Source organism: Phaseolus vulgaris, chromosome 10 (genome assembly GCF_000499845.2).
Source record: "Phaseolus vulgaris cultivar G19833 chromosome 10, P. vulgaris v2.0, whole genome shotgun sequence".
In the NCBI taxonomy this organism is placed as follows: domain Eukaryota; kingdom Viridiplantae; phylum Streptophyta; class Magnoliopsida; order Fabales; family Fabaceae; genus Phaseolus; species Phaseolus vulgaris.
In genome coordinates this window covers 29,189,294-29,261,382 of record NC_023750.2, presented here as the reverse complement: position 1 = coordinate 29,261,382, position 72,089 = coordinate 29,189,294, and the positions used below count along the sequence as shown (strand labels likewise).

General features: G+C 41.4%; 5 protein-coding genes and 1 long non-coding RNA gene across 6 annotated transcripts; 4 read left to right on the top strand and 2 right to left on the bottom strand.

Annotated features, from left to right (window-relative positions):
- Positions 1-14,899: 14,899 nt before the first annotated feature.
- Positions 14,900-16,342, top strand: LOC137817861 (uncharacterized). The gene is made up of 3 exons (XM_068621086.1): positions 14,900-15,062; positions 15,144-16,090; positions 16,175-16,342. Exons 1-3 carry the CDS (start codon positions 14,900-14,902, stop codon positions 16,340-16,342), a joined length of 1,278 nt encoding a protein of 425 aa, XP_068477187.1.
- A 5,424-nt stretch (positions 16,343-21,766) lies between these two features.
- Positions 21,767-23,100, top strand: LOC137817859 (uncharacterized). The gene is made up of 2 exons (XM_068621085.1): positions 21,767-22,028; positions 22,122-23,100. Exons 1-2 carry the CDS (start codon positions 21,767-21,769, stop codon positions 22,478-22,480), a joined length of 621 nt encoding a protein of 206 aa, XP_068477186.1. The 3' UTR covers positions 22,481-23,100.
- Positions 23,101-24,690: 1,590 nt separating this feature from the next.
- Positions 24,691-25,248, bottom strand: LOC137817858 (uncharacterized). The gene has a single exon (XM_068621084.1). It carries the CDS (start codon positions 25,246-25,248, stop codon positions 24,691-24,693), a length of 558 nt encoding a protein of 185 aa, XP_068477185.1.
- An 8,939-nt stretch (positions 25,249-34,187) lies between these two features.
- LOC137817857 (uncharacterized) lies at positions 34,188-38,354 on the top strand. The gene has a single exon (XM_068621083.1). It carries the CDS (start codon positions 34,188-34,190, stop codon positions 38,352-38,354), a length of 4,167 nt encoding a protein of 1,388 aa, XP_068477184.1.
- An 8,454-nt stretch (positions 38,355-46,808) lies between these two features.
- Positions 46,809-47,267, top strand: LOC137817855 (uncharacterized mitochondrial protein AtMg00810-like). Its single transcript, XM_068621082.1, has one exon. The coding sequence runs from the start codon at positions 46,809-46,811 to the stop codon at positions 47,265-47,267; it is 459 nt and encodes a 152-aa protein (XP_068477183.1).
- Positions 47,268-63,820: 16,553 nt separating this feature from the next.
- Positions 63,821-66,506, bottom strand: LOC137818751 (uncharacterized). The gene is made up of 4 exons (XR_011082136.1): positions 65,828-66,506; positions 65,656-65,725; positions 65,170-65,408; positions 63,821-64,447 (listed from the first exon to the last, which is right to left on the bottom strand). It is a non-coding gene; the product is annotated as an uncharacterized lncRNA (long non-coding RNA).
- Positions 66,507-72,089: the final 5,583 nt, after the last annotated feature.

Here is a 72,089-nt window from a genome sequence, read left to right as displayed (position 1 = left end):
CTGTGCACGTAGACCAGAAAGTGGCACGAGAATGTTATGCAGAGAGCCTTAGGGTAGAGCCCACACGACAAGACGACTGTGTCAACCATTCCCCAGGCGTAAGTCCTGCCGAGGACGAAGGTCCCCCCAAAAAGAAGCCCAACTGACGCGTAGAGAGCACATGGTTGCCCTAGTCGATTTGGACCCCCAAACAATCTAGTAGAGGCTCGAGGCTAAGGAAGGATTTCGTTGAGATCCTTTAATTGACGAGGAGCAAAACACCTATGTAGGCATGACCATAGCAGTGGCTGAGGCCGAGCTGATACACCAAGCACTAAAGAGGAATGTCGACCTCTTCGTGTGGACAACGTCAAATATGCGGGGGGTAAGCCTGGATATCATCACTCATAAAATTTCGGTCTACAAGGAAGCAGGCTCGGTTGCGCAAAAGAAACGCAAGCTTGGCGAGGAGAAAAGGTTGGCAGCTAAGGAGAAGGCCGATAAGCTTCTGTCTATCGAATTGATACAAGAGGCCAAATACACCACTTGGTTGGGCAAAATAGTTATGGTGACCAAGGCTAAGGACAAGTGGAGGATGTTGTAGATTACATAAACCTCAACAAGGTGTGTCTAAAAGACTTGTACCCCTTCCCTAATATTGACCAGCTAGTAGATGGAGCAGTCGACCATAAAATCCTTAGTTTCCTTGACGCATACTCTGGCTAAAACAGATCAGCCTGCATCCGAGGGACAAGGAAAAAATTGCCTTCATGACGGACGAAGCGAACTACTACTACGAGGTAATGTCGTTCGGTTTAAAGAACGCTGGAGCTACCTACCAACGACTTATGCACAAAGTCTTTAAAGATTGATCGATCAAAATGTAAAGGTTTACGTGGACGACATAGTGGTGAAGTCGGATTCATGTAACCAACACATCAAGGACCTGGAGAAAGTCTTCGAGGCACTAAGGTGGACCAACTTGAGACTCAATATGGAGAAGTGCGGATTCAGCATGGAAGATGGTAAGTTTTTGGGTTTCATGCTAACCCATCGGGGCATTGAGTCCAACTCGGATAAATGTTGGGCGAGAACTGAGATTTGAATCCCTTATAATGTGAATGAGATGCAACAGCTCATAGGGCGTCTTACCGCCCTCTCCAGATTCGTCCCTCGATTGGACGATCAGATACGACCGATGGTACAATTGCTTCGTAAAACAGACAAGTTCAGTTGGGATGAAAAGTGTGAAGAAATCTTCCAACAGCTGAAAAAATTCTTATCCTCACGAAAGTTATTAAGAAGCCGAGACCCGACCTGATGGCATTTCATGAAGGTCTTCTTGAATCATGTAAGAAAAGTGGTGCGGAAGCTATGAAGGTGTGTGAGCAAGATCCTCCTAAGAGTGGTGTTGATCTTGAAGGTGCATGAAAGGTATGATTATAGGAAGGTTCGGCCAGCCCAAGGAATGGTGAAGGATGTGAAGTTTAGAGCCTAGAATTCTAGGAGAAGCAAAGCTTGGCACAAAATGACAGCATAACTTTAATCACAATAAACTTGCAAATACAAGGTGTAGGCCTTCCTATTTATAAGCTAAATGGCCGTAAGTCTTAAGCTAATGTCTAATGAAATGAAAGCCAAATTAAATGCAATTCACAAAGCACATGTGCCATGTGCTCATGACCGGCCAAACCTAGAGAGTTTCTAGAATGTTTCACTCAAATATGCTTTCTACACTACTCTAATTACTAAGCACCCCTAATGGGCCTTTATGCAACATGTACAAAGCTTTCTCTCTTCCATCCGTGGCCTCATTCAATTGGGCTTGAATATGCTTAGCCATTGACCTTGTGATAGGCCCTAGACGGTCTAGGTCTCCTCCTAGACGCTCCATGGGTAGCCTTTCCTCTTCACGTCCTAGACGCTCCTTCCTTCTAGCTAGACGCTCATCATGGTCTAGACGCTCTTCATGATCTAGTGTTGGGCTTTGGCTTTCATGGCTAGATGTGCTTGGCCCTCCTCCATCATCCCCTCCCCCTTGGAAAGGATTTGTCCTCAAATCCAGCTCGTCATCGTCATTGGTACCTACAAATGGAGAAAGGTCAATCACATTAAAAGTGTCATGTACTCCATATTCAAGAGGTAGGTCCAATTTATGTGCATTGTTATTGACTCGCTTGAGGACTTGAAAGGGTCCATCACCTCGGGGACTTAGTTTGGACTTCCTTTGAGTTGGAAATCTATCTTTGCGAAGGTGAAGCCAAACTAAGTCTCCTTCCTCAAAAATTATTCCTCTCTTCCCTTTATTGTTGTATTTTGTGTACTTCTCATTTTGTTGTTGTATTTGGAGTTTAATCTTCTCATGCATTTTCTTTACAAAGTCAGCTTTGATTACTCCTTCCTTATGCACAAAATCTTGTGGATTAGGAAGAGGTATCAAATCCATGGGTGTGAGAGGATTAAAACCATATACTACTTCAAAAGGAGAAGCATTAGTAGTCTTGTGAACTACTCGATTGTAAGCAAATTCAATGTGGGGAAGATACTCATCCCAAGATTTGTGGCTGCCCTTCATGATAGCCCTAAGCATAGTTCCAAGAGATCTATTGACTACTTCGGTTTGCCCATCCGTTTGAGGATGACAAGAAGTTGAAAATTGTAGTCTTGTTCCAAGTTTACCCCAAAGAGTTTTCCAAAAGTGGCTTATAAACTTGGGATCTCTATCGGACACTATACTTCTAGGGAGACCATGGAGTCTCACCACTTCTCTAAAGAAGAGTTTAGAAATATTTTGAGCATCATCTACCTTGTGGCATGGAATAAAATGGGACATTTTGCTAAAACGGTCCACTACCACAAAGATAGAGTCATGGCCTCTTGCAGTCCTAGGAAGTCCTAAAATGAAATCCATGCTAATGTCTTCCCAAGGAGCATTTGCAATCGGCAAAGGTGTGTAGAGTCCATGCGGCATTGTTCTAGACTTTGCTTTTAAACATGAGATGCATCTAGAACAATGTCGTTGGACATCTTTCCTCATGTGTGGCCAACAAAATTTTGCTTTTAAAAGATCTAGAGTCTTATCAACTCCAAAAAGGCCCATGAGTCCCCCCTCATGTGATTCTTTGACAAGGAGTTTCCTATGTGTTCCTTGGGGAATGCAAAGTTTTCCCTCTTAAAAAAGATATCCCTCGGACACATAGTAACCTCCTTGCGCTCTATGTAGACATTGGGCATAGATGGATGAGAGTTCTTGATCTTCTTGGTAAAGCTCTCTTATGTGGTCAAATCCAAGAATTTGGGCACCCAATTTTGAAAAGAGTGTATGCCGTCTTGAAAGAGCATCGACCACTATATTGGTGCTTCCTTTCTTGTATTTGATTACATAAGGAAATTGTTCAAGAAATTCCATCCATTTAGCATGTCTCTTGTTGAGCTTGTGTTGGCCCTTTAAATATTTTAAAGACTCGTGATCACTATGGATGACAAATTCTTTGGACACAAGGTAGTGTTCCCAAGTCTTTAGGGCTCGCACAAGAGCATAAAGCTCTTTGTCATAGGTGGGGTAGTTGAGGGTGGCACCATGGAGTTTTTCACTAAAATAAGCAATGGGGTGTCCACCTTGCAACAAAACCGCACCTATGCCTACCCCCGATGCATCACACTCTATCTCAAAAGTTTTGGAAAAATTTGGGAGAGATAGAATGGGTGCATTGGTGAGTTGAGCTTTTAGCCTTTGAAAGGCTTGCTCATGCTTTTCATTCCAACAAAATGCAACATCTTTTTTAACAAGTTCATTCAAAGGAGAAGCTAGACTAGAAAAATTAGGCACAAACCTTCTATAGAAGCTAGCTAACCCATGAAAACTTCGTACATCACTTACATTTTGTGGAGTTGGCCACTCGCGGATGGCTTTGATTTTCTCGGGATCTACATGCACCCCCTTTTTGTTTACTATGAAGCCTAAGAAAACTACACTATCTACACAAAAGGTACACTTATCCCTATTTGCAAAAGGACTATTTTTCCTAAGCACTAGAAGAACTTCCCTAAGGTGACTTAGATGGTCTTCTAGGGTTTTACTATAGACTAAGATATCATCAAAATAAACTACTACATATTTACCTATACAATCCCTCAAGGTGTGATTCATAAGCCTCATGAATGTACTTGGGGCATTAGTAAGCCCAAAGGGCATCACCAACCACTCATATAATCCAAATTTGGTCTTAAAAGCGGTTTTCCACTTATCACCCTCCTTGATTCGAATTTGGTGATATCCACTTTTAAGGTCAATTTTGGAGAATAGAGTTGACCCATGCAATTCATCAAGCATATCGTCAAGCCTTGGGATAGGATGCCTATACTTGATGGTGATGTTGTTGATTGCTCGACAATCACAACACATGCGCCATTTTCCATCCTTTTTGGGCACCAACAAGACAGGTACAGCACAAGGGCTTAGGCTCTTTTGAACCCAACCCTTCTCCAACAAGTCTTGAACTTGTGATTATATCTCCTTTGTTTCCTCGGGGTTGGTTCTATAAGCAGGCCTATTTGGTAGGCTTGCCCCCGGAATGAAGTCAATTTGATGTTCTATCCCCCTAAGGGGAGGAAGCCCAATGGGCTCCTCATGGGAGAATAGATCTTCAAATTCACTTAAAAGGTTTTCTATTTGAGGAGGTAAATTCATAAGTTCACTACTTGTGGTAGTGCATGTAAGTGCTCCTTTACAAAAGATAAGGCTTGGTTGTTCAACAAGAAGCAAATTTTCAAAAACGTTTTCAAGAGGCTTTTCTTGTTGACCAACCTTGTGGGAAGGAACACTCTTCTCCCACGCCTTCCTATCCCTAAGGATTTTCTCTTTTTCTAGCGCTCTTTTTTTTTTTTTTTTTTTTTTCCTCATCCCTCTTTTGCTTCATTTGTATTTGGTCTTTTACCACTTGAGAATGTGGTAAAGGACTAAGTACAAACTTTTTATACTTGTGGGTGATGGAAATTTCGTTAGTGAGACCATCATGCAAGGTTTTCTTATCAAATTGCCATGGTCTCCCTAATAAAATATGACAAGCTTCCATAGGTACTACATCACATAAAACCTTATCTTTGTAGTTTCCTATGGAAAACTTGATTTCCACTTGCTTGTCTACATGTAGTTCCCCATTTTCATTAAGCCATTGAAGTTTATAAGGTTTTGGGTGAGGAACTACTTGTAGCTTAAGCTTCTCCACCATCCTAGCACTACAACAATTGCAACTAGATCCACTATCCACAATGAGAGAGCATATGTTTTCTAAAACATTGCATCTTGTATGAAATATGTTCTCTCTTTGTGTTTCAATGGATGTGCTAGGGTGATTGTTGAGGGTTCTCCTAATCATAAGCAATTCTCCCTCTAGTGGAGCTACCCTCTCATCCTCTCCCCCCTCCTCTCTCTCACTAGGCTCATCCTCGCCACTAGTGTACTCGTCTACACCCTTAAGAAACAAAGTCCTTTGGTTTGGACATTGTGCTTGCACATGCCCTCTACCATAGCACTTGAAACACTTGACATCTCTAGCTCGGATGGGTGGGGTGGAGGTTTCTTTGGTAAAAGGTTTGGTAGGTTCTTTTGGTTTTTCTTTTGATGTACTACCCTCCCTTCTAAACTCTTTCTTGGGATAAAAGTTAGAGTAAGGGCTCACCTTTTGACTTGATGTTTTGCGTAAAATTTGTTGCTCAACTTTAATGCAAAGTTGAACCAAATCATTCAAGTCTTGGTAAGGTAAGAGCTCCACTCTATCTCTTATCTCAAGTGATAGGCCACTAAGGAACCTAGCTATTGTGGTATCCTCCTCTTCTCTAATGGAGGCTCTCATCATGTAGAGCTCCATTTTTTGTCTATACTCTTCCACACTCATGTTTTTTTGTTGGAGTCTTTGGAGCTTGTCCATCAACTCCCTATGGTAGTAGGAAGGTATGTGTCGGCGTCTTAGGGCTCCCCTAAGGTCATTCCAATATGTAATGGGAGGTTCCCTATGAAGACGCCTTTCTCTTTCGAGAGAGGTCCACCAATACATGGCGTTCCCTTGGAAGCTAAGGGCGGCTAAGGGTACTTTACGTTCCTCACTTACCCTATGGCAAGCAAAGAGTTGTTCTACCTTCATCTCCCAATCTAGATAGATTTCTACATTTTCCTTTCCATGAAAATGAGGTAGGTCTACTCTAGTTTCCCTTGGCACCTCTTGCTCCCTTTGCCTATTCCTTCTAGGGGGTGGTTGGTAGTAGTCATTAATTCTAAGGCTTCCCTCCCCTAGAGACTCATTACTCCTAGATGCATGAGTATGAGTTTTTTTTTTTTTTTTTGTGATTTTTGGGATTTCTCCTCTTGGGCTTTAGCCAATTCATTGATTTTATTCTCATTCTCCAATTGTCTAAAGGAAATCATTTGTACAGCTTGTGAAACTTCTTTTAAAAGAGATTTTATAGATTTGACTTCACTTTCAATAGACTTTGGAGAGTGAGGAGTAAAAGACATGGCTAAAGTTTTTGTGTATATAAGTGTTTTACCTTGAGGAAATTTAGGAAAGTCAAAGAAGGTAGTTTTCCAGGTAAGGGAGGTGAGTCACAAAGGACTACTTAAGTACCAAGCCTTTGCCTTAGCCAAAAACTATCCCTTAATGTCTCCACACAAAACTTCCTCTTAGTAAACTACTTAGAACACAATTAAGTTGAGAAATCAAAACTTTTTTTTTTCAATGCAAGAAAACAAAGTATGCTAACTAATTTAACAAAGCTAGTCGATTTAACACAAAATAAGCATGCAAAGCGTCACTACTAAGCAAAAGAAAAGGTAATTACAAACAATTAACAATTGCTAATTAAGAATTCTATACTAGTCGGCCCTAGGTGAGGCTTCTTGGACACTTTGAGCCCTTGAAGACACACTCACCGTCTAAAACGTAATTAAGAGGTAATTAACACAAATTAAGTTGTAAGGAAATTAAGAAAAACTCCCTTTGTTGATCCTCTTTTTGCTAAGTGCACTTCCTTGTTGTCTTTGCTTGTTGATCCTCCAAGTGTTTGTAGTGTTTTTCAAGAATGCTTGTTTCGGCCTTGGCTTTGTTTCCCCTTAGAATGAAGGTTTTAATTCTCCAACTCCAGCACCTATCAAAAGACTAGACCTTACCCAAGTCAAGTTTCCATTCAATTAAGCACCAAAGGAGAAATAAATTCCAGCACCAAATTAGAGGTCAAAGAACAAAAGCAAGAAACAATTTAATTGAATAAAACAGTACCACCAAAAGGAGTTAGATTATGACAACTAGAAAGAGGTCCAAGAAATATTAAGCAAGCAAATAAAAGGTACCAAAATAAAGGTAGGCACACAAAAGAATCCTAAGAATGGCACTAGAATTAGATGACCAAATAAAAAAAACAGCACCACTGGAAAATGTTGTGGGCCAGAAATGTGTTTTTCCCCAATTTATGCTGAGCTTTGTTTTTAAGATATGATTCTGAAATTTGATATGCAAGATATTCAAGATCTTAGATAAATTCTGGCTTTGGAATCACTCAAAACGCATGCACCAATTTTATTTAATAAATTTTGCAATTTTGGTGTTCAGTTACGCCAGCTGTAGCGCCTCAGATTTGCACACTGATTTTAAAAGATTTATCATTTTTTTTCTGTTGATTCTTTTGGACTAATTCTTTTTATTTTCCTTTATATAACACTTCAAACTTGCAAATTCCTGAGAATCAAAATTTTCCTATGAGTGAAAATATTTTTCTGGATCAAAACAGCCAGCACAGAAAATTTGAAACAGGGGATTCAGGAAACTGGAAACAAAAACAGCAAGATACCAAATTTTAAACACAATGGAAATTTGTGAAATAGAATTGCGTAGGATCTAAACACAATATGAACTCAAACTAAAATTAAAAAGGCACCAAAAGATCAAAGAACAGCAGATTCAAAGCATTTAAAGATACCCAAAATCAAGAAACAATCAAGCCAAATAAAGGACTACTAAGAATTGTTGACATTGTGGATGAACATGACTTGACAAAACATATAAGATTCAGAAATTAAATACTCAAAAGCATAATATGAACCAAATAAGAAAGCAATAAAGACTCAAAAGCCTAAAAGAAAATAGCAACTCAAAGGTGTATGAAATCCTATCACAATTTGCACAAGAACTTGTTCAAGATCAATTGAACAAAAGTGCTTCGGTTGGATCTTCCACAAAGCACACCAAAGCAAATTAAAATGCAAAAAACAGCAAGACAATTATGGAAAAGATAAACAACATGAAATAAAAGAAGAACTAGAAATGAAAAGACCAAAAGCAACTCATCTTGAAGAACCCAAGCTCATGATACCAAATGATGGCATTTCATGAAGGTCTTCTTGAATCATGTAAGAAAAGTGGTGCGAAAGCTATGAAGGTGTGTGAGCAAGATCCTCCTAAGAGTGGTGTTGATCTTGAAGGTGCATGAAAGGTATGATTATAGGGAGGTTCGGCCAGCCCAAGGAATGGTGAAGGATGTGAAGTTTAGAGCCTAGAATTCTAGGAGAAGCAAAGCTTGGCACAAAATGGCAGCATAACTTTACTCACAATAAACTTGCAAATACAAGGTGTAGGCCTTCCTATTTATAAGCTAAATGGCCATAAGTCTTAAGCTAATGTCTAATGAAATGAAAGCCAAATTAAATGCAATTCACAAAGCACATGTGCCATGTGCTCATGACCGGCCAAACCTAGAGAGTTTCTAGAATGTTTCACTCAAATATGCTTTCTACACTACTCTAATTACTAAGCACCCCTAATGGGCCTTTATGCAACATGTACAAAGCTTTCTCGCTTCCATCCGTGGCCTCATTCAATTGGGCTTGAATATGCTTAGCCATTGACCTTGTGATAGGCCCTAGACGGTCTAGGTCTCCTCCTAGACGCTCCATGGGTAGCCTTTCCTCTTCACGTCCTAGACGCTCCTTCCTTCTAGCTAGACGCTCATCATGGTCTAGACGCTCTTCATGATCTAGGGTTGGGCTTTGGCTTTCATGGCTAGATGTGCTTGGCCCTGTCTCGGAGGAGGTAGTCAGCGTAATGCTCGTACAAGAGTTGGGGAAGGAGGAACGCCTTCTATATTTTGTCATCTGGAAGCTCCATGCAACCGAGACCAGATAAAAGATGATAGAAAAGGTAGCACTCGCCCTAGTCTTGACGGCCAGGCGGATGCGACCGTACTTCTAGAACCACACCATAATGGTAAGGATCGACTATCCAACTTTTAAAATTGTATCTAAGCCAAATCTTGCACGACGCAAGATAGGATGGTCGGTGGAGCTCTCTGAGTTTGACATCTGTTATGAGTTAAGGGGTGTAATCAAGTTCCAGTGCTTAGCCGATTTCTCCGCCAAGCTAACTCCCCAACAAGATCTTTCAACCAGATGGACAATATATGTGGATGGTTCATCCAACAAACCCGCGTGTGGAGCAAGAGTCGTCCTCGAAGGCTCGGGCGACCTCCTCTTGTAGCAAGCTCTCTAATTTGGGAAGGCCACCAACAATCAAGCCGAGTACGAGACCTTCCTGGTAGGACTGAACTTGGCGTATGATACTGAAGCTCACGAGGTAACGTGCAAAAGCGACTCCCAGTACTTGGTCGATCAGATAAAGGGAGAGTTTAAAGTGAATGAACCCTTGTTGCAGATGTATTATCATACGGTCTCCAACCTCATGGCCCGATTCGAAAAGGTAACGGTGGAAAACATTCGTCGGGAGGACAACACGAGAGTGGATGCATTGTCTCGGCTTGCTACTACGAAGAAGAAAAGCCATCATAGATTTGTAGTACAGATCTTCCTAAAACAACCCAATGTGGGAGAGGCCTAGTTCCTGGCCATAATCGAGACCGAAACTTGGATGACTCCAATCATTTAGTGCCTAGAGCTCGGCACATTAAAACCAGAAAAAGAAAAGGCGATGAGACAGTAATGGCAAGGTAAACCATGATCGGCCAGGACCTCTATTGATGAGGGTACTCCAGACCGCTATTAAAATGCATCACCAAGGAACAGACAGAGTACGTCCTCCGAGAAATCTATGAAGGTGCATGCGGAAACCCCTTGGGCAGGAGGACGATGGTCGCGAAGGTACTTAAAGTCAAATACTACTGACCGACCATTCAAAGCGAGTATGCAAAATATGTGAAGAAATGAACCAAGTGTTAGGAGTTCTGTTCTTGTCGGTTGACTTAGTCGTCGTTGACTTCAAAGGCAGATGATGGCTCCTCCTATCTCCTGGTGGTTTATGCTCTCTCCTTGGGTAGCTGAGAGTGGCTCCATTAAAATAGAGGGCCCTACCTGTTGATTGCACTCCGACAATCAAGTTAGTACTGGGCTAAGAAATAGTAAAGTATGTAAAAGCAGTTTCAGTCTTAGAATCGGCGTACCTTTTCTAGGATTCTTACCACCCTTTATATAGGTTGTATCTAGGTCAACTCCCTGTCCCACAAGGATTTTTCCTTTAATGGAATTAGGGTTATTGGGGAGGCATCCTGTGACGCGTTGCACAAGCTTAGCAGCCACAACACAAGACTCGTCTCTTCTGGAGTGCAATATCTCTAACAGTATGGCCGCCAGGGTACCAACTCATGTATCAACACTGCGGGGCCATCTGTTCTATGGGTGCCCTAAGTATTCACGTACCATGCATGCAGTCTACCCTTGGAAACCCTAACCCTAACGGACCTTAGCACCTCCAAGGGTTATTTACTTGTGCTAGACCTGAATGTGCTATACACACCGCATGCATAAATCCTCTCGTGACTTGGGTCCCTTTCTCGTATGGATAATAACTCATTGTTATTTCTAGGGCCCACCTATGTGGCCTATTAACGTGACTGGACCGCCGAGGTCCGATGTCACGTCTGAGCTCCGATCTCTTAGCCGATGTCCGAGGTCTGGCCAGTACACAAGCCCCTCAGGCTCGAGCTGTAACTTGTTTCAGTGAAGAGGTTAAGTGATCGACCTCGGCGACCTACGTGGCGCTTAAAATGATGGGACGTGAACAGTGCACCGAGGTGACATTTCACCATACTTTTTTAATCAGCGTACACGTAGCAGGATCGACGACTTTACTATTTCGATGCTCATAATCTGTCTTAACTGTTCTAGGTATGTTTATGTTTTTTGCACTTTATAAATGTTCTTCATTTTGGCGTCTCTCTGTTTTTCTTTCTTTTGAATTTCTGAGTGCACCAACCCTTTGTCTAAACTCTTCCTTTTTCCATCTCTTTCTCTAGCTTTTCTTCTCGAGATGGCTCGAACAAAAACCACTGCAAACCCACCTCCTCCTATCAACTACAAATCTCTATACCGCTGGGCTCCTGACAGCCTCCTAGCCGAAACCTCCAAAATCACCTCCTTCAAGGATATAGAGACCTATAAGGAGGGCGAGTTCAGCGAGAAATTTTTCATTTTCGGGAAGGAGCACGATAGGTTCGTGAAGGTCCTGCCCTGCAAGGAGGGTGAACCAGTGTGCATCGACGAGTCCGCGAACCCAGAGGACCCCTTCTTCTTCATGTACTCAACGGTCTTCAAAAGGCTCAAGCTTCGCCTACCGCTCATTGGGTTCGAGCGTGCACTTCTCACCAAGGTCAACGTTGCCCCTTCCTAGTTGCATCCCAACAACTGGGCATTCTTCAGGGCCTTTGCTATTCTTTGCAGCCACTTTGGCCATATGCCATCGATGGACGTTTTTGTTGATCAAGAGTGATCAAGTGCTTTGAAGAATTCAATTGTGCTTTGAAGAATCCAAACCCTTTGTGCTTGATGCAAGGCTGTGTTGCTGCTGTGTTTTGGGAGGGATCTGGGTAGTTTTATATGTAATCCACTCCTTTTTTGAATCTAAAGTTGATGTGTTTTAAATCCTTTATAAATTAAAGTGTTTTTCAAACTAAGTGAAAAACAACTTGTTGTTTTTTCGAATCAACCTGTTTAAGTTTGGTTGACTTAACTACCAAACCAAACAATCGGTTGTTTCGTGGTTGTTTCAACCGATTGTTTCTTTGAAAATCCTAATAGAATTCTGTTTTGATGGTTGAATGAGCTTTAAATGATTTCCAACTGAATACGCTCTTTCATTAAATGCTTTGACCAATCTTTGGAAAATATAAATAGTTTGTTTATGTTTTCAATCAAGTAAGAAAACAAATTTGAGTTTTTCAGTTGTTAAAGAGTTGATTCAAGATTTGAACATTCACATCAAAGATTTGGGTTTTCTAAGAGAGTGAAATATGATTGCATTTGTATTGATTTTAGATTGTTCTGTAAACGAGTGTAATCTCTTCTCAACCTTCTATATTTCTAGTGTTGTGTTGCCAAGGAGTGTTGTGTGCTCTTGAAGTGGTCAAGATCAATACTCTTGGTGTGTGAATTACCAAAGTGAGTGTGTTTCTTGAAGGGTTCAAGGTCACTGCTTTGGTGGATTGTGTGTTGTAATCTGGTTTGATTACTTAGTGGATTACCCAGTGGTTTTCTGGGGACTGCATGTAGCTCTTGGTTAAAGAGTGAACCAATATAAACTGTTGGTGTATCTTTCTCTTACCCTTAAACTCATTTACATTCTGTTTTTAGTTTTTACTAGTGTTCCTGCCAGAAACTCGAGCACCGTGTGTCTCTTCGAACGGTGGAACGCGAACCTTCGAACTTGCTCCTCCTCCCGTGATGATTTCCTGCAACACAGAGACAAATGGCGCGCTCGCGGCAGTTTGCACTCCGACGCTTAAGTCAGTAAACGAGGCAGAAAACACCGTGCACCTCCGTATCAAAGCAAGGCAAACACCGTGCTCTTGGAAGTGCGTAACTGAATTCTCTCCTATTCTCTCTCAAGTTTACAAGTGCGTGCAGTTTGCCAAATGACAGAGTATCTGGAAAATGTACCTTATGTTGTTTCTCTTTGTGCCTTATATACCTTTGCTTGCGCTTCTGCCACGTGGCTTCTCTGACTTAAGCTCACTAGCGAGCGCACCTCACGATGCTGTATCCCAGACTTAGGAGTATCCCAACGCGTGTGGTGGCCCCGCTGGAGTGCTGACGCGCCCAGGGGTGACTGCGTGGGAGCCAACTGATGCACCCGTCTCTGAGTGACTTCCCCTGGGAGTCCCCTAAGTTGCTCACGTACCCTGCATGCAGACGCCCCTATGGGGCGTGATCTCTTACAGGTCGTATCTGCTCCGGAGGGCATCAGCAGTGGTGCGTTCTGCCGCATTCCTACACCTCATGCGCGGATAAGTCGTGGATTGGGGCTCTTCCTACTGGTACTGAAGGGGGGGCTTTAAATCCACCTTTCTCAGCTATGTTCATTTCCTGACATACCGAGGCCCGAGGCTTCCAGGCCCCTGTCGTGCCGCCTCCTCAATGGTCACTCCTACCTGTAGGTATCGGGGGGTGGCACCATTTAGACCAAAGCACGTTCTTAGGACAACTGGCTACGCCCTTGAGGTGGGCGACGCCTGTGACAGTCGAGGCCCAACAATGGTCGACGCCCAAGGACTGTAGACACCCGAAGCGGTCAACACCGTGACTCTCTACTTGGAGCCCCTGGTGGGTCCTACCACATGTTGACTTGGGTCAACGCCCGAGGACGGGTCGGTACATAAGCCCCCTAGTCTTGAGCTGATGACTCGTTCAGCAAAAAGACTAAGGCCTCGCCCTACCGCTCTACGTGGCATTCCGCTTGACTAGACATTTCTGCGCGGTGACGTGACAACTTAAGTGGCGCATTAATCTCTCGATACGTGGCCCAATCCTGCGGCTGAGGCTAAATGTCGCTAGCGCTTCTCAAGTTTATGTTATAGCTTTCAAAATCGCACGCTCTAAGCATTGTTCCATCACTTACACTCAATTCTTCACTGTTCATCTTCTTTCTGAAACTCTTGCGATTCCCTCCTCACAGAGCTCGCGCCTTTCAACAATCAACCATCAAAGGTATGATTTTTATCCATTGATTGCCCTTTAATCTTACTATTTTGTACTGATAAACTGCTTGGGACTGTTTAAATTCCTACGTTTACGCCTTTCCTCTCGTTCCTTCATTTCCTCTGTTTTCTAATCTTCTCGCGGGGGTAGGGTTTTCTGGGTTTTCCTCCCATTTTAACACCACGGTCCTTTGTTTGCTAAGCCCTTGTTCTTCTTTTTGCTCAGCTTTCTTTGTTACATCAAGGCGCGTACCAAAACCACCGCCAACCCTCCACCTCCTAGCGTGAACTACAAATCCCAGTACCCTTGGGCCTCTGACGAGTTGCTCGCTGAGACCTCAACTTTAACTTCCCTATCTGATTGGAGGGCCCATGTAGGCGACTCAAGTGTTTACAAATTCAGCGCCTTTGCCAGAAGGCACGACGCTTACATATCTGTCCGTCCTTGCACACCGGGTGAGCCAGTTTGTGTGGACGATCAGTCAAACGGCGGGGAGGCCTTCTTCTTCTTCTACCAGACCGTATTCAAACGCATATGTCTGCGTCTTCCTTTCTCGGGGTTTGAGAGGGAGCTCCTCACCGAAATAAACGTCGCCCCTGCCCAGCTACACCCCAATAGCTGGGCCTTCATCAAGGCGTTTGGAATCCTCTCGGGTATTTTGGCCAGCCCTCTTCTGTAGATATATTCCTCCACTTCTTTGAGGTCAAAAAACAAGGGAAAAGCCTCTGGGTCAGCTTCAGCGGCATCTCCAGAAGAATTATTCTATCCCTGTTCCAACAATCCTACAAGGGATGTAGAGGGAAGTTCTTCAAAGTATGCTGCACTGAACACGACCGCACAGCGCTGGACGGCTTCCCTCTATACTGGGTGAGGGAGCCAAAATTGACCAAGCCCAAGACCCTGGACGAACTACCCTCGACCGATCGAGAGTTGTGTTTGGTCTTGGCCAATATGGGGGTAATCTTTAACACTGCTGAGCTGATAGTACGTGAATACGACTCTGCAGCCCTTACCCAATACCTTAGTATGGGAATTAATCCCCACTCACCCTCTACGATTTCTGATTCTGCTAGTGTATACTCCTGTCAATTTGTAAACCGTTTGTCTGCTTTAGGTCTCCATAGTGTATCTGATTATGCTTCATGCTTCGACTTGGCCTGTGTCTAACCTTTGCTTGTTTGCTTCTTTGGTGTAGGTTCAGTAATGGATGTGAGTAAACGAAAGAAGCTTGCCAGGGCCCTAGCAGCCCGTGGCAAGACTACATCCGAAGGAGCTGGCGCCTCCGCACACCCAGCCCCTGAGTATACTCTTCCAACCTCCCCAACATCCCATACTCAAGCTCTCCCAACATCAACACCTTCCCAAGACCTTCCTTCTCCACATGCCACCCAAACTCCTACCTCTCCAGCCCCCATCTCTACCGTTCCCCTAACCATTGTTGAAACCGCAACCACACCAGCCCCCCTTGGCAAAGGAAAAGGGGTGGTGGTGATTCCTTCTAGGGACGACGAGGATACCGAGGATGGGCCAAACTTCAAGAGGAGGAGGACCATCAAGGTTGTTACCTCCCACTCTGCCTCCAACCATAGCGCTGAGTCACTGAGGGAGCTTCCCCCAAGTGCTTCTTCACCGCCCCATCAGTTAGCCTCGGGGAATGGGGTTGAGTCTGCACCCACACCTACCCCTGCGCTGGCTCCAGAGCTTCCCCAACTGGTCCAACATTTATTGAGGGGCTTCCTGCACCAGGCGACGCCAGGAGGCCCAACTGGCAAGGCCGTGGAGGAAGGTATTGCCTATTCCTTCAGGGAATACCTTTCTCACGCCTGCTCTTGGCGAGAACAAGCTGAAGCCAAGGCTAGCGACCGCCAGGCTCTTGAGAACGAGTTGGCCTTGCTGAAAGAGCAGACCAAGACCCAGGAGCGTCGCTGGTTCCACCAAGAAGTCGCCTACCAAGACACTCTGAAGGAGGCTCAAAAGGCTAAGGAGGAAGCTAACAAGAGACTCCACGAAGCTGGCCAAAAATATGTTGAGCTTCTGGGGCAGACTGTGCCTCTTCGCGTTGAGATTGCTGAGCTCAAAGACGCTGTCGAAGCTTCCAAGTCTAGAACGAAAGACCTTGAGGACCGCTGTGTCTCTAAAGAGGTAAACTGGGGCAAGGTGGAGGGGGCGCTTGCTGCCAGGACTGAGGCCTTCGACCTGCTGAAGATTGATTTTTCCAAACTGTAGGCAGAGAGGGATGAGCTGTCTAAGCAACTGGCAGAGAAAACCGAGGCCTTGGTGGCCAAAGAGAAAGAAATGGCCTCCCAAGCTGAGCACTTTCAGAAGACTGAGAAAAAGCTGGTCGACGATGCCGCGGGCGCATTTGCTGAGGGGTTCGTAGAGGCCCTAGCCTAGGTGGCGTGTGAACATCCAGGGGTTGACACCTCCAAGTGCGGCGCTTCTAATCACATCGTCGAGGGGAAGATCGTTCCCTTAGATCTTTCTGAGGACTAGCCTCACCCTTTCCTTTGTAATCTCATAACTATTACTTGTACTGCAACACTGAATACACCTGAACCTTTTATTTTCATATACTTGCTTATGCTTATCTTCCTTTACTGCTCGGAAAATGTGTCTGCACTTTACCTTTGGGTCACCCTGTTTTGCTTGTCTGTTATTGTCTTTACTTGCTGTTTCAAAGGCGTATCTGCTGCTTACCTTTGACTTATTTCGCTATGCTTATTTACTTTACGAACTATGGGCAGCACGTGCCTTTCTTTCTCATTCTTCTCACTAAGTCATCGTGCGTACCCTTCACTTGGATTTCATTATCTCAACCTTTACTTATCCTTCGTATCTATGAGGCGTCATCGGCCTCGACGTTGCCTAAAGGCATAGGAGGACTCACCTTCGCTTGCCTCATCATCGCTTAAAGGCGAAGGAGGACTTTCCTTGTAAAAGCTTACGCGCTAGATGCCCACACTCGGGGAGAGGCTTGCTAAAAGCAAAGCCGTTTCGTCCTCAGTGTGCTTTGGCATTAGGAAAAAGTCACATTCGGTGCCCACGCCCAGGGAGAGGTTTGGTGAAGCAATGCCGTTTCGTCCCTGGAGTGTCTAACCAGCAAGGCAACTGGTCCTTAACTCTTGCACTTGGTGCCCACGCCCAGGGAGAGGCCTGCTGAAAGCAGTACCGTTTCGTCCCCGGTGTGTCTAAAACACCGAGGCAGCTAGTTCTGATCTCTTGCACTTGGTGCCCACACTCGGGGAGAGGCCTGTTAAAGCAGCACCGTTTCGTCCCCGGCGTGTCTAAACATCAAGGCAGCCAGTGTACTTTGGTGCCCACACCCAGGGAGAGGCTTGCTAAAGTAGTGTCGTTTCGTCCTTGTGGTGTCTAAAACACCAAGATGACTAGGGACTTGGCGTTTACGCTTAAGGAGAAGGTTTCCCGAAGGATGGCGCTTTTCCTTTTTGGCGTGTATCTACACCAAGGCGCCTGGTTCTCCACTGTTTCGAACTTTATTCTCTACCCTCGACGCCCACGCCCGAGAGAGGCACCTCCACGTCTCCTCTCGGGGTGTCTAAACATCAAGGTGGTGGGTCCGTCTCTTACCGAACCGCATTATCTTTGCTTAGCGTTTCTTTACATCGTAATAAGGAAATCTTAAGACAATGTATGCTCAAACTGATTTTACTCGGGTGACCTTATTAAAAAACCCCCGAAAGGGAAAAAGAGTGTCCCCTCAACTGTATACTACATCAAGTCTTTAACTAAAATAAAACTTCAAATTAGCTGCGTTCCAGGTGCGTGGGATGGGGCCTCCCTCCAGAGTCTCAAGCTTGTACGAACCGTTCCCCTTAGCCTCGGTGACTCTAAAGGGTCTGGTCCACTTGGGAAACAGCTTGTTCTCCAACTCATATGGACGAGCCTTTCGCATGACCAGGTCAACTACTTGGAACTGCAGCGACTTCACCTTAGAGCTGTACTGATGCTCTACCCTTCTCTTCACAGCCTCAGCCTTGATTCTTGCCTCTTCTCTTGCCTCGTCCAACAGGTCTAAGTTTACCCTCCTCTCCTCGTCCAACAGGTCTAACTTTGGAAACGCGGTGAGCTCTCGTGTATCTCCACCGGGATCATCGCATCCGACCCATATACAAGGCTGAATGGCGTCTCCATGGTGGAAGACTAGGGCGTGGTGTGATAAGCCCACACTATCCTTGGTACTTCCTCCGCCCAAGCTCCTTTGGCCTTCTCAAGCCTCCTCTTCAATCCTCTCAACAAAATTCTATTCGCGGACTCCACCTATCCGTTCGTCTTGGGGTGTTCGACTGATGCGAACACTTGTTTGATGCCCACCTCTGCACACAACTTTCCCAACTGCTGGCTTGCAAACTGAGTGCCATTATCTGAGACCAGGCGCCTCGATACACCGAAACGACACACAATGTTTTTCCAAACAAAGTGTTGTACCTTATGTGCAGTGATCTGTGCCACCGGTTCTGCTTCTATCCACTTCGTGAAGTACTCAATAACAACTATCAAGTACTTCATCTGCCTTATCGCCAATTGGAAAGGGCCTAAGATGTCGATCCCCCAGGTGTGGAAAGGCCATGGACTGCATATGGACCTCAACTATTCTGGCGGCACCTTGTGCCAATCGGTGTGGTGTTGGCACTGCCTGCACCGCTGGGCGTACCTTACACAATCTTCCCTCACGGTTGGCCAATAGAAACCCGCACATACTACCTTGGATGCCAACAATCTTCCCCCCACGTGGCTCCCACAAATCTTTTCATGGAGTTCAGACATTATCCTTGTGCACTCATCCCCACTCACACACGTCAAGATTGGGTGTGTAAACCCATGCCTGAATAACATTCCATCCACCAGGGTATACCTTGCGGAGTTTCTTTTCACCTTTTTGCCCTCTTCTGGCTCTGCTGGGAGGATCCCATATGGAAGGTAGCGCCTATAAGGTGTCATCCACGTATCTCCCTCTTCCAGGGCGCACACTTGCATGAGATCCTCTACTGTCGGCGAGGTCGGATAGACACTTACACTAGGGGCTCTCGCCATCTCCTGAGTCAAGGACCGATGACTCCCCGACTTTCCCTTGGATGCACTAATCTGAAGGACGTCCACTCTGTTATCTACCACAAACTTTCGCGGTGCCTTGAGGGTCTCTTGGATGACCGTCCTCTACCTTCCCCCCTTGCCTGAGCTGGCCAGCTTGGCGAGCATGTCAGCACAGACATTTTGCTCTCTTGGGACGTGCACCAACTCAAACGCCGTGAACGCCCCCTTCAGCACTTGGACGTACATCAAATACGCAGCAATTTGCGGATCCTTAGCTTGATATTCTCCAATCACCTGCCCCGTGACCAGCAGCGAGTCACTCTTTGCCAACAGGCTCCGCGCGCCCATTTCTTTGGCTCAGAGCATTCCTGCGATAAGGGCCTCGTACTCTGCCTGGTGTTTACTTGCCTTGAAGGCGAACCTCAGGGCTTACTCGATCAACACCCCGTTGGGCCCCTCCAAGACTATCCCAGCCCCGCTTCCCTACTGATTCGAGGATCCATCTACTGACAAAACCCACTGGAAATCAGGCCCCTCCTCCAGTTGGGCGCCTCCTGGTGAGAGCTCTGCCACGACGTCTGCATAGATATGTCCCTTGATGGACCCCCTAGGCTCATATACTATATCAAACTTTGATAGCTCCACCGCCTAGCGAACCATCCTTCCAGCAACATCTGGCTTCAGCAATACCTTCTGGATGGGGAGGCCCGTCATTACTACCACCGAAAAACTCTGGAAATAGTGGCGGAGCCTCCTGGCAGAGAACACCACTGCCAGAGCTGCTTTCTCTAAAGACTGATACCTCGTCTCCGGGCCCTGCAAGGCCTTGCTTACGAAGTATTTAGGCTTCTGCACCCGATCCTGCTCCTGAACCAGCATAGAGCTGATGGCCCACTCTTGCAAAATACAACCGGAGGGGCACGCCTGTCCGTGGATTGCATAATACAGGAGGCGTCGCCAGGTACTCCTTCAGCTTGAAGAAGGCTGCCTCACACTCTTCTGTCCACACGAAGCGGTTGTTCCTCTTCAGGCACTGGAAATACGGGTGGCCTTTATCTCCACCAACAGATACGAACCTTGACAAGGCCGCCATACACTCTGTCAACTGCTGCACTTCCTTTACTGAGGTTGGGCTCCTCATGGCGATGATTGCTGCACACTTATCGGGGTTCGCCTCTATCCCCCACTCAGTGAGCATGAATCCCAGGAACTTACCCGCCTCAACCCCAAAGACGCACTTCTTAGGGTTTAACTTGAGGTGGTACTTAGCTATGGTGGCAAACAGCTCTTTCAGATCAGCTGTGTGTCACCCCCTCTCCTGCGAGGTCACCACCATGTCGTCCACATAGGCTTGCACATTCCTACCCAACATGGATGCAAGGACCTTATCCATCAACCTTTGGTAGGTGGCGCCCACGTTCTTCAGCTCAAACGACATCACCTTATATCAGTAACATGTCTCGGTCATGAATTTCGTTTTGCTCTCGTCCCGGGGATGCATCTTGATCTGATTGTACCCCGAAAACGCATCCAAGAAACTCAGCATCTTGCAACCTGAAGCACTATCTACCAACGCGTCGATGCTGGGTAAAGGATACGAGTCCTTAGGGCACGCCTTATTTAGGTTAGTGAAATCCACACACATCCTCCACTTCCTATTTGCCTTCTTCACTAGGACCACATTGGCAAGCCACTCAGGGTACTGGATCTCCCTGATGTGACCGGCACTCAGCAACTTCCTCGTCTCCTCCTGCATGACGAGGCGCCTTTTCTCGTTAAACTTCCTTCTTCTCTGTCGTACAGGGCGAACCTTGGGTTCCATGGTGAGATGATGGCTTATAAAATCTGGGTCGATGCCGGGCATGTCCGAGGCAGACCATGCAAAGGCGTCCAGGTGGCGCGAGATGACGGCCGCCACCTGGTCCTGCTCCTCTTGGCTCAAGCGTCGCCCCAAACAAAAGGTTCTGCCACCTATCTGCCTCTCGACCACGTTCTCAACCGGCTCCGATCGTCTCTCCCGGGCGTCCACGCACGAGCCACGCCACGACCTCCGTCTTCCCTCGCCACGCCACCTACCAGTGCCTCCTTTCCGGGCTATGCCCTAGTGGGCGTTCTATTTTTGTACACGCCCCCTTCGGGCGTCTCCACCATGGGTTTCGCCTCGACAGGCGTCTTGCCCACATGCACGTGCTCTTTGGGTGGCGTCTCCGCGGGCTCTCCCTTTATGGGCGTCTCCCCATGGCCCGAGCGTTCTGTCACCATGAACACGCCCATCTTCGTTTTTAAGCTATTCTCATAGCACTTTCGAGCCTCCTCTTGATCTGACTTGATCACGATCACTCTGCCACTGAGATACGGCAACTTCAGCTTCATATGCCGCATGGAGGCCACTCTCCTTAGCCTATTCAGTGGAGGCCTCCCCAACAAGATGTTGTAGGCTGAATTGGCGTTTACAACCAGGTACCTGATGCTCTCGGTACGAGATGCGGTACCATTCGTAAACGTCGTTCTCAGCTCCAGGTACCCCCGCACCTCAACCTGATCCTCAGCGAAGCCATATAAGCACCCTGTATACGGCCTCAACAGATCGGGGGACAACTACAGCTTGTTGAACGTGTACCAAAACATCACATTCGCGGAGCTTCCTTGGTCCACGAGCACTCTGTGCACTTTCCGACCAGCAGTCACAACTGAAATCACTACGGGGTCGTTGTCCAGGGAAGAAGCTTGTGGCTGAGCTTCAATGGGCTCGTTGGAAGAGTCTTGATGTCCCTCTTCCAACAATCGTATAAGGTCTTCAAAGGGAAGTTCTTTAAGATTCGGTTTAGTAAATTTGACCCCACCCTGTTGGACGAGTTCCCCCTTTACAGGGTGCAAGAGCCAGGGCTTAAGAGGCCTAGGTGCCTGGAAGACTTGACCTCGCACGACCGAGAAGTATGCGAGTTCTTCTCGAGGTTGGGAGTGGTGTTTAACACTGCTGAGTTGATCAAGTTTGAGTACAACCCCGGGTCCCTTGAGGGCTATATCGGTATCCCCCTTCCCCTTGCCTTTACTTATGTGTCTCTTTTACTTGTGTGTTCTGCTGGTTCAGTCTCTTATGTGTTATATTCTTCTTATGTAGGCATGGTTCTGAACGCTGAGAAGAGGAGGCAACTAGCTGAAGTGGCCCTTCAACGTAAGGCTGCTCCTGGCTCTTCTGCTGCCGATGCCCCTACTCTTGCTGATAATGCCCCAGGCCCTTATGCCCTTGTCCCTGTAGACCATAGGCAGAAGGGGGTAGTCAAGGCCATTGCCTTTGAAGACGAGGACACTTATTCAGGCATCGTCTTCACGAGGAAGCGAAAGGCTGATGTCGCTGTCCCTTCTCCCTCACATTTGGATGCTCATGCCCCTTCCTACAGGGAACATCCTTCCAATACCTCTTTCCCTCGTGACCTAATGGTGCAAGAGGGTATGGGGTTAGAGTGCCTTAGGGGGTGATCATGGTGCATTTCCTGCCAACCTGCCTGCCTTCCTCCAATAGGCCCTGCACTCCTTCCAGGATCAGGAAAGGCTGGAGAACATGGAGGAGGATCCCCTGCAAGAGCATACATCAAAGTGCCTTGGGGACTTCCTCGTTGCATTTAGCCCCCCTCGACAAGATGCAGAAGTTGAAGGAGGCAGCTAGCCACAACGCCCTTCAGATCAAGGCGTTCAAGCACCGCGAGACTGCCCTTTACCTGGAGGTGGCAGATCTCCACAAATCTGAGACAACAGTCAAGAAGCTCCTCTTTGAGAAGTCTCAAGAAGCTCTGGGAGCCCAGGCCAAGGTCTTGACTCTCTCCGAACTGAGATCATTGGCTTGAAGGAGAAGGCAGAAGAGTCACAGGAGAAAGTGGCTAGGCTTGAGGAAAAATCATCTCAACAAGAGGAGAGGCTTGCCAAACTAGAGGAAGAGCTAGCTCGCAAGGACGAGCTCTTCAAACAGACTAAGGAGGAGCACACCAATGACGTCGCTGACGCCTACGCTGTAGGGTTTGAGGATGCCATGGCCCAGGTTGCCTGCGTGCACCCTGGGGTGGATCTTTCTCAAACCGGCTTGGCCCAGAAGGTTGCTGGTGAGCAGTTGGTCAATGTTGATGAGTGACTCCTCCTGTTGTAATTATTTGGCAATCTGTAAACAATCGTCACTTGTAAATATATGCTTCTATTTATAAGATATGCATTTCCTTAAACTGCTCCTTTTTGTTATTAGCTGCTTTGCCTATGTTGAATTAGACTAACAACACTTTAGAACCTTTCTAACTTAGGTAGCACGCTTCTGAACCTTTCTACTTTAGGTAGCTTGCTTCTTGACCACTCGCTCGACCTTAACCTTTCTTTGATGTGTTAGGGTAGAGGTGGTGCTTACCCGAACTCTTACTCCGCCCATCCTTTGTCAAACAAAGATAAGGGAGATGCTGCTCTTGACCTTGGCGTATATGGGCAAGGGATGTCTTTAACTAGGAACCACACTGTTCTTGACCTTGTCTTACAAGACAAGGGAGAGGCTTAGTTAGCTGGTCTCGACCTTTCCACATAAGAGGGAGATATATAACTGGGAAACATATTGACCTTGCGTTACGAGACAAGGAAGAGGTAACTGTTCTGTCCTCGATCTTGGCATCCCCACGCAAGAGGGAGGCTCACTAAGAACCGTACTATTCCCAATCTTAGTGTTTCTAACCCAAGGGAGAGGTTCACTTACTGACCTCGTCCTCGCCGTATAGAGGCAAGAGAGAATTTTAACTGAGAACCATACTGTCTCGACCTTGGCGTTCCCACACAAGAGGGATGCTCACTAAGAACCATACTATTCTCAATCTTGGTGTTTCTAACCCAAGAGAGAGGTTCACTTACTTCACTGTACAACAAATTTACAAAAAAATTGGAAAGACATATCTTTTAACTAAAACTTTATTGGGTGCCATTATCGGACACCAATCGTTTTGGGACTCCAAAGAGACATACTATGTTCTTCCACACAAAGTGCTAGACCTTGTGGGTTGTGATTTGCGCTACTCGCTCAGCCTCTATCCACTTTGTGAAGTACTCAATAACAACCATGAGGTACTTCATCTATCGCATTGCTAAAGGGAATGGCCCCAGGATGTCGATTCCCCAGGTATGAAACGGCCATGGGCTATGAATCGATCTCAACTCCTCTGGGGTGCTTGTGCCAGTCAGCATGTTGTTGGCACTGTTTGCACCGTTGTGCATACCTCGTGCAATCCTCCCTCATGGTTTCCAGTAGTATCCAGTGCAAATGGCCTTCGATGAGAGAGCTCAGCCACCGATGTGAATCCCACATATCCCCTTGTGAAGTTCTGCCATAATGCGCGTGCACTGCTCACCACTTACACATATAAGGGTAGGGTGAGTATACCCGTGTCTGAACAAGTATTTGCTCGAATTTTTCTTGACTACTCTGGCTTCTGTAGGTTCCAGCGGGAGTATCCCATCAATCAAGTAGCATCGGTAGGGTGTCATCCAGGTTTCGCCTCCTTCAACTAGGCAAACGTGCATTGACTCTTCCCTTGATAATACGCATGTGCTTATCTTGGGCGTTTTCAGTGTTTCTTGAGTCAACGACCGGTGACTTCTCTTAACACCTTCTAAGATGCTTATTTGTTGGACTTCTGCTGTGCTATCTGTGGTGGTTTGAGGTGTTTTCAGGGTCTCCTGTATGACTGTCCTCTGTCTGTCCCCTTGCCTGAACTGACGAGTTTTGCTAGCAAGTCAGCTCGGGCATTCTGTTCTCGAGGGACATGTACTAATTCGAACACTACAAAAGTCTCCTTTAGAATCTGGACATACTGTAGGTATGCAGCCATCTGGGGATCTTTTGCCTGGTATTCTCCTGTAACCTGCCTCGTTACCAGCAGGGAGTCACTCTTCGCCGGCAAACTCTTCGCCCCCATCTTCTTGGCTAGCAGCATTCCAACTATCAGGGCCTCATACTCCGCCTGGTTGTTACTGGCCTTGAAAGCAAACCGTAGGGCCTGCTCGATCAACAACCCATTTGGTCCTTCCAAGATGACACCAGCCCCACTGCCCTGCTGGTTAGAGGACCCATCTACGGAGAGAACCCATATGAAACCTGCTTCCTCTTGGTGTGTGGCTGCCGAGGAGAGCTCTATTGTGAAGTCAGCATAAACCTGACCTTTAATAGGTTCTCTTGGTTCATACTGCACATCGAACTCTGATAGCTCAACCGCCCAGCGCACCATTCGTCCTGCCACATCGGGTTTTTGTAAGACCCTGCTCTAGAAGTAGTGGCGAAGTCTTCGCTCTGAAAATGCTACTGCCAGGGTTGCCTTCTCTATGGCTTGGTATCTCACCTCAGGCCCTTGCAAAACCCTGCTCACCAAATATATTGGTTTCTGCACCTGGTCCAGCTCCTAAACCAGGACTGAACTGATCGCCTGATCAGTGACTGGGAAGTACAAGCAAAGCAGGGTGCCTAGCTGTGGCTTGCACAACATTGGTGGGCTGGCTAGGTACTCCTTCAATATGAGGAATGACTCTTCACACTTCTTGGTCCATACGAACCTGCTATTCCTCTCCAGGAACTAGAAATAGGGGTGCCCCTTATCTCCTCCTGCTGACACGAATCTGGACAAAGCGACCATTCGCCCTGTCAACTGCTGCACCTCCTTCACTGAGATCGGGCTGCGCATGGCTATGATTGCAGTGCACTTCTCAGGGTTCGCCTCTATCCCACGTGCAGTGAATAGGAACCCTAAGAATTTGCCTGCCTCTACCCAAACACACACTTTGCAGGGTTCAACTTACACCTGTATTTAGCTATTCTGGTAAATAACTCTTCTGAATCAGTGACGTGCTGATCCTTCACCATGTCATCCACATACGCATGGACATTTTGCCCTATCATGGGCGCAAGTACTCTATCCATCAGCCTTTGGTAGGTGGCCCCTACGTTCTTGAGCCCAAAAGGCATCACTTTGTAACAATAACAAGAGAGCTTCATCATGAATCTTGTCTTGCATTCGTCCCTGAAATGCATCCGGATTTGGTTGTATCTAGAGAAAGCATCCAGGAAGCTAAGAAGTCTACATCCTGAGGCACTATCTACCAGGGCGTCAATGCTGGGCAGCGGTAGTTTTAGAATGTATGGCCTTAAACAAGAGGGGGGTGAATTGTTTAAAGGGGTTTTCAAAAACTTTTTAAGCTAGAATGAAATTCTTTTTAATAAACCAGATTAGGAATTCATTTAGCCAAGAAACAAAGCTCAAAACAGCAAAGCACCAGAAAAACAATCGGTTGTTTCTGCGAAACAATCGGTTGTTTATACCAGTAAAACAATAACAACTTTATTTAAAAGAGTTTGAGAGAAGAAAGAGATACACAAACAGTTTATACTGGTTCACTCTTAAACCAAGAGCTACATCCAGTCCCCAAAATCCACTGGGCAATCCACTAAGCAATCAATTACAGATTACACACAAACACCACCAAAGAAGTGACCTTGATCCCCTCAAGAAACACACTTCCTTTGGCTCAGCACACCCACCAAGAATGTTGATCTTGACAACCTCAAGAGCACACAACCCTTCTTGGCTTTACAACACCAAAATGTACAAAGTATTCAGAACGAATTACTCTTGTTACAGAATGAACTGAAATCAATACATATGTAATCCTATTCCACTCTCTCTTGAGAAAACCAAAGCTCAAAGGTGAAAACTCAAATTTTGAAAGCAATTTCTGAAAAACTCAAATCTATTTTTCTCTTTTCTTGTTTGTTATAAAACATTAACAAACTATTTATAGCTTTCAAATATTGGTCAAAGCATTTAAAACAGGAGCGCTTTCAGTTTGAAAATCATTTAAAGCACACTTAACTAACAAAACAGATTCTGTTAAGATTTTCAAACAAACAATCGATTGATTTCATGAAACAATCGATTGTTTTGGTTTGATAGCAAGTCAACCAACCAAAACAGTTTTCAACCTTTTCAAAAACACCTAAGTATAAAACAATCGGTTGTTTCGACAAAACAACAGGTTGTTTTTCACTTAGTTTGAAAACCACTTTAAACTTAAAAGATTTGAAAACACTTAAGCTTTAGATTCAACAAAGAGTGGATTACAAAGATAACTACCCAGATCCTACTCTAAAAATACAGCAGCAACTCCAAGCAACTTCAGCCTTCCATCAAACGCTAGGATTTGGATTCTTCAAAGCTTTTGATCACACTTGTTTCAACAATCTCCCCCTATTTGATGAAGACAAATCCTTGGTTGCTCGTGTTGGGCTTGTTTGAATCTGAAGCAGTTCCTGCAAAACAATCTTTAAGCAGCAGACAAACAATCATTTGTTTCCTCGATTCAATCAAATGTTTCTGTCAGTAGAAGCAGAAAACAGTTTTAATTTCAGAGTTTTGACAGTTTTAACAGTTTGAAACATATTGTAAAGGACAGACAACAGAAACACCAACCAATTCTCCCCCTATTTGTCTTCACAAATAGAATTGAAGCACAATTTTAAGAGAGATTTTGAGAGTCAAGAATACCTAACTCAATTCTTAAGAAGAAAAACCTTTCTTTTGGTAGTGGTTTTGTGAAGATATCAGCCAATTGCAGTTTTGTTTCAATGAATTTCACTTCACAATCTCCATTATTCACATGATCTCGTATGAAGTGATGGTGAATCTCAATGTGCTTAGTTATTGAATGCTGAATCTGATTTTTGGTGAGATTTATAGCACTTGTGTTGTCACGAAGCAAAGGAACCTTGCTGATCTTCAATCCAAAATTTGCATTGAAGTTGAACTTTTACCTTATAGAGATTTAAATGACTTGATTCAACTTTGCATTAAAGTTGAAAAACAAATTTTGAGAAAACAATCAAGTCGAAAACAAAGTTCATACCATGTATCTTATGACAAGGATGAGTTCCATAGAGGGGAAGAACATATAAAAGAAACATCTCTCGAACTTTCCCAAAACCTATCCAAGCATATCTCACACACTCAAGCTAGAAAAATTCCATGTTTTACATACCTTGGTAATGATCAATTAACATCTGAATGTCCCAATGAAAGATCTATGATCTTAAGGGACAAAGATAAGAATAGTAGCCAAGAAAAAGAAACTAGTGAGAGTGATGAAAATGTAAAAATAGAAAATCAAGAGAAAACTCTTGGGAAGCAAAAGGCGTGGGAGAAGAGTGTTCCTTCCCACAAGGTCATTCAACAAGAAGGAAAAGTTGAAAATACCTTTGAAAATATGTTTCTTGTTGAACAACCTCAAAGCCTTACCTTTTGTAAAGGAACACATGCAAGATTATCAGTAGATTATTTTGATTATGTGAAGGTCAAGTTATCTATAGGCATCTACAAAGATAAATTTTTATGTGAGGTAGTGCCTAAAGAAACTTGTCATGTCTTATTGAGACAACCATTGCAAAATGTTTAAATTTCCATGATCAATGGTCGTATCAATGAGACTACCTTCACACATAAAAGAGAAATTTTCGTGAAGGAGAACTCATGGGCCAAATTAGAGTTGATAAAACTCTAGAGCTTTTAAAAGGAAAATTCTTTTGGTCACCCATGAGAAAAGATGTTAAAAGACATTACCCTAGATACATTTCTTGTTTTAAAAATACATCTAAGGCAATGTCTCATGAACTCTATACTCCTTTACCTTTTGCAAATGATCCATGGGAAGACATAAGCCTAGATTTTATATTAGAGCTTCCTAGGACAACAAAAGGTTTTGATTCCATTTTTATGGATATGGATAAACTCTTCTTTAGAGAAGTGATAAGTCTTCATAGTTTATCTCAAAGCATAGTATTGAAAAGAGCTCCAAAATTTGAAAACCATTTTTTGAGGATACTTTTAGAAAAACTTGGAACTAAGTTGTACTCCTCAAATTCTTATCATCCTCAAAAGAATGGTCAAAATGAAATTGAAAACATAGCTCTTTCTACTATGCCTAGAGTAATCATAAAAGGCAAACACAACTCTAGAGATAAGCATGCATACAATAAAGTAGTTCACAAAACTACTTATATTTCTACATTTGAGGTTTTATGTGGGCTTAATCCTCTTTCTCTTTTTGAGTTGTTACCATTTCCTAAAGGATTTGTGCCTAAGGAAAAAGTAACAAAAATTGAAAATTTTAAAATGCATAAGAGGATTAGAGAACACATACAACGACCAAAAGAGAAATATTGTAAAAAGTTGCCAAAAACAAAAGAAAAACAAAAATAGCAACTTCATACAATTGATTTTTATATAACTGCTTCAACTAACTCATTTGCTTTATTTGATAATTCCCCTACATGGACGTTTGATCTAGGAGGACAAGCATAGTTGAAGAAGCAAGAGGCTGCTATCCGAGATCAAATCTGTAGATGTGAGGATAGATCTTGTCAAGAAGGAGGAGATGATGGACACCATCCAGCCACATCCATCCCCCTAGCCATGAAGAAGAAGAAGCAATGGATTTGAGGACAAATCCTTTTCAAGAGGGAGGGAATGATGGAAGAGGCCCCAACACCTATCCATGGAAAGGCCACCTAAATATCAAAATGAGGCAACCACTAGAGTTATGGTCAAAGAGGGGCCAAGAGGATACATTCTTCATGTCATAAACTCTAATGAAGAATAGTTTTTACATTTTTTTGTGAAAATTAGCATAGTTTAATTCTTTTTTTTTTGTTGAAACATGCAAAGTGGTACCTAAGGACCGACCCAATTTGACCCTAGATGAGTGTAAGTTCTAGATGAATTAGCACATGGAAGCATTCTAGAATCTTACCTCACATGGGCTGAAAATAGGTGTCACTTTTCACATGTGCCAACACTTTGAATTTGGCTCTAACAATTACAGCCCTCCAAGCCTATATAAGGAGGTGCTTGGTTCATGTTTTCACAAGATTATTTTGAGTAATGAAATGCTGCCAAAATGTGTTATTCTTACTCCCTTGCCTAAAATCTCTTAGGATTTAGGTCTTAATCTTCAAACCTTTCACCTACAAAGAGAGTTGGTCGAACCTCTCTCACTCTCCTACTTCTCATGCACATCCAAGGCTACCACAACTCTTAGGAGAGCCTTGTTCCACCAACAATCCATTGAAGCTTCCGCAAATTCCACCACAAAAACCGCAAGTTGAAGAGCTCAAGCTATCACGTCAACTCAAGAAACACCCTACAGCTTGACCTATGACACTGAGATCATGATTCCGGTTGAGGTAGGCAAGCCTACCCTTAGAAGGCAACTCTTTGATTTATCACTAAATCAAGAGAGTCTATCGATCAGAATTGGAATTGACCTACTAAGCAAGCTCCGAGACAAGAGCAAGATCCATGAAATTGTATGCAAACTCTGAGCAGCCAGGCGGTAAAACACTAAAGTTCGACCGAGAAACTTTCAGAAAGGAGACCTCGTTTGGAGGATGAGAAGCGAAGCAAGGAAGAACGACGAAAAGTTATAATCCAATTGAGAAGGGCCCTTCCGGGTCCGAGAAGTAGTAGTTGGGGGGGCATACCACCTAAAGTGATTATCATGAATGTCACGCACCTCAATTTTACTATAGTTAAAAATCAATAAATTTAGGCACTCTTTCCTCACCCGACTGTTTCCTCCGTAAAGAGGGTTTTTGGTCCGGAAGGTTTTAATGAGGCATTTCTTCAAATGTGCATTTAAACAAGCTCAATTTACAGCTCTTAACGCTCAGTTCGGTCAAGGAAGTAGCCTTAACCGGCATACCCTACCGACTCTTCAAAGACTTGGTTCGATCAAGGACCTAGCCTTAACCGACATACCTTGCCGATACCTTAAAGATTTGATTCGGTCAAGGAAGTAGCCTTAACTAGCATACCCTACCGACACTTTGAAGACTCGGTTCGGTCAAGGAAGTAGCCTTAACCGGCATACCCTGCCGATACCTTAAAGATTTGATTCGGTCAAGGAAGTAGCCTTAATTGGCATATCCTACCGACATTTTGAAGATTCGGTTCAGTCAAGGAAGTAGCCTTAACCGGCATACCCTGCCGATACCTTAAAGATTTGATTTGGTCAAGGAAGTAGCCTTAATCGGCATACCCTGCTGATACCTTAAAAACTTGGTCCAAATAAACACATCAAAGCTCATCGGTCATACCAGCCGACAACAAACACTTAACAAGATAGTTATTATTTAAAGTTACCACGAATGGTTAACTATTAGAGTTTCATTTTATATAACATGCATCGTGAAAAACAGGTATGAAGAAAAAAATGACTGATTCATTGATTAAACAAAAGGTGGAGACCACACCCCGACCTCAGAGGAAGAAAATAAACAGCCACACCCCGACCCGAGGAAGAAAAAAGTTAAAAACTAAGCTTATTGGTCTTCATCTTCAACGTCCTCGGCATATGACCTATGTGTTGCATTCTTCAAAGCTCGCAACTCATCAAAGGTCATCAGTTGGCCCTCATAGACGTCCATATTGATGTCAAAGTCACCGACCAGTGGCAGCTCATTGTAGAGCAAGTGAGCTTGTCGGACAGCTTGATTGAAGCTTTGGCCCAACATAAGTAAAATTGAGTTACCAACGAATTTTTTGTATATAATAATGTAGTTTGGCAGGAAAAATATGTAAAAATTCGTACGTAGTCTTGACAAGTTAAGATGAAAAACTATTATCTACAAATATTACCTACAATGTACAGGGGATTGCACGACAACCAGAGACAGAGGGAAATATACGGGATACTTTATTACTTAGTCTGACTTTTATGGAAGCTTTAACAATTTACGGGTTAGTTGTAGCATTAATGCTAATCCTTTTGTTTAATCCTAGAAAGATAGAAATCCTTTTTCGAATTATATGAATATTTCATTTTCACCCACAAATATTATCTATGAATTTATTTGTAGGTAATTACAAACATATAAATCCAAAAATTAATAATATTATTAATTATTATTAAAATTATTAATATTATTATTTATATGATTATTAATATTATTATTGTTTATTATTATTATTATTAAAAATATTAATAATAATAATAATAATAATAATAATAATAATAATAATAATAATAATAATAATGTTAATATTATTATTATTATTATTAACATTATTAATAATGTAACTAATATTATTATTATTAATAATGTTAATATTATTATTATTAACATTATTAATAATGTAACTAATATTATTAATATTATTATTATTAATAATTATTATTATTATAATTATTATTAATATTATTAATTATAAAATTTAGAAAAAAATCTTATTTTGAAATAATATATTTATAGGCTAAAATATATTTTAGATTGTAGATTTTTTAAGGTATTTAGATTGTAAAATTTAAAATGTTTTTTTTTTTAAATAAAATGATTTTTTTTAACTTAACTACGAAAGTGCAGGAAGAAATAACGCCCTTGTTAACCACCCATACTTAATTAAAAAAATACTTATGTACTTTTTATACTGGGTTTCTGTTTCCTGTTTATTGTTTTACTTATTACATTTTTTCTAAATTTTAAAGAAATATTATATTGTGAAATTATTTTTTAATATAAATTTAAATAAATAGAAATAAAATTTCATTATAAAATACTAGTATAAATGTAATTAATCATTTTCTTTAAAAAATTTAAATAAGTTACAATATAAAGTAAACTTTAAGTAATTTATTTTTAAATAATTTAAATTTTTTAGTGTAAATAAAATATATAAATCTACAAAATAAAATTTAAACACTTTTTAATTATAACTAATTTTCTACCCAATAACTTTATTTTAACTACATCATTATAAATATAATATAAAAATTTTGGAATTTAATATAATATAAGAAATTTATATATATATATATATATATAGGGAGAGAGACAGAGGGCAAATTTTAATATTGGTGAAAACCATTATGAATGACACTCATATTTTATTTTAATAAAGTGAACTTTTCATTACATAGATCATTTTCATAATATTTGGACGTTGTTTAGAAAAAATAACAGAAGATAAAAATATTTTTTATAATTAAATATTGTTTTTGTTTGTAAGCAATTTTATGCATGCATATCTAGGTGCTTAACATTTATATGTTTTGTTTTTAATTGCATTTTTTTAATCAGCTTTTTAATTGCATAATTTAATGAATAAAAAAAATATTTTGAGTGGAGAGTTGTGCAGTTGAAAATTGAATAGTAGGGAATCCAATTCTTTAAAGTCAGAAGTTATCTACCTTATGTGTGTTGGCCAACCCTTATCTTTAGATAATACAAATAATAATTGACTTAAAACTTCTGCTAATGGACAAAGGGACATAATTTTGAATGTTGTACCGGTATGGCCGAGAGGCCGAGACCTTAGAAGACTTGGTCGAGACGACCGAGAGGTCGAGATCTTAGAAGACTGGGCCGAGAGGTCGAGACCTTGGAAGACTTGGCCGAGACGACCGAGAGGCCGAGACCTTAGAAGACTTGGCCGAGAGGTCGAGACCTTGGAAGGCTTGGCCGAGACGACCGAGAGGCCGAGACCTTAGAAGACTTGGCCGAGAGGCCAAGACGACCGAGAGGTCGAGACCTCTGGAGACTTGGCCGAACGACCGAGAGACCGAGACCTTTGGAGACTTGGCCGAGAGGCCGAGACCTTAGAAGACTTAACTTAGACGGCCGAAGACCACAGGTATTTGGCCGATGACCGACCCTTACCATGGGAATTGGCCGATGGCCGAACCCCATTACAACTAACGCTCAAACCGAGATCAGTGAAGCTAATCCATCATCAAGAATTAGGTAATGCAACCCTAAGCGGTATCCACCTCGATAAACGGGCCCAACAAGGTAGGCCCACTAGAATAATATAAATAGCACGCATTTCAAGGAGTAAGGTATGTCATTATTATTGTTCACCTACCTGAGAGCTAACCACCCGCTTTACTGACTTGAGCGTCGGAGTGCCTTCGCAGGTACCCCCACCATCCGGTGTTCACCCGACGAACGAGTCCCGAGTGCCGAAGGATAAGCAGGAGGACGAGAAGGATCCCAGTTCATCACCCAGCCACCTGCCCGACCGGAGGAAGGAGAAGAAGACTTCAACAGTTCTCTAGGTCCCATCTCCCTAGCAGGAACAATTGGCGCCCACCGTGGGGCCGAGGGAAACTAGCTGAAGGAAAAAAGTAGATGGTTTCGACAAGAAGCATGGAAAGAATGACTGAAGCCGACCAAACAATGCTGCTGCTGTCTCTCCAGAGGGAGATGGCCGAGATGCGGAGAAAGGCCGAGGAGGCCGCTCAGAAAAATGAACAAGAGCTGCAAGTTCTCCGCAGGGAGAACGAAGATATGAGAAAGAAGCTAGGGGAGGGAGGACCCTCTGTTATACCGACGAACGTGGTCGACAAGTCCTACACCTCTCCCCCCAACCCGGATGTGGCCGAGGGGACAAGAGGTCGACCCCCTCCCCGCGAGATTGAAATGGGCGACGAGTCGTGCCTAATCAGATCCACCCGGACGAACCTGACGGCCGACCCGAACCGCCGCCACCCCTTTACGAACAACATCATCGAAGTCCCACTTCCTGAGAAGTGGAAGGGTTTCAACCGAGACCGATACGACGGGTCGACCGACCCGGACGAGCATATGGACGCCTACACCACCCATATGAGTCTCTACACCTCGGACGACGCCGTCTTGTGCCGAGTGTTCCCCACATCCTTGAAGGGTGCAGCCCTTAGCTGGTTCACCAAGCTCTCACCGAACTCCATCGACAGCTTTGCCACGCTCGTCGCAAAGTTCGAAACACAGTTCACAACCAGCCGGCCGCATCATCTGACCTCAATCGCCCTGGTAGGCATCCGCCAGGAGAAGGGAGAGTCGCTGAGAGCCTTCGTGGATAGGTTCAGTAAAGTGGCGATGAGCATCCGAAATCTGAGTCCGGATGTCGCCATGCACCACATGCTGACGGCCCTGCGCCCGGGGCCCTTTGCCGACAACCTATGCATGCAACCGGCCGACAGTCTGGACGAGCTGAGAAAGAGAGCCGCTAAGTACATGCAGCTGGAGGAACTAAGAGAGTTCCGCAACCAGGCCCGTGCCGAGGCCGGCGGAGAAAGGAAGGAAGAAAAGGACCGCCAGGCGCGGCCGATACAGAGAACTGACCGGCGACGGGAGAATCGAGACCGACCAATTCGATTCTCGAGATACACGCCGTTGACAGCTGAGAGAGGGAGGATCTTGGACGAGGCCCTCAACGCCGAGTTGATCCCTCCCCCAAGGAAGGTGGCCAGCCCAAATAATGCCGACCGGAGGAAGCAGTGTCGGTACCATCAAAACACCGGACACTCAACCGACGAGTGTCAGGCCCTCAAGGATAAGATCGAGGAACTTATCCAGGCTGGGCATCTCCGCCGTTTCGTCAGGAATGGCCGAGACCCACCCGGCCGGGCGGATCCACCCAGGCGGACGAGGTCACCCCAGCGCGGCCGAGAAAACCAAAATAACAGAGGCGACCGGCAACCCGCAAGGGCCGACCCCCCTCGAAGAGACGATCCCCCCAGGGAGGGCGATAGGAGAGGTAACCGAGAGGTTATCAACACCATAGCCGGCGGTTTCGCCGGGGGAGGAAGCACAAACAACGCCCGGAAGAAGCACCTCCGGGCGGTACACCAGGTAAACGCCGTGGCGTTCCGACCGAGGATGCCACCCATCACGTTCACGAACGAAGACTTTAAAGGCGTGGACTACCGCCAGCAGGACGACCCGATGGTGATAGCGGTCGACATAGATCGATTCACCATAAGGAAGACCCTCGTGGACCAAGGAAGTTCGGTAGATATCCTCTACTGGAAAACTTTCAAGGCCATGAGAATGACCGAGGCCGAGATGATGCCATACGGCGACCACGTGGTAGGATTCTCGGGCGAAAGAGTGGGTACCAAGGGGTATATCGACTTGTACACCACCTTCGGAGAGGGGAAGAACACCAGGACCATCAAAATCCGGTACCTGGTCATCGACGCCAACACCTCCTACAACATCCTCCTCGGCCGACCATCCATCAACCGGCTGATGGCCATAGTATCAACCCCCCACCTCGCAATGAAATTCCCTTCAAAGACAGGAGACATTCTCACAGTCCACGTGGACCAGAAAGAAGCACGAGAGTGCTACGCCGAGAGCCTCCGGGTGGAGCCTCTAAGGGCAGACACCTCTCCCCTTCGGGCGAGAAAGTCCTCCCGAAAGGACCGCTCCCCCAGGAAGGACCGGCCTAGGGAGGCCCAGCCAACCGTGGCACTAGTAGACCTTGATCCCCGGGCAACCGAGGACAGGCTAGAGGCAAGAGAGGAGCTGAAGAGAGTCCCCCTCCTCGACGAAGAGCACAGCACGGCTGTAGGGACAGCCTTGGCGGCGGCCGAGGCCGAGGTCATGCACGCCGTGCTAAAAAAGAATGTCGACATGTTCGCATGGACGTCGGCCGACATGCCGGGAGTAAGTCCGGATGTCATCACCCATCGGCTGTCCATATTTAAGGAAGCCCGTCCGATCTCCCAAAAGAAGAGGGACTTGGGCGACGAAAAACGACTCGCTGCGAAGGAGGAGGCCGGCAAGCTCCTGTCGGCCGGATTCATAAGGGAGGCCCGATACACGACATGGCTGGCCAACGTCGTCATGGTTACCAAGCCTAACGGTAACTGGAGGATGTGCGTCGACTACAGAAACATCAACAGCGCATGCCCGAAAGACACCTACCCCCTCCCGAACATTGACCGACTAGTGGATGGGGCGGCCGGCCACAAAATTATGAGCTTCCTGGACGCTTACTCTGGCTACAACCAGATAAGCATGCACCCGCGGGACAAGGAGAAGACGGCCTTCATGACGGCCGATGCCAACTACTACTACGAGGTCATGCCGTTCGGCCTCAAGAACGCCGGGGCGACCTACCAGCGTCTCATGGACAAAATTTTCAAGGGTCTGATAGGCCGGGCGGTAGAAGTCTATGTGGACGACATAGTCGTGAAGTCCGACTCGTTCGAGCAACATCTGAAGGATCTGGACGAGGTCTTCAAGGCTCTAAGGGGAGTCAACATGAAACTCAACCCCGAAAAATGTACTTTCGGGGTAGAGGAAGGAAAGTTCCTAGGTTTCATGCTCACCCACCGAGGGATAGAGGCCAACCCCGACAAGTGTCAGGCCATACTCAGCATGAGAAGCCCGAACACCGTGAAGGAAGTACAACAACTCCTTGGGCGGCTGACCGCCCTCTCTCGATTTGTCCCCCGTCTGGCCGAGAGGACGAGACCGATCGTTCAGTTGCTCCAAAAAGGCAAAAAATTCGTCTGGGACGACCAATGTGAGGAAATCTTCAAACAATTCAAAGAGTTCCTCACATCCCCGGCCGTCATCCAGAAGCCGAGGCCCGACATCCCAATCCTGGTATACCTAGCAGTCTCGGAGGAAGCAGTCAGCGCTGCCCTAGTGCAGGAAGCCGAGGGCGAGGAGCGACCCATATACTTTGTCAGCCGAACCCTCCACTCGGCCGAGACCCGGTATCAAATGATTGAGAAGGTGGCCCTCGCACTCGTCCTCACGGCAAGACGGATGCGCCCTTACTTCCAAAATCACTCCATAACTGTAAGAACCGACTACCCTATTTTTAAAATCTTATCTAAACCGAACCTTGCAGGGAGGATGATAGGATGGTCGGTCGAACTCTCTGAGTTCGACATACGTTATGAGCCGAGGGGCGCCATCAAGTCTCAATGCTTGGCCGACTTCTCGGCCGAGCTGACACCACTGCCCACCCTCTCGGCCGGCTGGACCCTCTATGTGGACGGCTCCTCAAATAGAACAGCTTGTGGAGCGGGAGTCGTCCTGGAGGGACCGGGCGACCTCCTTTTGGAACAAGCTCTCCAGTTTGGATTCCGGGCGACCAACAACCAGGCCAAGTACGAGGCCTTGCTGGCCGGGCTGAACCTAGCCTACGACATGGGAGCGCGCGAGGTTATATGCAAAAGCGACTCCCAGGTGATGGTTGGCCAAGTCAATGGAGACTTCGAGGTCAAAGAGCCTCTGCTGCAGCGGTACTACCACGCGGCCAAAAACAGTATCGCCCGCTTCAGCAAAGCACCCTTGCAACACATACCGAGGGAGGACAACAAAAGGGCCGACATCCTATCGAAGCTCTCGGTCACAAAAAAGAAGAGCCATCACAGATCAGTCATACAAGTATGGCTGAGACACCCTAGTGTGACGGAGGCCGAGGCCGAGTGCTTGGCTATAGAAGAGGAGGAGGCCGAAGCCGACAACTGGATGGCACCAGTCATCCAATACCTAACGGACGGCACATAGAAGACCGGCCAGGAGAAGGCGATGAAACAACAATGCGCCCGGTACACCATGATCAACGAAGATTTGTATCGGAGAGGCTACTCAACCCCCCTGCTAAAATGCATAACCAGCAAAAGGGCCGAGTACATCCTGGCCGAGATCCATGAAGGAGTCTGCGAAAATCACGCCGGGGCAAGGACTATGGCCGCCAAGGTCTTGAGAGCCGGCTACTACTGGCCGACCGTACAGGGCGACTGTGCCGAGTACGTAAAGAAATGCGCCAAGTGCCAAGAATTCGGCCCCCTCCTCCACACCAGGCCGGAAGAACTGCATAGCATCATCTCCCCGTGGCCGTTCGCCATATGGGGGATGGACATTATCGGTCCATTCTCCCCTGGGAAGGGGCAGACCAAATTCCTCCTGGTGGGAGTGGACTACTTCACAAAATGGATCGAGGCCGAGCCCCTCGCCTCCATCTCGGTGCAGAATGTACAAAACTTCGTATGGAAGAGCATTGTCTGCCGATTCAGCGTCCCACACACAATAGTGACAGACAACGGCCGACAGTTCATCGACCGAGGCCTACAGTCCTTCTATGACGACTTGGGCATCAAGTCCATCACGGCCTCGGTAGAACACCCACAAACCAATGGGCAAGCCGAGGCCGCCAACAAGGTCATACTCAACGAGCTGAAGAAGCGGCTGGGCAAGGCAAAGGGCCGATGGACCGAGGAACTAATCGAGGTACTTTGGGCGTACAGGTGCACCCCCCAAACCACCACGCAGGAAACACCCTACAGCCTGACATACGGAACCGAGGCCATGATCCCGGTAGAGGTGGCCGAGCCCACCATACGACGACGAATGTTCGATCTCACCCTAAACGAGGAAAGCCTAGCGGTCAACCTCGACCTGATAAGTGAGCTTCGTGACAAAAGCAAGATCCGGGAGGCTGCCTGCAAAGCCCGGGCGTCCAAACGGTACAACACCAGAGTCCGGCCGAGAGGTTTCCAGAAGGGCGATCTTGTCTGGAGAATGCGCAGCGACGCAAGAAAAAACGAAGGGAAGTTCTCATCCAACTGGGAGGGGCCTTTCCGGGTCCGAGAAGTCGCACAAGGAGGAGCCTATCATCTAGAATGGCTTTCAGGAAAAATTGTACCGAGGACGTGGAATGCCACGCACCTCAAATTCTATTTTAGCTAAAATCAATAAAATCACGCACTCTTTCCTCACCGAACCAGGGAGGTTTTAACGAGGCGTTTTCATCAAATGTGTTGGAAATATTCTACCAAAAATATTGGCCGAACGCCCGCTTGCTCGATTAACATCGCAAGTGCCGGCCTGCCGACTGCCCACTTGCTCGATTAACATCGCAAGTGCCGGCCTACCGAACGCCCACTTGTTCGATTAACATCACGAGCGCCGGCCAACCGAACGCCCGCTTGCTCGATTAACATCGCAAGTGCCGGCTTGCCGACTGCCCACTTGCTCGATTAACATCGCAAGTGCCGGCCTACCGAACGCCCACTTGTTCGATTAACATCACGAGTGCCGGCCTACCGAACGCCCACTTGTTCGATTAACATCACGAGTGCCGGCCTGCCGACTGCCCGCTTGGTCGATTAACATCGCAAGTGCCAGCCTGCCGACTGCCCACTTGTTCGATTAACATCGCAAGTGCCGGCCTGCCGACTGCCCGCTTGCTCGATTAACATCGCAAGTGCCGGCCAACCGAACGCCCACTTGCTCGAATCCAACATTCGCAACTATTGGCCGATCGCCCGCATTTTATTTGCTCGAGTTACACGTTCACAATTAAAATGGCCGGTCGCCCACATTTTACTCTCTTGAGTTTAACGCTCGAAAATAGTGGCCGACCGCCCTTATTTTACTAGCTCGAAATTCGACGTTCGCACTTACTACCGATCGCCCAGATTTTACTCGCTTGAGTTTAACGCTCGAAAATAGTGGCCGACCGCCCTTATTTTACTAGCTCGAAATTCGACGTTCGCACTTACTACCGATCGCCCAGATTTTACTCGCTTGAGTTTAACGCTCGAAAATAGTGGCCGATCGCCCTTATTTTACTTGCTCGAAATTCGACGTTCGCACTTATTACCGACCGCCAACATTTTACCTATTCGAACCTAACATTCGCAAAATGCTGGCCGATCGCCCAAGGTCTTGCTCGTATACATTCGTAATCTTTGGCCGATCGCCCGAATCAATGGGAGACCGACAGGGTAACTTGCAAATTTTTACGCAAAACAAAGATGAAAAGAAGATAGACCATACATTAAATGATAGAAACAGGGCGATACAACAAAAATCAAAATAAAGAAGCCACACCCCGGCTTAGGAGGAAATAAAAAAAACAAGAGCAGGCCACACCCCGGCCAAGGGAAAAACCTAGTCTTGGACTTCCAAGCACTCCCCCTCCTCAGCCTCGGCCTCCCCCTCAGGGATCCCGACCGCCCGAACCTCCGATGCCTCCAAAGACCCCGCCTCGGCACTTGGAACCAACCGACCTTGGTGAACTTCATAGTCCATGTTAAATTCACTAGTGGCCGGCGGTCCCCCATAAAGAAAATGGGCTTGGCGCACGGCTCGGTCGAAGCACTGCTTAAGCAGCTCCTCCGACTCGTCGTAGTTCCAGTCGAGTTCAGCCTCAACTTGGTCCTTGGCAACTTGGAGGGCGGCCAATTCAACGGCCGAGGACGAGAGCTTCTCCTCAGCCACCTTTTTCACCTCGACGGCTTCGGCTACCGCCCTCGAAGCCTCCTCTTTGGCCAAGGCCAAAAGCCGTCTCGCCTCGGCAGCATCTTTCTCAGCGAGCTCCCTCTTGGCAGCCTCCCGGGCGGCGCTGGCCGAGAGGTCTTCATTGGCAGCCAAGGACCGCTTCAAGTTCTCGCGAGCCTCGGCCAGATCCTGCTCCAACCGAGAGGCATCCTCGGCATGCTGACCGTGACCTTCGATCCCTTGCTCAACAAGGACGATGGACCGGCACATCAGCTCCAGCCCACTCTTCAGCAGGTCTATGGGGCCGACCGACCGGATCGACTCCCGGGTCCCCTCAGGGAGAGCCACGCGAACCCTACGCGTAAACTTGTGACTACCCCCTAGAAGATCTAGGGCCGAGATCGGCGGTCGATGGCCACCAGCTGAAGCACCGGATGCTTGCTCCACCTCGACTATCTCGCGGCGGGAAGGAGGCGGCGTCGATAGAGAGCCGGGGGAGCGGTAGGTGGTGGCAATGTTACCACCATCCCTCGCCCTTTTCTTGGACTTGTGGGAAGGGCCGGCCAGTTCCCCCTCGGCAGCAGGGGCGGCAGGAGCGTTCGCAGGAAGAACGTCGATGCTTCGACGTCCCTTTTGGGCTGCCTCCCTCTTCCGGTACTCGTCAAGGACGCTAACGCCGGCTGGTTTCTCGTTAACCATCGTAGCTGCAAACCAAAAAACACAAGTTAGAACAGCGAAACTAAATATACCGACCGACACAACAAATGACGAGCCCATACCCCTAATGGCCGCCCAACGCGTCGTCTCGGTATATGCACCGATCAGCGATCGGCAAGGAAGCTTCCTTGGGAGTGCGTCGAAGAAGGAGAGAATTTCTACCTCCTCCTCACTCCCCATCGGCCTCGGCCAACTCTTAAAATCTTTGGGCTTGGAGGTCCAATATAGGGGGAACCGAGACCGACCAGCTCGGTCAAAGAAAAAGGCCGTCGCTTCAGGCCGAATGACGACCTTGACAAACCTCTCCTTAAACCGCTTATACGAAACCGCAAAAGGGTCAAACAATACATGCCCCGGCCGCCCGGCCAAAGAAAGCCAAGAGGAAAGACGGCCGGGGTGGGAACCATAATAACAAAGAAAGGAAGACGGGGTGGGGCGAAGCCGCATAGCGTCACACAGCAAGCGAAACGCTTGAAGGGACGCCCACGTGTTTGGGTGCACTTGGGTGGGTGCCACGTTGAGCGCCCGAAGGACGCCCATTGTGAACTTATCGAAGGGGAGGGACACGTGAAGATCAGAAAAGAAACAGGTGTACATGTAAAAGAAAGGAGGACCGGCACCAGCCCGATCCATACACACCCGCTCGACCGGCTCACAAGGCAAGATCCTAAAGTAGTCTGGATCCCTAGAACCGTCAGAGTCCTCGCCCGCTTTCAAAACCGGATACTTAGCCAAAAACTTGGCCACAGACTTTTCGGTAGCATAAGTGGACAAGAACTCCACAACCTTAGGATCCACCCAACTAAGATCCACTAGTGGGACGGCCGTCGGGATAGATTTCGGCCGGTCAATGACACCGGCCGGAGGAAAGACCGGTCGACCAACGATGACGGCGGGGGGAGAGTCCGACCGGTCAACAGCGTTAACCGGGTCATCCCCCTGACCACCTCTACCATGGGAGGCGCCTCAACCACACCAACCGATAAAAGGCAGGTGGTAGAAGATGAAGAGGAAGAAGAGGAAGAGGAAGAAGGAGACGACCCAAGGGTGGGAGAAGGACGACCGGGAGAAGGGGAAGAATGGCCAGACGAAGAGGAAGTAGGCCGAGACACGGTCGACATCACTAACCTTTGAAAAACGAGGTGAAGCTTTGCAAAAAGACCGAACGGTCACTCGGTTCTCAGAGCAGTGGGCGAGGGAAGGCTCGGCTATCAGACAAACTCACTCAGAAAATGCAAGGTCTCGACACTGTTGGAGACCCCTATTTATAGGGCCCATGGGCCTCGGAATTCGAAGCGTCGAATCAATCTCAACCGTTAGATCTCTTAGATCCAACGGTTCACAATACTTCCCGCCCAAAAAACCCCTCATTAATGCCAATCATATCACGTCACCAAGGGTCACGTCACGCCGCCCAGATCACGTCACACCTCGAGAATCGAAACAGCCGCACGCCCTAGGAAGACCGGCCGAGTCCCATTATTGAAGACTCATCGGACATAACTCACACATCTGCCCTTGAGCCTGGGGGGCAAGTGTACCGGTATGGCCGAGAGGCCGAGACCTTAGAAGACTTGGCCGAGACGACCGAGAGGCCGAGACCTTAGAAGACTGGGCCGAGAGGTCGAGACCTTGGAAGACTTGGCCGAGACGACCGAGAGGCCGAGACCTTAGAAGACTTGGACGAGAGGTCGAGACCTTGGAAGGCTTGGCCGAGACGACCGAGAGGCCGAGACCTTAGAAGACTTGGCCGAGAGGCCAAGACGACCGAGAGGTCGAGACCTCTGGAGACTTGGCCGAACGACCGAGAGACCGAGACCTTTGGAGACTTGGCCGAGAGGCCGAGACCTTAGAAGACTTAACTTAGACGGCCGAAGACCACAGGTATTTGGCCGATGACCGACCCTTACCATGGGAATTGGCCGATGGCCGAACCCCATTACAATTAACGCTCAAACCGAGATCAGTGAAGCTAATCCATCATCAAGAATTAGGTAATGCAACCCTAAGCGGTATCCACCTCGATAAATGGGCCCAACAAGGTAGGCCCACTAGAATAATATAAATAGCACGCATTTCAAGGAGTAAGGTATGTCATTATTACTGTTCACCTACCTGAGAGCTAACCACCCGCTTTACTGACTTGAGCGTCGGAGTGCCTTCGCAGGTACCCCCACCATTCGGTGTTCACCCGACGACCGAGTCCCGAGTGTCGAAGGATAAGCAGGAGGACGAGAAGGATCCCAGTTCATCACCCAGCCACCTGCCCGACCGGAAGAAGGAGAAGAAGACTTCAACAGTTCTCTAGGTCCCATCTCCCTAACAGGAACAAATGTGTTTAGGGATGCTTATCCTTATTTATAAGGACACACCACCTTAAAAGCAGGTTAAGTACCATTCTTCTAAGATATGATAAATAAAATACATTATCGATTATTGAATTAGAAAACACAAAACTCGTTCTTATATCTCATTTGACTGTAAATGATAATTATATTTAAGCGTTCAGGATCAAATTTAGAAGATGTTAAAGATTGGAAATATTTCTCATTTTTATATCTCATCAATTAAAAATAAAGAAAACTGATAATAAAGTAGTAAATGTAAATTTTATCTCAAAAATTGATTTTATAAAATTAAATTAGATAAAAATTCACTTACTAATAATATTATTTTAAAATTGGTGATGACACCATGGTGGTGTGATGTATTTAGAAAATATATTTTGTGGACAATTGATATTTTTTGACATTCTAATTTTTTTATACTCTCACTTGACAATTAATATTATAATTATTTTATTTCAATTTTTTTATTATTTAAATATAATATTTTATTATTAAAAGGGATTGTAAAATAGAAGTAAGAGAGAAAGATGATTGTGAAACAAACTTTATTATATTTTTGTCTATTTTTGTTAGTTTGGTAGTGCATTTAATAATAATGGAGGTGCGAGGAGAAAACTTTCCCAATTCTTGCAAACCCAACTGAGAAAAGAAAAGAAAAGAAAAGGCCCAAACAAAAAAAATGTAGGTAAATTTGCTTCCTGCACCATATGACTGCACCCAATAAAAGAGAAAAAGACAAAAATACCCTTAAAGAATGGGCTCATATAAAATTATATTCCGGACTTCCTTTTCCAGAACACAATAATCTCTTCCAGATAAATTTTTCCAGAATAAATTATTTTCAATTCTGGATATTTTTATCCAGAATAGGATTTTGATTTTTTGTTTCCATATTTTTATATCTGAAACACAATAATCTCTTCTAGATCTATTTTTTCAAAATGCATTATTTTCAATTTTGGATTTTCATTTCCGGAATAAAGGGTATTTTTGGAATTTTTGAAATTGTCGCAGGTTCAAAAGTGTTGGGTGCAGAAAGCAATAAGTTTCTTCTTGCACTCCTACATTTTTCTTCCTGCACCCTACAATGTTGTGCAAAGACAAAACCGTCCCTTTATAAAAACTGTACATTTATATTTTTGCATTCTGGATTACGAAATCTGGTAAATTTTCAGATTGGCACTTCCGGCAAAATTTTGAATTTGCGCGTCTGGTAATCTTCTGAATCGGTGCTTCCTGTAGTATATGAATGGATCCATAATTAAAAAAAAAACCATTATGGATCTGCCAATCCATAATTTAAAATATGTATTTTGGCTTCAGAAATCCATAATTGAAAAAAATAATTACAGATCTACCAATCCGTAATAGAAATTAGGCGTCCGGATTCAGCAATTTGAAAATCAACAATTTATGCAAACTTTACTTCCAAAACACCACGTCATTCGGTAAGTAACATAATTCACTTTCAGATTGATGAATTCGTAACACATTCCCAGATTTCTATTTCAAATAAAAGGTGAAGGTCAATTTTGAGATATAAAAAATTGTGGAGGTGCAGGAAGAAAAATTATAATAATATGAATACAGGAAGAAATTGCCTAAATATTGTTGGGTAGGGTAAAGGACCCTAAACCCTAAACTAGTTATTACCATTTAAAGCATTAAATCACTCCTAATGTGAAATTAGATATATGGTTTTAACCTTAAGACCATAAAATGATGTATTATTTCAACTACCAACATGAAAAATACGATTAAAGTGAATTTCTCTTAGTCCACGCACATAAACAGCTTATATGCACAATAATACACAATTAAAAAAATAAAATGCATTTTAAGAAAAATTTAAAAATTAATATTGAGCTTTTCACATGTTTCTTTTTGTCAAATTTATCTCGGGCATAAATAAAAGATACAAAACATATAATTTAATTTTAAATACTTTATACTATACTTTGTTAAAAAATTTAAAATAAATATATATTTATTCACTTAAAAATTCAATTGAAAATACAATATTATTTTAATCACAAGTCATAGGAAAGTGAGTATTCAGAAATAAGTCAGATGATACATGAGTAATCACAACGAACAAGGAAAAACTTATTGCAAAAGGGTACAATCAAGAAGAAGGAATAGACTATGAAGAAACTTTCACACCAGTGACAAGATTAGAGACTATGAGATGATTGCTAGCCTTTGCCTGCATGAGTGGTTTCAAGCTGTTCCAAATGGACGTGAAGAATGCCTTCCTAAATGGGATTGTAAATGAAGAAATCTTTGTATCACAGACCATCTATATCCCAATCATGTATACAAATTGAAAAAAACTTTGTATGGTCTCAAGCAAACACCTAGACAGTGGTATGAAAGATTAAACAACTTCTTTCTATCTCACAACTGTGAAAGAGGGAAGATTCACAAAACCCTTTTTATTATAAAGTCAAATTCTGTTGTTATCTTAGTACAAATATATGTTAATAATATTATTTTTAGATAAACTAATGATAGATTGTGTGAAGAATTTGTGACAACAATGCAAGGGGAGTTTGAGATGTCGACGATGGGGGAACTCTCTTTCTTTCTTGGACGGTAGGTCAAGCAATCCAAAGAGGGCATCTTCTTAAATCAATCAAAGTATTGCAAGGAGATACTCAAACGATTTGAAATGGAGAATTACAAAGAAGCCTTAACACCAATGCCTACCAATTGTTATATGGATGCTGATACAACTGGAGTTGTTGTAGATCAAACAAATTATAGAGGGTTAATAGGATCCTTGCTTTACCTTACAGCTAGTAGGCCAAACATAATGTTTGTTGTGTGCCTTTGCGCTAGATTCCAGTCAAACCGAAATGAATCACATCTCAAAGCTGCCAAAAGGATTCTAAAGTATTTGAAGGGAACATCTATTGTTGGGCTATGGTATCCCTCTCATTCCCCTATACAACTTATTGGGTATTTTGATTCTGACTTTGCAGGTTGCAAGCTAGATAGGAAGAGTACTAGTGGAACTTGTCATCTTCTTGGCTCAAGTTTGATATCATGGCATAACAAGAAGCAAGCATGTGTAGCCCTTTCCATTGCTGAAGCAGAGTATATAGTTGTAGGGAGCTACTGTGCTTAGATTTTGTGGATCAAGCAACAACTGGAAGACTTTGGGTTAAAATTCAGCAAGGTTCCTTTATTCCGTGATAATACAAGTGGAATCAATCTCACAAAAAATCAAGTTCAACACTCCAGAACCAAACACATTGAGATCCAACATCACTTTATCCGAGATCATGTAAATAATGGTGATTGTGAGGCACAATTCATTGCCATTGAAAGATAGCTTGCAAACATCTTCACCAAACCTCTATCCAATGACAAGATTTTCTCCTTAAGGAATGAGTTAGGAATCATTGGGGTTGTAATAATCTAATTCCTGCATTTATTATGTTTGATAACTGCTTAGATAGATGTTAAACTGTTGCACTCTGAATATTTTAACCAGTTAATCCTGTTTTTTTAACGGGTTGTTTTTCTGCTGCTGCATCTATGTGTGTTTAACTGGTTTTCACATTGATTTGGTTGATCTTCCTCTTTGGAAATCACCTAGTGGAAACTGGTTATGTGATGCTTGATATATTTGGAATAGATTACCTCTTGTACCTGCATCTTTTTGTGATTGCGGGTTGTGCCAAATTCTAAATAGAACTTCCCAAAGCAACCCAGGGATTTGTCTTCATCAAATAGGGGGAGAATGTTGAAAATGAAGCTTTGATGCCTCCAAGTTCATGAAGACAACTTGAAGACTTTGTTGTTGAGTTTAGGGTTTAGTTCTAGGTAGTTTAGAATTTGTTAGATCCACTCTTAATTAAATTCACAACTGAATCAATCTGGTTTTAAAAAGAAAAGTGTTTTTCAAAGCTAAGTGAAAAACAACCTGTTGATTTCTCGTTTTAATTGGTTGTTTTTCCCTCAGCGTGCATGAAGGGTTTTTTTGAACTGTTTTAACTTTGGTTGACTTAACTGTCAAATCAATTCAACCGGTTAAATCAACATTTCAACCGGTTGGTTTTTGAATTTCTTAACAGTTGTTCATAAATCTGTTATATCTGTTTTCAGTTGTTTTCAAACTGTTTTGGCTCATGTTTAACTGTTTAAAATGGATAGTTTGAAGAGCTATAAAGCTGGGATTACCCTCTTTATTGAAGAGAAAGAAAAGTGTTTCAGAATACATTTTTGTGAAAGTTTGGATTCAAGAAAGCAAGATTGCCTTGGGTTGTGCTTTGGTTAAAAAATGGATTAGGAGCAACTGTGATTTCCTGTAATCAGGTGTAATATGTTCCATATTCTCATGTAATTGTTTTTTAGTTTGAATATTTGTAATTTGTGTATCTATAAAGTCATAGGGTTTTTCTGATTGTGGGTGTAAGAAGTCAAAGAGGGGGTGTGTTCTTGAGTGGTCAAGATCACCTCTTTGAGGTTGTGGTGTGTTGTAATTTGTTGTTGATTACCTAGTGGAATACCTACTGGTTTTCTGGGGACAGGATGTAGCTCTGGTAAGGAGTGAACCAATATAATTGTTTGTGTGATCTTCTCTCTCTGACTCATTTAAAAATTGTTTGACTTGTGATTTTATCTCTACTGCCATAAACAATCAATTAAATCGTATTTTCAACCTATTGTTTTTCTGATAACAGTTTTTAATCAATTTGTTTTCTTGGCTGATATGATTCTTTGATTTGTAAATCATCATTAATCTTCATTCTTAGCCAATATTTGCGAAAAACTTTCCTTAAACAATTCACCCCCTATTGTTAAGGTCATTAATTCTAACATAATCATCATAGACGTAACATAGTCCATGACATTTAAAATTACACTCGTCATAGAAAATATAACTTCCTATAACATGTAATATTTTAACTGTCATAAAATGTGTTATTTTCTATGCCATATAATGTTTTAACCATCATAGAATATGTTATTTTCTAATCAGTCATAGAAAATAATATTTTTTAATCAATTTAATCCATACAAAAAATGAAAAAAAAGAGTCATTGGTTCCCCTCTCATTAATATTATATTAAGGATTTAATCTAAGGAAATGGTGTCTAACTTGCTAGTCGTAGGTGAGCTTAAAGGCAAGGAAAAAATGACAGCAAATTCATCCAAGGAAAAACTGTGATGCATAAAAAAGAGGAATGGTGTTTCATGCACACAAATAGTATATAAAGAAAACAAAAGTTGTTGTAGTCAAATAAATCTACAACCACATAGTAAGTTCCAAATGGGTCTTGATAGTTTGACACACCTAAAGTAGATAAGCTAATATACAACCATCTATGTGGTAAAAAATGTTAATATTTTAATTATTTGTGGATCCTACATGATTTGTTGGAATTTTTGAAAATCTTTTAAATTTTTTGCTTGTCATTTTTATTTCAGGGTTTCTTTTCTTTTTTAGCCTTTCTCTTCCAGCTTTTCTGCAGTTGCTAGTTTTTCTTGAGGAGTGGAAGTTTGTTTTTTCTCCTGTGTTAATTTGTGTTGTGGTTTTGGTTTCTCTGCGGTGTGGGTTTGGTTTTTCGTTCGTCATTGTTGGGGTTATTGAAGGCTATGTCTCCTATTTGCGGTGTGTGGTTAGTGGTTGTTTCTCTTCATTATGGTTGTATGTTGTGTTTGTTTTGACGGTATTGGGTGGCGCGGTTTTTAGGTGGTGACATGTTTTGAGTTGGGGTTTGTGGTGTTACATTGGTGGTAGTCTCCAGAATGCTTTAAGCGGGAAATCTTTAAAGTGGTGTATTTCGTTTCAACAAAGGTAATGCATTTTCTCTTTATTCGTTTTCGAAAGATTGATGTTGTTTAATATTTTTTGGATGCGAATAATGTAAAGTTTGTTCCTGTTATTTGTCATGTGGGTAAAAGTGCTTCCAGTATTGTTCGGTAAGTCAAAATATCTTTTTTCTAGTTCTTTTGCTGAATTTAATACATTGGTGCCTTAAAATGTTGTACTACCCGTGAATGAGTTTGAAATTAAAATTCTAAACATATTTAATACCCAAAAATACAATCTTTACTTAGTGAAATTACCTTATACTTGTTAACTTGACGACAAATTTGCATATATCCATTTGATAGACAATTAATTTCTTTGACTAAATCGCATACGTAAAATTGTGTTAATTATGTATAGGTTAAAGTCATGTCATGGCTCTGCAATGATAGGACCAAAGATCTTATTTTAGTGCCAACAAACCAAAGACACCTAGCTAAACTTTCCTTCAATTTATATGTAGTGAGAAATTGCATTATTTTAATGCATTACAAATAATAACAATGAGCAATGCCTTCCAAAAATAAGTCGCAGGCTGACTGCTATCCATAAATAGAATTTCCTAATTCTTGAGCTAATGTTAAATTTCAACAAACTAATATAATCTTATACTTCAGAAATAAATATTGTTTCATTTAAATTATTTCTGATATATGTATCTCTCTTCTTGTTTTTCATTAATCTAATAATTTTCCAAAATAAAAACTCTAAATAGATTATGCATATTTTGTACTTCCAATACTCTTTACACGATGGCCTTACTAATAAAATTTGTTTTACCTTCCAAGGGCATAAGATCATACTAAAATCTCTCTCTCCAAAGGAGGTAAATGAAGACCAAATAAAAGTGAAAAACAAGAGAAAATGAAAAAGATAAAGAAAGAAAAGATAAACTGGGTCACAATATGTTGAGGTCACAATATGCCTCACCTTACACTGCAAAAACAATCATGTTGACTCGTGCCGGAACGCAAACTGCACCTCTAAGGTGTTCTTCTTCCTTTTCTTTTTCATTACCTAATAAATCTAAATACTTGACATCTTAGACAAAGAAGTTTTGGGATGCAATTCAACCACCTCCTAAAGGTTCTCACCTTCTAAAAGGATTATCTTCAAAAAGTCATTTCATCCCCAAACATTCTTTCCAAAAATGGCTTGTATCTAGTTACCCATATGAACTCCCAAAGCTTCATGAACATAAGTTTACTTCACATACCCCACCTCGCAATATTTTATATGTGAACAAACTGACTATGTTATTTGCAGGAGTTCTAAATTTGAGGTCGAATTCTCTCGAACTTGGGGGGCATGATACAATCCAAGTAGCCAAGAAGATGACCAAGGACTCAAGAGACAATTCACATCGTGAGCAGTCATCTCAGCAATCAAGTCAAGGCCCCACCAAATATCAAACGGACCTCACTAGAAGAAGAACTTGGCATAGACCAGAACATCAATTGTTCTTTCTTCTGGTCTTCTTAAAAGATAAAAACATGTTTGTAAATAATTTAGGCTCACTTTTGGGGTCCAAATAGAAAAATAGGCTAGAGTAGGTTCACATAACATAAAAGGGAGTGTACTTAGTGAAATGGACTTGTATCAAGCCCACCTTTTCAAGACAAGGAACATAGAATTAAGGTTTTTAATCTACCTTCTAGATGTTATGCCTAAAAGTGCGATTTTGACCATGGTCAACACCCTAGGCAGTCCCTCTCCCTTGCCATTTCTACCTTTCACCCATCTTGCCCACCAAGGCACCCCTTCCTATAAATAGGGTGTCTTGCCTCATGTATTTACACATAGATTTTGAATAGTAAATAAACTTTGCTTAAGTGATTAATGAGCTTGTCTCCTAAATGATTTTGAGTCTTATCTTGAGTGTGTGAGCATTTTAAGAGGTGACTCTTCCTCACTTATCTTGGAGTTCCCACCCTCCAAGTGGCATGTTCATTATTACCAATCTCCATAAGCTTCCTTGTTCTCATCTTTTCCATTCCTTTCCATTTCTCCATTTATTTTCTTCATTATGTTCTTGTTTATGTCTTTTTCCATTCGGTTATCTTTTTCATTCCTTGCTTCATTTTATGCTCTTAACTTCCACCCTTGCATCATTCACACCATATTATTGTCTTTTTCTCTTTTCCCTTCTGAAGTGAACCTTCACACTTACATAACCACTTGGTTAAGTTTGTGTTCTGTGGGAATCTTCTTAGGGTTTTCACCTTAAATTGATAAATAAAAAATCGTAAACAAGAGCAATCAATTAAAATGTGCAATCCTATATGTACTGGTATGGGCGAGACCGACACTCAATCTCCCTGACCGAGACCCACCCAGTTGCACAAGACCTTGTCCACCTGGCCGGGACCAGGGAAACCTACCCGAGACCTGAGAGACTTGGCCGAGAAGATCGAGACCAAGGAAGCATGGCCGAGACCCGAGAGACTTGACCGAGACCACGGAAACTTGGCCGAGACGAGGGGAATTGCCACGGTCGGCCTGGTCGGCCGACCCATACATCCATTAACGCTCAAACCAAGGTCAGTGAAGGTAATCCGTCATTAAGGATTAGGTAATACACCCATAAGTGAGATCCACTCCACTAATCAGGCCCAATAAGATAAGTCCATTAAAATAATATAAATAGCACACATCCTAAGGAGAAAGGTACGCCATTTATTACTGTACACCTACCTGAGTATCTATCACCCGCTTTACTGACTTGGGTGTCACCCCCCCCCCCCCATTCGGTGTTCACTCAAGACCGAGAGCCGAAGGAGAAGCACGAAGATGAGAAGAACCTTAGTTCGTCACCCAATAACCTGCCCTAGAGAGCCTGTCTACCATCCTTCAAGTCTTGTGAGTGTGCTTTTGGTAGTTTTATTATATCAAATTGTTAAGTTGAATCTATCTTTATTAATATTTTAGGATTGAATGATTGTACGAAAGTTATAGTGTTGTAGAAGATAAACCAATCAAGGAAGTTGTGGCAAAAGAAAAAAGGTTACAATAATTGACCATGAATCTGGAAATTTAACTTAGAAAAATGTTGATGGTCCTATAATGGTTCCCAAAAAAATCTCAAGAGGGTTGGAAACCTTGTCTGCTATGTTCTGTGTTGCTCTTGCTTATTTTGATTAATTGGTCATTGCTTATGTTTTGTGATTAATTAATTGCTTATTTCTCATCTTTGAATTTGTTATTGCTTTTGATTTAAATTTTAAACTTTGTTTGAAGGACCAATAAGTAGATGAATTAATTAGTTGCATTATAATATGGTTTTCGTAAGATAAATTCTACTTTAGGTATTTTCAAATTATCAATAGGTCTATACCTCAATGTTTCATCCTTGAGTATACGTATCTTTTATCAAAATTTATAACATGTTTACAAAATTTAACACTATATTTTGTATTTTTTTTTAGCTTGAGGACAATGAAGACAATAATGACAATATTGTAGAAGAATGAAGTTATATATTTTATGCACAACGGAAACAATTTTAGACATGAGATGATGTGAACTATAGTTTTAAATTTGATGGCTTTATACATTCTTGAAGATAATGTTTTTGATTATGTAATTTGAACACCATTGAAATATATGGAATATGTGACTTCTGGATTCAATTAAATTTATTTGATCAATATTTATGTTGTATAAAATATTTCCTCCACATAAAGTTACGATCTTTGTTCATATTTAAGTGATTAAACAAGATAGTATTGTCCATTTGGACTCGAGTATGGTTGATGTTAATGTGTTTGTCATTCACAAAAATGGTTTAGGATGTGGTGACCTGCTGTAAGATTTTGCACAGTGACCAGGGAGAATGATGAATGAGATGAACTGGATTTGTTTATCACACAAGAAATTTGTTTATCACATGAAAAATGAAATTCATCACTTTAAATATTTTGAACAATATAACATTGGTAATACAAACCCGCTGACTATCCAACCTAAACATAAATTATAAATAATATACACCTCGATAACAGTGACATTCGAGAAATGTCTAAACTCAAAACGTCAGTTATTTGTTCAGTTTGCACAAAGTTGATAGTCTATCACTACTTATTCATACATAGGTCACCACTTACTGTGTTTAACTACATTGACACTAAGATTAGAGAATTTTTTCTCAGTGTCCTCCACTGAGGTTACTTTACACACACCTCAGGCACCATTCCACCCAAGAACAACACAAAGCTCAAAATTTCTAAAATTACTTTACTTGTGCATAAACTTGGTATCAACTCATCACTTATTCCTACTTAGGTCACCACTTACTATGCCTGTTACTAACTACACTGACAATGAGATTACAAAACTTGACCTTGGTGTCCTCCATTGAGGTCACTTTGCACACACCATATGCACCAACCAACCCAAGAACCACAATAAGCTCAAATTTACAAAAAATTGACCAGAGTGCAAAAACTTGATAGTAGGTCATCACTTATTCCTATACAAGTCACCACTTATTGTGACTATCAATATTCACATTGAGATTAGAGAACTTGACCTTGATGACCTCCACTGAAGTCACTTTACACACCCCCATGCACCACCCCCACCTAAGAACAAGACAAAACTCAAAATTTCTATAATTACATCACTGTGCAGAAAAATGGTAGCAGGTCATCCCTTATTCCTACACAGGTCACCACTTACTGTGACTTACTACTTTGATGTTGAGAATCTTTACCTTGGTGTCCTCCACTGAGGTCACTTTACACACACCTCATGCACTACCCAAGAACAAAAAAAACTCAGAATTTCTAAAATTATTTCACTATGTAAAAATTTGGTAGTAGGTCACCACTTATTACTACACATGTCACCACTTAATGTGACTGTGACTAACTACATTAATAGTGACATTAGAGAACTTAACCATCGTGTCCTCCACAGGGATGACTTTAAACACACCTCATGCACTGCACCACCCCACCCAAGAACAAGACAAAGCTTAAAATTTCTAAAAGTACTACTTTACTATGCAAAATGTTGGTAGCAGGTCACCATTTATTCCTACATAGGTCACCACTTACTCTGACTAACTATATTGACACTGAGATTACATAATTGTACCTTGGGGTCCTCGACTAAGATCACTTTACACACACCTCATGCACCACCCCACAGAAGAACAAGAAAAAGCCTAAAATTTCATAAGTTACTTAATTGTGCAAAAACTTCCTAGCTAATCATCACTTATTCATACACAGTTCACCACTTAATGTGAATGTGACTAACTAACTACATTAACAGTGAGATTAGAGAACTTGACCTTCGTTTCCTCCACACCTCATGCACTGCACCACCACACACATAAACAACAAAAAGTGATTAAGTATGAATAAAACCCTTCCTAAATTTTCTAATAACAATATGATGATAGTCTTCTATTCCTTTTTTCAATTTACACTGGTCAAATATTCCTTTCCTCTTAGTCTAAAAATAACTACATCTATATTAATTTTATTATACAAGTATAAAGAACTAAAATAAAGTTGCACCATGGACATCATACCATGCACCCTGCATAATGAAAAAAACCAATCAGCCACCATAGTTAATGTTGTCCTTTTAAATTTCAAAACAAAAGAATAAAGTACATAGTTTACACAAAAAAGCACTTTAAAGATCAAGGTTACCATATTTTTGGTATAACAAATCACAAAACGATTACCTGTTATTTATCTCTAAACAAACTATATGCATTACTGTTCAAAATGCAATACAAATAGTACTAATTGTGTAATGGAATACAAACTTCACCTTTGAAACTAACAATGCTTCCGTCTTTTTCTTGAATACGTAGTCTAAGGTGTTCGGTAATAATACATGCTCTAAAGCCAAAATTTATGTCACTAATCAAATTTGCAGTACATTTTTCTCCCATTTTTAAATAGAGCTGCTCACATGGTTTCAAAAAACTAAAATTTGTAGCAAGGCCCAAATTTATGCATTAATTTGGTCCATATCAAGTTCTATCGTGAAGAAGTACAAATTACCACATGGAATGAGAAAAAGCTACCAAAAGTTTGAAAGATCTTAAGCATATCATACATACTAGGATACATTTATATGGCAACTGATATAATCCAAGTAAACAAGGAGATGACCAAGGCCTCAAGAGACAATTCACACTATGAGCAATCATCTCAACAATCAAGTCAATACCCCACCAAAGATTTAGCGGACCTCACTAGAAGAAGAAGTGGGCATAGACCAGAACACCAAATGTTCTTTCTTCCGGTTTCTTAAAAATAAAACATGTTGTAAATAATTTGGGCTCACTTTAGGGGTCCAAATAGCAAGATATGCTAGAATAAGTGCCTTTAGCATAATAGAGGGGGTGTAGTTATCATTTTAGCTTGTGCCTAACCCTTTAGGAATGAAAGTTGACCTAGCTTCTAGAAGAACAAGCCTAGGGTGCGGTTTTGACTTAGTCAAACCCTAAAGGCAGCCCCTCAAACATTTACCATCCTACCCTTGCTCATCTTGTTTTCCAAGGCACCCATTCCTATAAGTAGGGTGCCTTCATGTATTTTCATGTTGAAATTTGATATAGAAGGAAAACTTTGCACAAATTGTGTGAGGTTTGTATGCTCTAGCTTAGGTCTTATCTTGTGAGAGTTGAGAGCTCTTCAAGTGACGACCCTCCACACTCATCTTGGAGAATCCACACTCCAAGTGGCGTGTTCAATATCTTCCATCACCATAAGCTTTCTTTCCTTCATCTCTTCTACCATTTTTTGTATGCCACTTTTCATTTGTATTTTCTATACTTGTCTTGCTTCATTTATCAAATCGGTTCCATTTATTCCATTTGTTTCCTTTTCATATCATTCCAATTCCGCAACATGCACTATTCACACCTTATAATGTGTTTTTTCTTTTATCTTTGGAAGTGAACCTTCACACTTACATAACCACTTGGTTAAGTTCATGTCTAGTGGGGATCTTCCCTAGGTCTCGCCATATGTTTGCTAAAATCAAAATCATAAGTAAAGTGTCACCCCTAAAAGGGATAAATCTAAAATCAACTAACATCAACAACCAAATTTCATCCATTTAAGACAGATGAACAAACAATAAGTGCCTCAAGGAAATATGTCATTTTTCAAAGAAAACCTAAGTAAAACATGTCACATAAGATATTGAATGAATTCCATGTAAGGTTTCAATGTTCATAATGAAATTTAATCATTACTTGATAAATTAAATAAAGTAAATAAAATAGAAAAAAGATATAAGTATAAATAATTACCTTTTATTATTTTAAAAAATAGTTTGGGACAAGAGTTATGTTTTTTCAAGAAAAAATAAATGATTTGCAAAAGAAGGAGAAAGCAGAAAGAAGCCATGTCCTATGTATATCCATTATGCTCGCCCATGCTTCCCTTCCAACTAAACAGTACCCCATCGTCATTGAGGTACACGAGCTCAACCATACAAAAAATATAACTTCCAAAAATAAACAAATAGGGCATAAAGGACTTACCTTTGTTCCAACAAAATACACTACAAACCACAAACAATGTACCACGTCCAAAATGAAACACGACAAAAAAAAACGCCAACACAAACAACAATAACGCAACCACCATGACCACCAACAAAAACTATCACCAAATCCCAAAATAAAATAACAACCCCGAAAAACCCAAAAAAATAACCTTGAAAAATACTAATAAATCTTATCAATGTTCGCACTTTGTGGTTTCATTCGCTCCTCGCCTTCATCTTCTGTTCGCACTTCGCTTTCGCCTTTCGTTCACTCTTTGTGCAGTAGATTCAAGAAAGTGTTCGGTCACTATAAACCCATACCCTCCTGCTTTCACCTTTTCACTCTTTTCCTACAATAACAAAAACACCATTTACAATTTATAACCTTTCAAATTTTAATTTTATTCTTGTAATTTCGAAAAGACCCTTGGCCATGTCATCATCCCCTGCCATGTCAGGATTGTATATTAGCACAACTCATTCTTTGGTGGTCAAGAAAACATTTTCGATTCCACATAACAACTGCTCGAGGCCTCCAAAACATTCACAATAACTTTAGCCAAAATTCCATACGCATAAGAATTGGCACAACAGGGCACATACATTGGTATAAAGGTGATGGTGATGGTGTTGTGTGTTAGAATGTATGGCCTTAAACGAGAGGGGGTGAATTGTTTAAAGGGGGTTTTCGCAAACTTTTTAAGCTAGAATGAAATTCTTTGCAAGAAACCAGATTAGGAATTCAATTAGCCAAGAAACACAGCTCAAAACAGTAAAGCACCAGAAAAACAATCGGGTTGTTTATACCAGTAAAAACAACAGCAACTGAATTTAAAGAGTTTAAGGAAGAGAGAGATGCACAAACAGTTTATACTGGTTCACTCTTAAACCAAGAGCTACATTCAGTTTCCCAGAAACCACTGGGAATCCACTAAGTAATCAAAACCAGATTACATACACACACCACCAAAGAAGTGACCTTGATCCCCTCAAGAAACACACTTCCTTTGGCTCAACACACACACCAAGAATGTTGATCTTGATAACCTCAAGAGCACACAACCCTTCTTGGCTTTACAACACCAGAATGTACAAAGTATTTGCAAAATCCATTTCATAAAACCTCACAACCTTTGAGAATCCATTTCATAAAACCTCTGGGAACAAAATATTTCCTTATTTTGCAGAATCTGACAAAATGGCCTCTTTCCATGCAATAAAAACATTTAACAGCCGGTTGTTTCGACTTAACAATCGATTGTTTTACTGGCAGTTTTGAAAATTTCTTTGAAAAATTATCTTGCTTGTTCTGTGGATTAAAACCTAATCCAGCTCTTCAAAAAACACAATTTTGAGATGCCAGGACATTCTCAAAGTTGGATTTTCCCTTTGAAAGCTTATCCATAGTTCTAATAAGATAATGAACTTTCTTTTCAAGATTTTCACAATTTTCACAAACAAGAGAGTCACACACATGAGAAGAGTTTTTGCAATGTTTTTCAAGCTTTTCAAACTCAATTTTTTATTTTTCCAACTCTTCTTCAAGTGTCTTAACCCTCTTTTTAAGCCAGTTGTTAAGCCCTTTCAATCGGTTGTTTGAGAGAACCAATCGGTTAGCTTCTTCATGAGTTTCTTGAAAAGCTTGAAGCAATTTACTATAATTTTCAGCACTTAGGGAAGCACATGAACTTACATTGCTTGAGCTACATGACTCATCATCTCCTTCTGCAATCAAGCATATGTTTGCTTTTTCATCTTCACTTAATGAGGAGCTTGATGAGGAGACTTCATTTTCATCCCAAGCAATATATGCTCTTCTTGATTTTCCCTTTTTCTCCTTGTAGCTTGATTTCTTTTCATTGCTTTCTTTGTTTGGGCAATCAGCTTTATGTGCCCTTGTTCACCACAACCAAAGCAAGTATAATTGTTAGAATTGAAATCACTAGTTTTCTTGTTGCCATACCTTTCTTTGTTGGCTTCTTTATTGCGATTTCTCTTCAAGAATCTACTAAACTTCTTGGACAGCAAACTAAGGTTTTCTTCTTCACTTTCATCACTTAACTCTTGCTTGCTTTTGTGCTTGGCAGCTTTCAAGGCAATGCTTCTCACATGCTTGTCTTCACTTTCTTGAACATTGAGTCTATTCATTTCTAACTCATGTTCTCTAAGCTTACCAAACAATGAAGTCGTTGTCAAGAATGTCAAATATTTTGATTCAGAAATTGATGTCACCTTAGGTTGCCATGATCTATCAAGACACTTGAGGATCTTGATGTTTAGTTCTTCTTTATCAAAGGTTTTCCCAAGGCTCATAAGGTGGTTGATGATGTGGGTGAACCTCTTTTGTACTTCAACGATTGACTCACTCTTAAGCAATCTAAACATTTCATATTCCTGAATAAGAGTATGCTTTCTAGCTCTCTTCACATCATTGGTTCCTTCATGAGTCACCTCCAAAGTGTCCCACATCTCCTTGGCCGATGAGCATTGAGAAATCCTAAAAAATTCATCCGAATTCAAGGCAGATGTTATGATATTCTTAGCAATACAATTAAATTTGGCCTTCTTATTTTCAGAATCAGTCCATTAAGACCAAGGTTTTTCAAAGGAAGATCCATCTTTTTCAAATTTTGGAATAAAAGGGGCATTTTCAATTGCATCCCAAATTCTCTTGTCAAGAGATTCAACAAAGATTTTCATTCTAAATTTCAAGAATTGATAATTCAAACCACTGAATAGAGGTGGTCTGTTGATTGAAGCACCCTCTCCAAAAGGTAGTTTTTCAGCCATTGAAAAAAGGTTTTAGGATCAAACTTGAGTATTTTTCAAGTACCAAGCTCTTGATGCCAATTGTTAGAATGTATGGCCTTAAACGAGAGGGGGGTGAATTGTTTAAAGGGGGTTTTCACAAACTTTTTAAGCTAGAATGAAATTCTTTGCAAGAAACCAGATTAGGAATTCAGTTAGCCAAGAAACACAGCTCAAAACAGCAAAGCACTAGAAAAACAATGGTTGTTTATACCAGTAAAAACAACAACAACAACTGAATTTAAAGAGTTTAAGGAAGAGAGAGATGCACAAACAGTTTATACTGGTTCACCCTTAAACCAAGAGCTACATCCAGTTTCTCAGAAACCACTGGGAATCCACCAAGTAATCAAAACCAGATTACATACACACACCACCAAAGAAGTGACCTTGATCCCCTCAAGAAACACACTTCCTTTGGCTCAGCACACACACCAAGAATGTTGATCTTGACAACCTCAAGAGCACACAACCCTTCTTGGCTTTACAACACCAGAATGTACAAAGTATTCACAACGAATTACACTTGTTACAGAATGAACTGAAATCAATACAAATGTAATCCTATTCCACTCTCTCTTGATAAACCAAAGCTCAAAGGTGAAAACTTAAATCTTCAAAGCAATCTCTGAAAAACTCAAATCTGTTTTTCTATCTTAAATTTTTGTTATAAAACTTAACCAAACTATTTATAGCTTTCAAAGAATGGTCAAATCATTTAAAGTAGGAGCGTATTCAGTTATAAAATCATTTAAAGCTCACTTAACTAACAAAACAGTTTCAGTTAGGATTTTCAAACAAACAATCGATTGAAAGAGCGAATCAATTGATTGTTTTAGTTTGACAGCAAGTCAACCAACCAAAACAGTTTTCAACCTTTTCAAAAACACCTAAGTGTAAAACAATCAATTGTTTCGACAAAACAACAGGTTGTTTTTTACTTAGTTTGACAAACACTTTAAACTTAAAAGATTTGAAAACACTTAAGCTTTAGATTCAACAAAGAGTGGATTACAATGATAAACTACCCAGATCCTACTCTAAAACACAGTAGCAACTTCAGCCTTCCATCAAACGCTAGGATTTTGATTCTTCAAAGCTTTTGATCACACTTGATTCAACATTGTGAAGCTTCTTTATGATGGAGTTTGTCCCTAATATTAGAACTTGCAATTAAGATATTGCAAATCAATCATGTCTCCAATATTAGACCAAACTTGACCTATTATTGAGATTCAATTCACTGACGTTCCCCAGTTTCATGATCTCCTACCACAACATTCAACTAATTATCACTCAATTTAAGCGTTTCGAGCACAAAAAGCGTTCCAAAACTAGAAGGAACCAAACTAGCAAGAAAGTTACCAGCAAGAGAAAAACCCTTCAGGTTCCTTGTTTCCCCGAGAAACTAAGGAATTAACCCATAGAAGCGGTTCCCCTCAAGATAAAAAAAAACCTTTAACAACCTACATTTCACAATGTTAGGCGGAACTCCATTGGATAACAAATTATTCTCGACTTTAAACTCCTTCAATGCTAAAAAGTTCCCAATATCAACTGACAAAGAACTAGTAAAGTGTTGGAATATATGGTTGAAATAAGAGGGGGTGAATTGTTTTCGCAGGATTTTCGAAAATACTGATGTTTGATTGAAAAGATCAATTAAATCAATCAATTGATTTATCTGTTCAACTAGTTATTTAACAAATTTACAGTTTTGTGACAAATATAAACCTCTTGTTTTTACAAATCAACAGATTCTTTTATGCAGAACACACAATACAAAATATAAAACAGTTTATCAGAGTAAGGAAGAGAGAATCACACAAAGAAATTTATATTGGTTCACTCTTAACCAAAAGTTACATCCAGTCCTTAGCACACCACTGAGAATTCACTAAGTAATCAAAACCAGATTACAAAAAAACTAAGAATGTTCATCTTGAACCATTCAAGAACACACAACACTCTCAACAAAAACATAAATTTCAAAAACACTATCTGAAATTGTTTACACCACAATATAAAATAAGATTGAATTAGAATACACCTGGGCTTTACACAATTGAAGAACAGAAGAAGAAATAACCCAAAATCCTATTTCACACAGAAGCAATGATCCAAGATATCAACATGCACTACAAAAAGTCATGTATGAAGTGGCGATTTTAATATGACGATTATTAATAACCACCACAAGTTTCCGTGTAATACGACATCTTAGTAACCGCCACAATTATCCTTTGGAACGTGTCATTTTGAACTGCCGCAATTCTTCTCCGAAATAAAAACCCTGTGTTTTCCTTCCTTCCATACACCATTCCTCATTATTCCCAATTTTTTTAAAACCTACTTTGACTTTTGGAAGCCGAATTCACTCTTAACTCTTCACACCTTTCGTAAACAATCACGAAACCTCTTTTCTCTCTCTCTGCTAAACAATCTTCACGAAACCTCTCTTCTCTCTCTATGCTAAACAATCTTCACTAAACACTCACGAAACCCTACCTCTCTTCCCTCTCTCTTTCTGCAAAAAAACTCTTCATGAAACCTCTCTTCACTAAACACTCACGAAACCTCTCTTCACTCTCGCGCTAGGTTCTTCATTCTCGCCCTCATGAAACACAAACTATAACCTAAGTTAGTCCTTTACTCTCGCCTTCATGCATCTTCTCACTCTCGTGCGCCCGAAACCTAACCCTCACTCGCGCCCTTCACTGTCCGCGATTGTCATCGTTTTTATTGTCCGTCCACTACAAGAAACAATGCAAATAGCGTGAGTCATATATGGACACAAATACTCAAAAGCCAGCGCAAAATCACTTTTTGTGTAGGCTTAGCATCCAAAAAATGTGGAAGCTAATACCTTGGATGCTAACACTCTAGCGTGGGACTCAAAAGCTGACACAATTTAAGTAGGCTAAACCTACGCAAAATGGACACAATTTGAATGGGCTGAACCCCCACAATATGGATGCATTTTGAGTGGTATAGCAATGTAGACACATTTTGAGTGAGTGTAGCCTACACTTCTTGGATGCTAATTAAAATAAATTAATGGGCTTAACCGACACTACATAAAAATAATTTAAAATGTTAGTGTGGGTTACACCCACAATAAAAAAAAAAAAAAAAATAAGAACAAAATTTTGAATGTTTTTTCAGTTTCTAATAATAAAATTGTCTTATATATTTTAATTACTAATAACTATCATTAATTAATTCCACCTTCTAATCTAAATCTTTAATTGTTTCAAGAGAGATTGGGTACATATACAGTGATTAAATGTATTAATCAACGAGAAGTTATTGTCGAATATTTTTCATAACTGTAAAATACTAGTATTAATTTTTCAGTTTCTGTTTTCTCAATTTTTTCACATTCATTTAAATCTTCCAATTTCTATTTCAACCCCAGTATTAATAAAAAAACAAAAATTGTCTTCTAATATATACATAGGGACAATACTACATTCTACTCTTACCCTTGAAATCAAGATTGCACTATATTAAATAATGAACAAAAATCATTAACTGCAAAACTAAAAAATTGCCAAAAAACTATAAAAGAATGTGTATAACACATAAGATATGGATTTACACGTATTTTTCCTACCTTCAATCTTTCTCTCTTTCAAGATAACACAAAGTCTAATCACATCACTAACATGATTGTTAACTTTAGATATAAACAATATGCATTGAAAGTGTTAAAGGTGATAAAAGAAAAGTACAATATAATATAATCTCAGGCACTTCAATGGCATGCTCTCATGCTACAGCAGCTGCATATGTCAAGTCATTTCACTCCAATTGGTCTCCTACCTTGATCAAGTCTGCATTGATGACCACTGGTAATGACATTGCTAAGTTACTAATAGTATGTACCTTCGAGTGTGCTTGAAAAAAAAAACTAAAATTATGATCACCTAATTAAGATAAAAGTGTAAGTATGCAATCAATTACACAGAAACAACATGATTTTCTTTATCATTAGTTAGCCAAATTGACCATCTCTTTTGCACTCTATCGACAGCTACTCCATGAGTCGTACTCTTAATCCTGAAGCTGAATTTTTATATATTTTCACAGTATGTGAGTATTATACTTATTTACAAACTCTCAAGCAATGTGAATCCCCCTTTTAACTCGAGTTCCTGCATAAATCACAAAGTTTCAAGACTAAATAACTTGGCTACACATTCCATTTAGAATAAAAACCAAATAGAAAATAACTAAACAAAAAAAACACTGTTTTAAAAGATATCTACAACATGTACCTTACACACACAAATCTGTAGACAAAAAGTTATCAAGCAATCTTAGCTTTTCTATTTGAATAAACAAATCCTTTTCTATCATTGATCTCTGTGATCTTCCTTTTGCTATCTTTAAATTATTTTATTTATAAAAAAATCAACTCATCACAGAAGACACAGCTTAAATAGTGTTACCACTTTAAAGTCATAATAAGTTCATACTTCAGACTGAAATTCAGCATACTAACATGATCATGATGTGCTAGCTCTCTCACATGCACAGAGTCAATGTCACGAGTAAGCTTTTGTAGTGAAGTGGGCTTAAGGTGTTGTAGTGAAGTGGAGACTTGATTAAAGCAAAAAATCAACTCATCACAGAAGACACAGCTTAAATAGTGTTACCACTTTAAAGTCATAATAAGTTCATACTTCAGACTGAAATTCAGCATACTAACATGATCATGATGTGCTAGCTCTCTCACATGCACAGAGTCAATGTCACGAGTAAGCTTTTGTAGTGAAGTGGGCTTAAGGTGTTGTAGTGAAGTGGAGACTTGATTAAAGCAAAAGCAATTTATTGGAGGGTCAAAGCACAAACATTCACAAAATTTTGAACTCACCAGAAAGTGATCCAATTACACTGTCGGCACTAACAGACACACAAAGGAGAGGAGCCATGCTTCCAGCATAATCAACTACTTCCATATCATTGTTATACGTGTATCCTAATATATGTCAGCAACTGATGAAGATTGTGCTCACAATAATTCCATATGCAACTCTAAGAATCACAACCACAAGAACAATGCCTTAAGTTGTCTTTGGATTCCCTGCCCCCTGTTCATTTGAAACCCGAGTGCTACAAAACAAAAACCACATTAATTTGTGGGGTGATTATGCATTAGCACAAGAATAATACACTACTAATTAACACCATATTCCTATCAACATACTCTTTTTAATTTGCTACAATTTATTGAAAATCACAACATTTTGCAGATGTTAACTTTTCTAAGGAGTCTTACTTGTGAACTTTAGCTTTTAATAATAGAACGTAACAAATAGTAGGGTGAGGCAACCAGAAAAGGAACAAATTTGGACCAAACCTTGTCAAAGTTATAACAGCATAAGGAACGAAGTAGTGAAAGGAAGTAGTGAAAGGAAGTAGTGTTAACGCTGCAAGGGTGTGACAAAAGTTAGATCATACGCAGAAACACAAAAATTAAATACCCAATCTTACAACGTACAGGAACCAAAATTGAACATGAATCAACTCACCTTTTAAATCAATGATAAATGTTCACAACATCGTAGCCACAATCTATTTTGCCTTTTACCCAGAACATCTCACTAGCTCACTCTCAATTTTGAAGATTGGAACCGATTACGATTTCTCACCGATCAGGGTTCGTCACCGATTAGGATTGGTCACCGATTAGGATTGGTCACCGATTAGGGTTCATCACCTTACTCACCAATGATACTTTCCAAGCAATCCTTCACTCACCACACTCACCAAACTCACCACAGAAACGAAGAAATGGAGGCAAAAGCAGATAAAGGCAGAAAGAAATGGGTTGAGAAGTAATGACCACGAAGAAGACGAGAGGAATTGCGCTGCTGAATCGGTCGCGCGACGTCGACGACTACGTTTTGGTCAGTCCTATTCTCTCCCACGCGCATTGCTTCACTCCGATCACTTCTCCTTTTCGCTGTTTTCACTTTTAGGTCACATTTTACGAATGTCTTTCCCTCAATGCCTGCTGCGTGCCTTTTATTTTTGGTGTTCGTGATTTTAGGAATTCGATTTCACTCGAGTGGAGGATTGGTGATTGGTGTTTTTTTTTTTCGTTTCGTTTGCTTTTTTTACTTCACTGTGTAGCTGATCAAGCGCTCCCACTCGAAAAGTTTTCAATCTTCTTCAAAACCGTACAATTTTTAAATAAAACAATTAATTATTTGCGTAAGCTAGCTTAGCGTGAGTTTAACCTTCAAAACTTTAAGGAAGTGTAGCGTCGGCTTACCCTTCAAAATTTTAAGTAGGTATAACGTGGGCTTCACCTTCAAAAACTTTAAATTTTTTTAATTGTGAAGGTTTAGCTGACACTATTTAGTGTCCATAGTGTTGCCGTCACTTTTTATTGCAACTAAATGTAATTTTTTTGTAGTGGTCATCACCGTCTCCTGGGAAGGATTTCAAACTTCTCTCCACCATCATTTCTTCAAATTTGAAATCTACTACTGGAATTTTCTTAATTTGTGAAATTTATTGTGGTTCTTAATTTGTGAAATCTATTGTTTTTAATTTATAAAATCTATTGTTCTTAATTTGTGAAATTTATTGTGTATGACTATGTGGACTGGGTTAACGATTGATTGTCTTTGTCCTACGTTGGTTATTAATTTTCCTTGTATTAACCGTTGATCTTTCACTTACCAAAAATCTAATGCTTAGGTTTCTATAGTAATAGAGGTAAATTCATTTGTCAAGGATCATTCAACTATTTTAATCTCAATTACTTATTTTAAAAAATTCAAGTGTGAGATGAGAAATATTTAAAAAATCTATTACCTATTATTTAAATGAGCATCAACATTACCTATTATTTAAAAAATCTATTTTAATTGCGTCGTTGTCTGTTTAATTGCTAGTTCCATTATCACTGATTCATGAGAGTTGGTTCGAACCAACGGATAATTGAGTTGGTGATTTGGAGAATATACGAGAAAAAGTGACAAATAGTTTAGGTGAAGAAGCAACAAGTGATGCTGAGTTTCGGTGAAGTAAATTTGGGGAAAATTGATCCAGTCAAGAACTGATTCATTTGATCAAAGTAAATCGTGATAGAAGCGAATTTTACGGAGGTACAAGGTAGAATTATTTCATAACGTGAAGGTTGAATTCATTTGCTGCAGTGGAGATTGGAATTAAATCGCTAGTTCGGTGAGTTTGGCTTCTACGGTGAGACAGAAAGTACTGCAAGTTTGTTTTAGAAATTATTAATCTCTGGTGGAAAATAAAATTGGTACTGAGTTTGTTGGTGGAAGTAATTGAATCTTTCCTGTGCTTCTTCTGTAACTAGAAATTGGTTTAAACATTTCTTCAAACAGTTGCTGTGCAAACATATGATTCTTAATTTGGTTAAATTTGCATTGTAATTGGGCAACTTGTAGTTATTTTTAGAATTGTAGTAGTTGGCTTGAGGAGTTTGGTGCATAATTTTTATATTCCAGCAGTGAAAATCTAAAACTGGTTTTATGAAGTGCAACGTAGTACTTATTTTGATGCAGAATTTTCTGGTCTCGGTGCGGCAACTAAATTGGTTCAATTTTGATGAAGCCATAATTTTACTGGTGCAAGTCTTGATGCAGATTTGGTGATTGCTAGAACTTTCGTAAATTGAAATTTGATTCATTCAAGTTTAATACATTATGTTACAGTACTGCAGCGTGATTGAGGTGAAAAAAAAATTCAGCAATTGAAGATTAGCAATTTAGAATGGTGCTTTGACTGGAATGAATCAAACTTCTATTGAGTATTTCATTGGTGAAATTGAAACAAGCATTACAATGGGGTCCATGGCTTTTTGAATAATGCCCTTTGATGAATTGAAACAGTGGCACGTAACAACAAGAATTGATGTGAGTAAAGTGTGATTTGCTTTTCTTCCGAAAATAAATTGTTCTATTGTTTTGCAATTAAAGAAACAGTGGGTGGGACTCACGAGAAATTGATTGAAATTGTTGAATTTGACATGCATATGAATCCAATATTGGAATCTGGACACAGTTTATTTAAAATTGCATGCAATCTGTGTTAACTATTTTTAGTTTGCCTTGCATTCTGTCCTGTCCAATTGTCCTATGATTTCATATATTGTTCACTTTACATGTTTTTAAAACAACTTTAAAATGTAATTATATCTCTCACCCAATGGACATCAACAGAAAAACGCATGGTAGCAACTACCCAACACATAGTAATGAAACCATATGCGAACTATTTAGTGTGAAAAGTAAGTATGCTATGTCGTTGTCTCTGAGCGTCAACGAGTGATGATAGATCATAAAATATCTGCAACAGGATTTCCACCAGAGTGAAAATGGCAACCCAAAAATTAACGAGACCATTTTTAACGGTTTCACTGCCATTCATACACCAACTATAAAACATTTTAATTAGTTTTCAGAACACATTTGAATTAGGTCTAAAATTGGATGTTAATTGCTAGTATGATATTACAGTTTAATTGATGATATGAAATTGTTGAATTGCTGGTTTGATAAGGTTGAGGGTGAATATCTTTTATGATTGACGGAGTTAATTCATAACAATTTTTTCCAACTGTTGTCATAATATATTATAATTATATCTTTTTTTGATTATTTATTTCAAGTATCACATATTGGAAGGGGTGCTCCATCACCTAATTAAGTAATTAGAAATGCTGGAAGCAAAACTGATAAGGAATAAACAAGGTGGGTTTTAATTTTAAATTATGTATCAACTTTTGAACAATTATTTGTGTTTTAATTTTCAATGCAATGAATTGATGCTTATAACTTTATATATTATTTCATTTTATTAGTATTTTAATTTTTTATTATGAAAATATATTATGTTTAGTTTAACTATGTAAACCAAATTATAAAAAAGTGGTGGCTAAATTCCATTTATTTAGACTTAAAATTAGTCAGTTGAAATTGACGTATTATTTTTACAATTTTATTTTAATACTGACAGTTAAAAACGTCACATTATACCCGATGTTGAAATCATTTTCAATGAATTAAATTGTGATAGCTATGATTGACACTACTTACATATAAAAATTGTCACTTTAAACAAAGTGTTAAAGTTACGAGTGTTGCGGCGGGTAGCGTAAAACGACCACATTAAACTTTGTGGCGGTCAGTTCAGTGGTGGTTTGAGAAACCACCACTCGCGTATATTGTGGTGTTTATAAACATCAGTTTATACGAAAATCATCGCCACCGTATACAACAGTTTTTGTAGTGATGATTCTAGAAGCTCTTTGATCTTCTATCATGAAAAACGTTTTTAATAACTTTTCTTCTTATTAAAATAATCAGAAAACATTCTTTATATAAAGCTTTAAAATATGGTTAAAATAGTTTGATTATTAAATGAAATCGGTTAAAAGCATTTTAAACAGTTTGAAAATCATAACAACATTCTATTAAAATTGATTGATTTTTGATTGATTTTTAAAACAAACTGACTATTTTCATTTTCTGTTAAATCTCAACATAAAAAATCAATTCATTTATCGAAATAAATTATTGAATTTGCTTTCCAGTAAAGATAAAAGAAAACAAATCATTTTTAAATCCTCTTAAAAAAAACTTAAGTGTTTTTCAATAGGTTGACGTGATAAATTAATTTGTTGAAAACCTTGATTTAGTCACCAGATTTAAACAGAAGTTATTTCAATTGATTTAAACACGAATCAACTAACTAAAATTAACACAACTTTAAAAAAGAAAACTTTCAAAAGAGATTTCAAATCATACAAACTTAGATCATAATTATTTGCAAATTAACAACTCAAAAACTACCTATTTATACACATACAACACAGATTCTTCATGTCAGATTTGGAAATTATCAAAGCCATCTTGTTAAACATAAAGAAGTTTTTAGAGAGGTCAAGAGCATTCAACGACGACGTTGCACAAGTCAACAACGTTGTCGTGTGGGTGAACCACGAAGGAAATCGCAGGTGAATTTGATATCCAAAACCTCCAAAACGCTGTCACATTCCCCACTTAATGGTGCGGAAAACTTGGTGAAGGAATTGAACCCGAGCTTCACATTTCGCAGGTGCGCGTTGCAGAACAGAGAGGTCAGGATGAACTGAAAAGTTGGTTCCGCAAAAGGGAAAGAACTTGAAGCTTCGACATAGTTCTCATGATGGTGGGAACAAGTTCGGTGAAAGCGTTATCCGCTATGGTGAGGTGCATTAGAGAGGAACAATTTGCAATAGCCGAAGGTAGGGTTCTGTGAATGCGGAACTAGAGAGATACTGAAGATTTTGTTGTGTTCCCATGGAGCTTGGTATTCCTCTCTAGTTGTTGGAGATTCCACATCGACTAGAGATTAGAGTCTTTCATTGTATATAAGTGGGTGCAAACCTCAACCTTATGAGCCAGTTTTATGGGGTTGAGTTAGGCTTAAATGTGGGATCTCCAACACGCCCCCCTCACGCCGATACTATCAACTCGTGCGTGGGACTATATATTATGGATGGTCCGATAGCGGCCTCAACCCCATAAAACTGGCTCATAGGGTTGAGGTTTGCACCCACTTATATACAATGAAAGACTTTAATCTCTAGTCGATGTGGGATCTCCAACACTATTGAACCTTTTGTAGGAGAGGTTGATGAGATGAAGCTGAGATTTGAACGAGAAGTTGGTCGGAATGTCACCAGAGAATGTGTTGTCAAAGAGGTCTAGTAAACGTAGGGAGGCAGAAAGGTGGTCGGGGATTTTTCCGGTAAAGAAATTGCGGGCGAGGTTGAGAAGCGGCGAAGGAAGGTGGTCAGAGAAGCGGTTGTTGTAAAGGTAAACAACACGTAGGAAAAGGTATTGGGAGAGGGAAGGAAGGCTAGAGGAGTTGAGATTGTTGGAGTGAAGGCTGGGTTTGCAGAGTTGGAGGAGATTGGAGAGGGAAGAAGCGATTTCACTGGCAAGTTAGAGATGTGGAAGATGAAGGTGGTGAACTTGTTGTGGTAGATAATTTATTTATATACAATTTAATTATATATTGATAAAAAATAGTAATTAAGATTGAAAAAATAATTCATTTGGTAATTAATTTTGTATTTACAATTTTATCACATTATCATTTATTATGAGGGGTATAAAAATAAGTGACATAGTAAATAATTTTCTAGTTACAATTTTGTCAACATATCATTTATTATGATAGGTAAAAAATAACTAACATAGTAAAGAATTTTGTATTTACAATTTTGTCATTATCTCATTTGGTTAAAAAGATAAGCATAGCAAATAATTTTGTATTTACAATTTTGCCACCATCTCATAATAAATGGTAGGTGAATTATAACCGTTGTAATAAGTCATCCTATAATCATAATTTTATACTAGTGTATGAGTAGGATATAATTATTTAAACAAGTAAAAAATTACCTCAATAGTTTTTATCAATAGGTATATTTTAAAGACTTTTAAATTAACAACACATGTAAAATATAGAAATTGTATGAAGAGAAAAGAAAATAAAGAATTTATTTAGTTGTAAAATATATAAGAATTTTAAAAATAAATGTATGTAATATATTAATTTTAAGAAGTTAATATTTGAAGAAGTAATTATTTAAAAATACACATTTTTTAAGTAAATATAAATTAAAAACTATGTAAATAATAAGAAATGAATAATTAAGAGTTGTAAAAACAATAATAGATATAATTGAAATTATTGAGTTGTGTATAATAAATATGATAAATAAAAAATTGTTTTAGAAATAATTATAGAAAGGAAATAAAA

Bases quoted from the DNA above. Each gene is read 5' to 3' on its own strand.
- LOC137817861 (XM_068621086.1), top strand. From the start codon at position 14,900: ATGGGGGTAATCTTTAACACTGCTGAGCTGATAGTACGTGAATACGAC. The intron at 15,063-15,143 runs GTCTCCATAGTG...TCTTTGGTGTAG, and splicing joins AAACCGTTTGTCTGCTTTAG to GTTCAGTAATGGATGTGAGT. The intron at 16,091-16,174 runs GTAAACTGGGGC...TCCAAACTGTAG, and splicing joins ACCGCTGTGTCTCTAAAGAG to GCAGAGAGGGATGAGCTGTC.
- LOC137817859 (XM_068621085.1), top strand. From the start codon at position 21,767: ATGTCCCTCTTCCAACAATCGTATAAGGTCTTCAAAGGGAAGTTCTTT. The intron at 22,029-22,121 runs GTATCCCCCTTC...CTTCTTATGTAG, and splicing joins GTCCCTTGAGGGCTATATCG to GCATGGTTCTGAACGCTGAG.
- LOC137817858 (XM_068621084.1), bottom strand. From the start codon at position 25,248: ATGGTGCGCTGGGCGGTTGAGCTATCAGAGTTCGATGTGCAGTATGAA.
- LOC137817857 (XM_068621083.1), top strand. From the start codon at position 34,188: ATGGTTTCGACAAGAAGCATGGAAAGAATGACTGAAGCCGACCAAACA.
- LOC137817855 (XM_068621082.1), top strand. From the start codon at position 46,809: ATGGAGAATTACAAAGAAGCCTTAACACCAATGCCTACCAATTGTTAT.